Source organism: Trichoplusia ni, chromosome 14 (assembly GCF_003590095.1).
Source record: "Trichoplusia ni isolate ovarian cell line Hi5 chromosome 14, tn1, whole genome shotgun sequence".
In the NCBI taxonomy this organism is placed as follows: Eukaryota; Metazoa; Arthropoda; class Insecta; order Lepidoptera; family Noctuidae; genus Trichoplusia; species Trichoplusia ni.
This window is the reverse complement of record NC_039491.1, coordinates 7,768,768-7,840,856: the sequence shown is the minus strand read 5'-3', so window position 1 is coordinate 7,840,856 and position 72,089 is coordinate 7,768,768. Positions and strand designations below refer to the sequence as shown.

Genomic DNA, 72,089 nt, shown 5'->3' with positions numbered 1-72,089 from the left:
TTGTTACAAATACTGGAGGGTTCTCACATTTTTTTTCTAACCAGTCATGCGGAAAAAAATCAAAGGATCTCCGTGTTCCTATAGCTAGCTAGGTAACTGAAATTTTACGGGTCGTTTAACAACATTTTTGGTCAAAAAGGGAGCTTATCTTGACGTTTATCCTTTTGAAGTAAGTCTGGAATTATCTTTATTGTGTAAAGGTAAATAATGGGATTGAATTTTTTTGTTATAAATTACGGTTTTATTTAGAAGTAAGGTTGATCTATGTCAATCCAAAACAATCAATACATTTAATGACTATTATTATGCAATACTAGCTGTTGCCCGCGACTCCGTCCCCGTGGGTAGAAGATATAAGTTATGATTTATACCTGCCCTGTTTTTTTCACATTTATAGAGTATAGATTTTAACAATTAAAATTAAAGGTAGTATTTACATTACTTCTATGTACCTGTAATGGATACGTTGCTGCTGTATTTGCCCGTTCATCAACGTAACCAAAAAATAGTTTTCTCAATTTGAATAAAAAAATGTTACATGTGACAAAAAAAAACATCTCCACTATCCAAAATTCTTTCCCTTTATACCAAAAACCACGCCGTATAAGGCTTCAACGAGACAGTCTTCGAAACAACCTTTTAATTAGTAATCCCTGTGGAATTGTGTGTTGTTAAACCACTAAGTAGTACTATTTATAGATAAGTTTCACTATTTTACGTAACAAGAGATTAAATTTCAAGAATGAAGGGAGCTAAATGGAATTTTACATCAGTATATTGTATTTACACCCACGCGTTTAGTTCCTAAGAATATCTTGTACACAAGATCAGGAATGTATTATGAACTTGCTTCAGCGACGTAAGACACAAAAGGCTATCTTTTACATGAAACTATAATAGGCACGAACCATTCAGCAGGTATGTTTTAAATATTGGACATTTATTTCTTTAGGCATTTCTAAAAGTCAGTCAATAAAGTTAAGATCTGAGATGTGATATGAAATATGACAAAAAAGGTTAAACTAAGGCGAAATAAATCGAAATTGGCCTTATCATTTAATCCGGATAAAATAACTTTTCGGAATCATCGACTACGCTCAATTACCATCCAAAACCATTATTCTAGTTAACTTTGTTAATTTCAATTCTCAAAACAATATACCTCAGTAACTTTATCAAATCATAACAAACGGTCGAAGTTATATTAAATTGAATTTCGCAGATTCCCTAAGCAAAGGGACCAAAAAGTTTTGTTGTGGCAACACTGTCCACCTGCTTGTATGTTTGTCAAAGGTTTAGCTTCTAAACGTAATTAGGAAAGGTCTTTGTATACGTAGAGCTTTCAAGTTTGAAATGAAATCGAAATTAGAGTAGATTTTGTTTTGTTTAATGCAAAACTTGTTTTGTTATTACAAGACAAATCTTGCAAGAGAATTATAGCTATGTAATTAGTTAATGTTTGCCAGACGCAAGTAACGTCGGAGTCATGTAGTATATTAAGTTATCAATATTAAAGATTTGTTGCCTTCTTCGGTTAACTAGCGTATAAAAAAGATTTTTACTATTATAAAATGATAACCCAACAACTAACGTATTTTATTTTATTTTCACCTTTTAATTTATAGTCCAAAAAAATATACTTTTAAACTTTAAGTTTAAATGGACTGTCAAGTCAACAGCAGAAAACTACCAATACTTAGCGTGTAACGAAAACTACCTAAGACTCTCCTATAACATCTTCAAGTCAGGATACAAGAACAGTGGTAGCAAGATGCCGCTCTACAACGTATATTGCGGTCTCTCTTCCGCAACTAAAGCTTTTTGAGATATGGAGTTAGTGTCCCTGATCTTCACAACCCAATTACAGGGTGAGATCGGGTTTCTAAGGAATTTCAAGTGTCGGTACAACTGTCAGTATTCGTTTGACAAGCACTTCTACTCGAAGATTTTTTATTATTTTTTCTGTAGGGTCGCGATGTATCAGTTTATTTTTATTTAATAAGTACGTTACTTTTAGATTAAAATTCGATTAGAATATTGATTATAATCAATATTTTAATCCTTTACATTACATCATCATTACAAGATGCCTATTCTTACTTTGTCTCCCAAAAGTAAAATGAAAACAAATGATCAGAGTATCCGAAAAAAACTACATTAATATTTTAATATTTATATATTTAATCATTTTTAAGAAGAAAATAAAAAAAAAATTCCAAACTTGATGGATTTTTATGGGACCAAATGACAGCTATTTCACATTAAATAAAAAAAATAATCAACAAAATCAGTTTTTCTAGTACGAATTTCTGAGGTGACAAACAAAAAGAAATAAACATATATTTGAAGTCGGTTGCTAAATGTACATATAAGGTGATAAACATACACTAATCAGAACATTATTCGATACTCACTTGACAATTGATTAAACCAATATTTGAGCACATACACGTCTAAAATAGCTGTGGAGCTGTCAATCAAAAGCGTCGGTTAATCAACAGGATAGAGCCGGCAAATCCGGAAGACATGTGAATGTCTCGAATGTGCATAATTATTTGTTTCTGTATTAGATGAGAAAGCTATTGAATAGATGTGTGTGATTAAATTGTCGTTAAGCTAGTATTAGAACGTTTGAATCTGTGAATGTTATTTACTAAAGAGGATTATACCCTGTACCATAAGATTTTGAAAGAGACCTACATGGAGCGAAATATCGCAGTATATTGGTCTTAGCAGCGTCTAGCTACCAGTGTTGTATAAGTTAAAACCTACGTTTCAAACTTCTTTTGGCAAATCAATTAGAGCTTAAGCACATAATCTACATAAGCTACGCATCATAACATGATGCCACATTTTGAAAACGCTGGTGATTAGTATTGCAGTTTTTCAATGAAACTAGCTTTTAGCACCCACCACCCTTATTTCCTCCATAAATGACAATCTATCATAAAGTAAGTGAGAGCCAAAATAAACGATTAAAAACTAATTGAAACTAATATTTTTAGATAGCACACTTCTGTTGTTTCTATTTTGGAAATTTGCCATCATCTTCACATTTTTATTCATAAAAAATATTGTATTACTTTGAACCGGAGAAAAGTTGTGGAACCATCTTATTTCCCTAATGTAAAACATAATTTGTCCAGCTTAAAACGACTCTTGTCATCTAACCGAACAACAAAAGCAGCCGTCGAAAACGCAAAAAGAAGAAAATTGTTTGAACTTTCACTGAAAACTGAAACTTACCTCATACAATTTAAGGTGTATTTTGAAACATTTATAAGAATGAAATTTTTTGTCAAAAACATTGTTTCGTCGATATCTCAAAAAATTGAATACAGAAACAGAAATTGAGAGCTTTCTGGATTGTATTTACATTAGTATCTACTTAAATTACCTAAAGAAGTAAAATAATACTAAGTAAAAAATACATTATATCATCTATTTAATAGAATTGAATTTATTTTTAGAAACACTATAATAATTACTCAAACGAGTTCTGAATTAAACTTACACTTTCACTCAAACACATTCAATTTAAATCTGCGAGTTATATAAAACACTAGAACTCCAAAGCTAGCAAATATTTGAAACTAAAACATACCCGTACAACAAACTTGTATAAATATTTGTGAGAGAAAAAAGTAATAGTCTCAGCCAACAGCTACAAACGAGTATGAGCTAAACAACATTTTTTAACTACTCGCGCTCTCGTCACTGAAAAATTAATGCACGGATTTTAATGAAATTTTCGCTGTTATGATGCTTAGGACCGCAATATCCAGACAGAGAGCTACACATGCAGCACCACGTTATTCCAGTCTTTATGACTGAAATAATATGGGCTGTGATAAAAGTAAATAAAAACAAAAGCCAGATGCATTCATTAAGCAAAGATCTCTACCTGAATAGAGAACAGTGGAACTTAAACATCTATACATATATTGAATTTGAGTGTGTATTTATATTATTGAAATAACCATTCTTTAGAATATGCAATGATTTGTACACGGATGTTACTTACACCAAAATACGTTTATATAAAGTTTTGTCTGTCCTGTCCGTCAGTTTGTTCCCTCTAATATCTGAAATGGCTGTATCGATTTTGCTCAAAAGATTAAATGTTATATTATAACTAACATATAACTATATTTTCGAAAACTAAACTATTTTTTCCTAAATTCCACGCGAGTGAAGTCGCGGTTACAGCTAGTTAGTACAAATACTACGACAACACGTTTCCCGTCTAAAATCCCTTGTGGTAACATCATTAGAAGTCGTACGTATCGCTCGTAACAATCGTAACTGTTGTGAAATGTGTCACGTGAGCCAATATGTCGGGTGCCGTACTAAATTAGTGGGAACTTCAGATATTAGTATGCAAGAGGCGTCGTGACGTCACCACGTGTCACTTTGATGTTATACGCACTGTACATGTATTCTGTATAATTACTTAGAATTACTAAGTGATAAATCTTGTCGTCGGGATTATCTGGATAAATTCCGAGCATGATTAATGAATCCCCTCCCCAGTGATCTTAAAGATAAATAAAAGTACACGTGATGTTTCCTCTCGGAAATTTTAAAAGTCAGCCGCAGAAAGAGTAACAGTTTCGTTGAAGTTTCATAGACAATAAACTTGGAAACGGTCACCGCTGGCTTGAATTTTAATCTCGAACGCAGTTTAAAGCAAGACGCGGTTAACGACAGAGTCGATAAAGATTTTTGTGTCAAAAACGTTGTAACTGTTTCGGTTCGTCATATTTTTTCAAAAAATATGACGAACTCAAACTCAAATTCATTTAAAGCTGTGAAGATAATTATGTTACTAATTTCTGTTCAAACTAAAACTACTACTACTACGAACTAAAACCAGCTATCGCTTCATTTAGAAGTTTAGGATTCAATCATTTCTTAACTGTTGACCACGAAGATAACCGGTGCCTAGCACAACCTTTTGTAAAAAGACAGCTGCCGTAGCTGATGTTAGACTAAGCTCTAAGCGACGTATAGGTCTTTGTTCTACAATTACAAATGTCTCACTACAAGAGCTAGTTGTCCTAACCAGTAGTAATTTAAATAGTAGGTAGACAAAATTAAAACTAAAACCTTTTTAGAATCAATTAAGAACAACCATCGAAAAACGAACGAAAGAGTTCAGTACAGAACCGTGCTCTACATTACATACGACAAACAAGTCCTAGATAGAAGTAGCTCATTTGAGCAACAGGATGCAGACGGTCCGATGCCGGATGCGGTCCTCGGCCGGATATCTCGTGATTCCGGCGTGCGTGCCTCGCTGTTACGGCGACATATGATTAGCTATAGCGTGACGTCGCTAAACAGATTGTTAGAATTAGGATCTGTACGCATCACTGACTTTACAGGGTTATCTGATTTCGTGGAGATGGAGATGGGTATGTTGTAATGTTAATTATATACAAAGTTTAATACAGATGATTACTGAGAACGATTAACGATACGAGATTATAAGTATAGGAACATAGGAGCATGACGTGTCTTAAATGCAATAATTGTTATAAAAAGATAATTAGGTAATCAAAAATTTTAAAAGCTACTAATTTTAGCAAGTTACTAATTAAATAACAAATTATTTAAAGATTACATAACAAAAAAAAACTGTTTCTAAATCCATTACGAAAGACTAACATTATGAAAAATATAATTTTCTTAGTTCTATAGCTGCTAACCAAGTTTCCGCATCTAATGTGCAGTAATTAACTGAGACCGCAAGTTTTATGCTGGAGCAAGACACAACAAAGAGAAATACGAGCTTTGGTCATTACCACTTTGCCAAACCGATTAACGCAATAGCTTAGCTCTAAAACTTACTCGTGAACTTAAGAGAACAGGCGGTTATCAGGCGACTCTGGACGAGAGCCGCCTTTGAATGAAGAAGTACAAGAACTAGTTAAATCTAACTTAAAAAAAGCTTATTCAAATTACGAAAAAAAAAGAAATAACAAAAATTAAACATAAATTTAATTATAATTCATTTTCACAAAACTATCGTATTTATTACACCACCTGAATATGGATTGTAAGAGACTGGAAATCACAACGCAGGGAATAGTAGTCTAGGATTCAGAGCTTTCGCTACGATTGTAAAATTCGATGAGACAACACATTTTTCTTACTCCAAATAGACCTAATCTTGCTGGAAGGACGTTTTGCTTGTGACAGAAAAATACTTGATATAATAATCACCTCGAACACGTGCAAAAGCCACATTTGCCGTTTCTCAGAGCTTTCAACGTGAGGGCTTAACATGTTACGTTTGGATTATGCTTTTTGGCGTAGTCTTTTAGTCGTTGTAATCCGTTAGATTTGTTAGTATTGAGGGGACTAAGTATGACATGTTTACTAACCTAGTTACCTTAGAGAGCCTTAGAAGAGCAGTATAATAATTGTTTGAAGAGACAAACAGACTTTGGTTGTATTAAAGACATTTTAATTTTATGCTTAGTGGATCTGGGATTAAGTCTGTCGTTGATTGTGATTTTCTCTGCTAATCTAATCTCTGCCCTCTTCTAACCTCTTCTTTTACTTAATTTTTTTTATTAATTTTATAGCCTTTGCCAAGGCAGCTTAATGTTTCCCAGTTACCAGAACTTAAAAAATTGATTACAATTAAAAACTACACCAATTTTTATTATGGCAGTAGCAGAAATGTATCATCATTCAAATTCAAAATGGCCTTATTATATGAAGTTATCAGATCATTTCCATGGAAGGATCAAAACTTTTCACAAAACTATTGCTTTCTATGCTAAAGTAGTTCTCTACGCACCTAAGTATTTAACCCATGACTAGACTTCTCCAAAACACTTTGCACTGAATTGTTTGAAGCTGTGCTTACGTGTGAGCATTCCAGCTTTAACATTGTTTTGTCCTAAAAGCAGTCTAGAACAATACAACGTGTGTCTGGGGATTCTGCGGCTGGAACTTTATAAGATATCTAACATTTCAATTTTTAATGAACAATTTCTACTGTTGTCGTTTTCGCTTGAATATCTGCATTGGTTATTAAGTCATACCTTTGAACTAGAACGTTGCTTGGTGTCTTATGAAGACAGAAGGCCTCCCATGGGTCTGAACCCGTCTAACTTTGGTTCAAACTTCACTATAGTCAATGACTCACTTTGGACTGTCTTAAACAAGCTTCACCTTGGAGGAAATCAGTCACTCTGCTTTAAAAGCGTATCGGTAAAACATCCATGCTGAAAAAAATAAATGATATGAAGTTTTCAGCGAGCAGAGTGCATATGATCTTAATTTTCCTTTTTTTTCAAGACTAATTGATAGTCATACGAAGTGACCACAATTCTGAGGGTTTACTCTCTTTGTTTAAAAAAATCCTTTTCATACCTCTTGAACAACAAAAAAGATTATTTAGGATTATCGTTTGCGCGCTACCGGCTCGTTCTCAGCTTAATGCCGTTCCGTAAACCATTTAAAGTGCATTTTAATTCGTACATTATGTTTATTTTTGCACATTAATTATGTAGAACAAACTGCGTACACTACAAAACACTAGCGCTGCTTTACTTACCGTTGGGCATTATCAGTAATTAAATTAGACTTGCAAAACATAACATATATTCTAAACAACCTACTATTTTATTCAAAGCAGATATTTTGTAACATTTTTTCTCTCAGGGAACAAAATATATTAATTTATTTAGCGAATTGAATGTAGCGTTGTAGTAAGTTTTTGAATTCATCAAGTTTTGGCATTCGGTAAAGTTTTGCTTTGTACGCAATGTTAATGAAACGGCATCGTTTGCATCTCCAAAAGCTAGATTTTTTAATCTAAAGGGTCCTTGTTGTCCATGTTGTCAAAGCGCGAGGTTAATAAGATTTTAATAATGAATGTGAAGGTGGCTCTGCGTTGCGGCCTGTCAACCTACTTGATTGAGTTTACGACTCGACGGCCTCGTAAAATAACTGTTGTGTAGGTTTCAATAAACTTTTTAGTATTTTCTCTTGCTACAATTTACTTAAAGAGTAAACCAGATTACAAATTGCAAATAGCATTACAAATTCGATTGTATAGTCAGCTGAGCCTGAGTACCGAAATGTATTTTGTTCTTATTTTATACAAAAATGATTGAGCTTTATTTAAGGTTTACAGTTTAATATTTATAGCGTGTAACTGTTGTGGGGTCACGAAACGTCTTCCCAACAGTTCCTTTTCTATAGCTTCGCGCTCACAATCTAGAAAAATATAACAAGTTTCCAATACATTAATATCCACATGTCTGAGATTTTACATATCCAAGTAAGCAAATTTATCACTTCACTGAATATTTATTCTGAACTCATAAGACAACGTAGGTATTTGGAGTTTAGCCAAAAGTGTGTACTCGGTCCTCACCACACTATAACTTTATAAACCTAACCATATTCAACGGAGCTTGTTCAACTACCTCCAGGGAATGTAACTATGTGCCATAAGATGCAATATGTACTTAAAATAAATTATTTTTGTATTCAAGCGAAGTGTTGCCGAGTCGTGGCTACTTGAACATTCCAAAATTGTATTCATATCCCGGTACTACAATACCTCATTGCAGGAGTAGGAGTCATGATTGTAATGAGTATCAAAGGTCAAAATATGACCATCGAGGCCAGCTACATGACGTGCTTTGCGAAGCATTGAGGGGATCTCAGTGTGTTGACCAAAGCATCCGATCCCCCATCCACCCATCAATGGACCTTAACTCTTATATACGACCAAACCCTTCAATAGTTATCGACTAGCCGCATGACAATATAATATGAAATATAGAGTTTGATTAAGTAATACAGTAAAGAAAAATACAGTTCGACTCGCGCCCTTGCAGCTCATTATTAAGGACTCCGGTTGGGTTCGAAACTAGTCGAGCAATCCCGATAAATACGCGCGAGTAAACCATTGCATCATTTATTAAAGTCTGATTATCAACTGTCAGCAACAGTCGTCCCAATTTCTTCGGTTCGTCTTTAGTTTTAAGAGGTTATGACCCCATATTCACAAAATTTCAGACCAATACATTACGAGGTATACATTTCAATTCTGCTAAAATTATTAATGCAAAAGTTTTGATGTTTTGATAAAGTTGAACAGTACTTATTCAAGCCGTAATGGACTTGTATAAATTTTAATACAGAGTTATAATTAAATACAAGGTGTATTGTAACTTCAATCTGCAAATTAGATAACTTTTGTAAAACTTATTTTATGTTATCTCCACAGTATCTTTCATGATTTTATTGAAATATATTGTGGAAAAGTTGAAATATTACATTTTATTCATGAGAATCATTTTTGGAAAACAACGCAAAAGCCGAATTTCAAAAAAGTTTTACTAAAACTCAAATACGGAAAATACATCTCTCAGTTAATTAAAAACAAATGAATACATTCGTACATTTTTTTTAATGAAAACTGGGATACGAATATGCATTATTTTTTTGCAGTAGGTAGAATTGAGAAATAATAAAAACGTCATAAAGGAAAAAAGTTTCAATCTTTTACGTCTTAGTCGTCGTTAAGTCTAATATAAGGCCACGCTTCTTGGCACGCAAAACTACAAATTCCATCAAAACTAATGTTTTATTCAAACTAAACCAAAAGTCAGGTCATCGGGCGACAACAGGAAAGCAAATTAAATAATGATCTGACTTTTAAATCTATTTCTTTGAAGACAGGTATGCAAAATCATTCAGACAGTTGCAGTCTACATAGATTTTATGCTTTAAGCCCTAAGCATATCTTACTAATTAATTAGCACGTAGGAGTCAACTTTATCTGTCTTTGAGCCATTAGTTAAGGGATAGTGGTTCTGTAGTATTTTGCAGTGGCTCCGTGCCAAATTCTGCGGTTGGTTCCCCTGAGTTTTCGAAGCCTCTAGTGTATTAACAGTTGCTATCGATTGACCGCTCAACTATTTAACCAACTAGAAGATACTTACAGAAACTTTCCAAGTATTTGTAATAACTTCTGGGATGTGGCATCCCTCTTAAGACGAGCATCGCGGTTGCATCTTTCAATGAACGGAATGTCTTAGTAAGTAACTTTTAACTACTTAAAGAGGTAAAAAAAAACGTTAAGTTTTACTTTGGGCATTTCGGAAATTATTTTGAAATGGTACGATACCTGAAATAAGTTTTTGCACAAACGTACTTAAATAGATCATCTGCTTTTTGTATAAATATGGCAATCAAACGCTCGGATAGCCGAGTGGTTGAGGTCACCACGATAATCCCACTATAGGAAGCCTAGGACAAGTATCAACCTCCGGAGTATCTTTCTGCCGGAGATGTCTTCCCCTTTTTTTAATTTAACTTTCTATAAGTCAATCCTCTGTAACAAAGACAGTCATTTACTCATACACAAAAAGCGATATTTAAGAGTAACATTTTTGAAGGTCAGAGATTGATTCTCAGTTTATGCCACTTTAACGTGGATTGGAATAATTGCGATCTTTAGCAGTTATGTTAACTCAAAATAGTCCACGTACTCTTACATACAAAATCCATTCCAGTACAAATGCATAAAGTGAACATACCTGTGTCGGACGAACGGTTAAACTATTCTCATTCCATCTTTTTTCTGAAAGGTTTATTTTTATACAAAGCGAAGTTAAATTGGTAAACTTTGTCGTTTTTGTTCTACACAAATTCCGTATTTATTTGGTGTCTGTAAAGGTCATCACCCACATTTTTACTGAAGACTTTTTAATATGCCAAAAATTGTCAAGGATCGAACAATTCTTGAAATATTTCTGAGAAAATTTCTGATTTAAAGTGATGATCTCCTTTTGAGATTAGGTTGGTAACCTTTTTTATTAATTTGAAATAGTTTTGGCATACGATGATGTATCATAGTATATTTACAAAAAAAAACACTTTTTTATGCGAAGTGAATTCTAAAACCTCCAAAATATTGATTCCTACTGAGGAACCTTGATTGACCTTATCGATCTAAAAGACTTGGAAAAAAGGTTCCAAACGACACGCGTATGTATGTAGATAGATTAGAGATACTTATAGAGGTCCAAACTGTCGAGACTTAAAAGACCGCAAGGGATTCCACCTTTTGACCCGCAAGTTTCAAATCTACAAGTTTCTCAGATAGAGGAAAATTTAAGTGCCGTCACTTTATATCCCCCGCGGCTTTACCAGGGTTACTTGATAATCACTCAACCTCATGTGACAAACTTCAAAACAACACCATTACACAAGATGTATTTATTCCTAAGACTTATCTGTGACGACTTAAACGATGCACCTGCGACTTGTATTATAAAAGCTGAAGATAAATATTAGAGAAGCAACAATGTTTTATTGTATATAACATTGGAGGAATAGAATAATAAAAAGTTGATTTTTCTTTAGAAAATAAATACGTATGCAATGAAAGGAGTTTATCATTTTGTTCATTTAACTTCCAAGATAATGAAATGCTCTTTTTCACATTTTTTCCGCCTCCGCATCTCTATATTCCACTTAATTTAAATCCTGTATCTATTATCATTCAACAAATGAACAAACAAAAAGTTTGTAATGCCTAACAAAAACATGACATAGGCAACGTCAAACATCAAAGTTCCAAAGCAAATGTTTGCCGACGGATCTGAACAAGGCTATTGATCTTCACTTGATTATTTTAGCGAACGTGAAGAGATTGTCGGTCGCGTCAGATTGTTAATTGTAACGATCTTCGCCGGACGACTGAAAGCGCCCCAGGGTATTCGAATGTATGGAATCGGTTATGTTTGGTACGAAGCATGACGGGTAGCGGTTATACGAGAATGGTTATGCTTTGTTTACGTCGAAGTTTTAAGGCATGAAAAGTGACGAAGTCATTTTTGCTTGAAGTTTAATAATTTATCTAAGCAGTTCGAAGCAAAGTATTTATTGGATGAGTTTCAGATTATGTAAATTATCAGTTAGATATAAGATTTTGAAAGATCAAATCTTTAATTAGTTAATTACTTTATTTAAATACACGCTTAAGGCTATCATATCATAAAATTGTTACTGTCAACTTATACTATATTTATGCAAACTTAAATAAAAATATATACAGTTCATTCATTAATTTACTACATTGTAAGCCGCGTTTTCTGGTTCAGCGAAGTCATTTTATTTTTATTATTTTGAATGACAGCTTATTTACAATATGCAATACATTGTATGACATTATATGTTTGTATCAATTCCAACTAGTAGTTCTCACACGATTATTGGGTCAATAAGACGATGTATCAGAGAGTAATTGCCATATAACTAAGACATTGATCTAACAATTAAGAGGCGGTCAATACAAATGGATTGCCAAGCAATAATACCAGCAGTTCAGTTAGATTGGATACCAAAATCATAGAAACAAGGTCAGTAGCTAATTAATACTAAAGTACCAGATTAATTGGAATTCAAATTACAGAAAACACGGAAAAATTAAAGCAATAATTTATGGATATTTTTCTGAAACCGTAGCTTTAGGCTCGCACAGATATTGCTGGCTGGTTTGCATAAATCATGCTTTAATACCATAAATTTATAGCTTGGGCAGAGACAAACAGGGCGCAGTGAAACACCAGATATCTGTTCATCGTCGTCCCAGATTCCCCGAGGATTTGAAGAAGGAAAACTGTTACGTATCATGTTTTATGACAAAATCTGTTGTTTTGATAATAGAGAAGACCGAGCGAGCGTGACGTGTGACGTCAGAGTTCGTTGTACAGAGTACGTTAGACTAATGTAATTATCTCCGTACGGAAGAGATCATACCGCAAAGTTTGAGCGCCAATTCTAAATAAATATAAAGTGAATTTAAGTATGTACACTTCGTATGTTGATTTTGAACTACGAGTCAGAATGCAGCACTTACATTGAATGTCCAGCGATGAGAAAGGTAAAAATTAGGTTTACTATGTGCTAATAAAATGTTTTATTATGCTAGACTTTGTGTGCAATATCAATAGGCCTGAAAGGTTAATGGCAGCGCTGACGTAATCTAACCAAACAAAAGAAAGAAGGTCGCAACCAACCCTTTGTACCAACGAATCGAACGTAGGAGTTGGGATTAAATATCCGAGATGTTGTTCTAAGATTACCGTATGTAAACTTGTGGCTTAAAAGTGGTCCCGAGACAATGTGTATACGACAAACAAGTGAGAAATATGGTCTACTAACAAATTTATTGTTTGAGCAAAATCTTTGCAGTGGCAGCACATATTTTATCTTTAAACAATTTTCTTTTAAGCTGTTTCTTCGTAGTATACGTTATGCTTGAATATAAATTCCGCATAAATAAAAAATATGGTTTAATCTTGTCCTTTAATTTGCTAAGGATAGATACCTTAAATCGTCGAATTCAATGCGGTTTTTGTCTAATAAATAATTAACTTTTTCACCGTAATTTTCAGATTTCAGTAAAACTTTTATATAAATGAAACAAAAGCTTTTTAAAATATGTTCCTTGTTTCCAAAAGCGGGAAACAACTTGTAGACGGAAGTGGAAGCGGAAACACTGCGACTGTAGGAAGGTAAAATGGAGGTACCTCTAATACAAGCCATTGTGTTAGTGTGTATCATAAAATAGCAAAAGTACCTTCCTCTTATGAAAGAAAGAGATGTCGCTATACATGCATAGAGCAGCTTCTCTCTCTAAACACTAACGTCAGAAGGTAGTTGTAGACTCTCTAATTAAAAATGTCCAATCAGTCATTGAATGACTTTGTGGTAACAACAAATCCAATCATTTCCCAAATAGGGTAAATTCGTAAATCAAGGTTACAAAAAAACAAGCCTCTTTCCTTTCCTTTATTTTTTACTCCATCCCTGGCCTCAACCTTCCACAATCAAATTCTGTTATACTAATAGCCACTGCCAGTACCTATAATAACAAACGATCAAGATCTAAACGGCTCAAGTTAATTCATTACCAAAATTATAGATACACATGCAATAATGTAATTTAGGATGTTTACGCAAGCTTATACGTTACTCGCCTAAAACTACCAACACAAATAACGATCTGGCACATCCCTTACAAAATTAATAAATTCTTACACAAGCAAGATATAAACAAAACTTTTTAGATAAAACCTCGTATTCAATTCCCACTTTTTCTTAAAAAAAAAAGCTCAATTTTCAAATTAAACTTGTAGAGGCACGTTCGAAATACAAAAAATATCCAGGCCTTAAATAAATCAAGTAGGGCCAAATTAAGTAACGTCAAAACTTTCTTCGTAGCCCGTATAAATCATCCCCTGATGCGTATTATGGTGGCCGGGTATCTCGTATTGGTTACGACGTACAATTTGTACAGCTACGAAAAAATAGTCGGAAAAACATTGTTATATGTGAGCTATGGTTTTTAATATTCTTTTTCGAACTTCCTTTGCATTTTTTACGTACCTAACTTAAACGGTTTATAATATTTTTTGAAATTGCAACCCATTTGAACCCAGGTAACGTTCTGTTTACAAATTTTGATCTCTATCACTTTAAAGTACTTAGAGCAGTAGTTAATTATTAACTCTATATACCTAGTTATTGTGTATATTTTAATACGTAATGTGCATAGTTTCATTTCAAGAGTATTCGATGGTCTGTTAGCAAACTTCCCTATATTGGTTGCAGTAACGTATAGTGCGGCACTCTGCCGCGTACATTAGTGGCGAGTCTAGGATTTGCCAACGGTATCTCTGCATTACTGCATTCCGTACCGATTGCCACACAGGTAACAGATCTACAAACAAAATAACTTTGGTCTACATGTCCGGGCAGCTCGCTCTGGTAATTAATAACGTTTTCACCGAAGGTTTCTCCTCTTAATAGAGTTCAACAAACGTTGGAGTGTCGTTGATTATTATTTGTACGATTTGAAAGTTTTATTGAAGTGGAGTATTTAATAACATAAAAATGGTACTATAAATTATAATTCCGAAGTTTTAAGGAAAAGATTATTGAAATTGTGTGGGTTAGTAAGTTAAATATGATATTGCCAAATCTTAAACAGTGTTGTTGTTACCTAAATGAATTGACGGAAACTGAAAATGAGGAAAGCTCTTCCGTATTTTTGTATGCTAATATTTTCAGTTACTTCATTTAAACGAACACAATTTTTCGAAGCGTGAAAACTGTGTTTGGCTTCCAGTCGTGCATACAAATAAGTTTTAATTTAGGAACAATGTTTTTATTACGATACAGATTTAAATGGTAAATATTTTTAGAACTCTTTTAAAGTTTGGTACTTAATAAAAAAATAAAATATGTTTTAATCGCAGTCAGAGTTAATCGAACAGATAGCGGATATTCTCGCTTTAATAAACTATAGGATTCTCGTGAAAATGCCGGTAAAAATTTATTTGCTACGCCATTTTTGTAACGCCTGTGTTTTGACCTGTGAGTGCGAATGGGAATACTATGATGGAAATGAATACTTAAAGTAGATTTGCTATACTAAAAAATGAACACATATATATATAAAAGGGAAGTCACGTGAATTGTGCGTGTCTAGATTCCTTAAATCGTGGTGATAATAAATCCAAAACTGATTTTCTCATTTTTTACGCTTTCTATTATAGATACACGTAACTTCATCTCTAAAAATCAACTAAAAATACTGCTCAAGTCACTATTCTACGCAGAGAAATCGCGGGCACAGCTAGTTTAACTTAAATTTAATATAAATTTATTTTGATGCGCTCATTAAATAACTTTTACATTTAACTCTTTGTATAACATACAATTTTAAAACGCAAATGGTAATTAAATATTGCAGTTTTACAAGTAGTTTTTCCTATAAATGCTAAAAGCTCATTATTTTTTCTCACATAAAAACAACCAGTAAAACGATCAATTTCCATTCACAAACATTTACTTTAAAGTTAAGAGGGAACTAGTTATCAGGCTTCCTTTTCTATCAAGGAAAAGTAATTAGATACGGAAGCAATTACCTGTCGCCTGTAAATAAATTAAACGTGCGTCACACGGACTCTACACTGACCAACACCAGTGTACTACTGTTGTATACACACTATTAATTACAAACTAATAGCCCAAACAATTGATAGCAATGAGTCTTTAAATAAGACTTCTTAGAATAAGTTTCCTTGTTCCGTTTACGAGGAAAAGACTTAGTATTCTGAATCTATAATTGTTATACTTACAACGCGAAGCCAATTATGAATTCTTGAGACAATTATACAGATTATACCTGTAAAACCTCCCAGTATTGTCGAGTTTAACTTTTCAACAGAATACTCGTTCGCTGCACTTCCCTGTTGGCGCGAACCTATCTTTATAAATGCAACAAATGAATATTCATAAAACGATATTGCGATCTGGATCGAACAGTTTTTTTATTAAAAGGATTTTTAACAAATGGTAATATCATGCATATAAAAAATGTGCGAATTGTTGGATTTCGAACCGTGAATGATAAATTGAAAACACACAATTCAGAATCAGAAGAAACTTATTTATTCAGCTAATAGCACGAAAAGCAATACCGTGTCTTCTTAATCGGACTCACAGAGAAATTGCCTACATTCGGTTTCCATTTATAAAAAATAAGTAAAAACAGTTATAACATTTATATTTCATTAAACTCTTGACTGTGACGCCATTCTCCAAAGTCAACTACAAACAGCATCAGATCCCACATTGATTTTGAAATTGCAACTTTATATCTGACACTGCATGTTGAGAGACTCAACAAGATAGAGCAACAAGATATTTTTTCCAGATCTTACAATTCGGCTACAAAATATTCACTCAGGGACCTGCCACTACCCAATAACAAAATACCGTTGGAGGTGTGGGAGATAGATGCCGCTCTACACCGTGCAGCATGTCGTCTCACTTCCACGGCTGTGGCCTACCACCATTTCTCTCTTAATATGAGCGATGACGGTAGGGCCCCAGGTTTAACCCCTCTCATTCTATGCGCATTGACCTCCGTCATACTTTGTAACTCAAAAAGATATAAAGGGATAAGTACCGGTAGTAACCCTGTTTTCCTTTGTAATATGCCTTTTAATGTGAATATATTAATTAAATTTCTCAGGCTCTATGCCAATGTACAGCTTATTTCCTGTTAACCCGAATGTTGATGATAAGATGCAGGCCTAAATTATTTAGATGATAATAAAATAGCGAATTATTGTTTTTATTGATGGGTACCTACCACTCGGACAACTAATTGCAAGTTCTTTTTTTTATTCGAGCGTGGTCGCCCTTTTTTTGTTATATATTTGAAAATTTTGTAGGATGTTTTACCAATACATTAACAATTATTAAGTGAGGACGTAATGAATACGAGTCGAAATACGTCGAAAACTTGGACCACAATCCTGCATTGCATTCGATATATCCCCATCGGAGTACTGTTTATGTCAAACAAGACAAATTGTACTTCGTCGTATCGTCATCGAATAGCTCTTGATCCCATAGCCCATATTGTGCAAACGTCAATGACGGGAATGACTGGGTATTCGTTTGTATAGACGCACAATGCGTACAATCCGTGCATTTTGGATAGATCGCAGACGATCGGACATTGTCACGAGACTTTTGTTTACTAAAATGGACTGGTAGTGCACGAGGCAGGGATAGGCAGGGGAACAAAAGCTTGGCATACTACTAAAAGCAAGTTGACAGTGGTCGGACCTACAAAAGGTCCGCCGGCACTTGTGTAGCTTGGCAGCTATAGATACCCGTATTGTCAAACAATTAGATTTAATTACAGAGTAGAATTTCTTTTTTATATTGCTACAAGAAAAATAGTTTTTATTGCATTTAATTTGATTACAGTTAGAAGATGATTAGTGTGGTTGGCACAGATGAAATTTTTCGGCACATTATGTCTGCTAACCAGTTATTTTTGTCGCTTGTCAATCAAAATCCCTTATCGTTCAAAAATAACACTTTAAATTTTCTTTAAAGATTATTATACTATACATGTATATTATACTGTACATAAAGATCGCATGATTGTCAGTATCATCAACAGATTCAGTTGCTGTGGGCATTAATGTCAGCAAAAAGGGAAACCCTTCCTACTCGGGGGTCAGCGCGATAAACTCGGCACAGGTCACTCACGCTTCTTATGTTGTGTGGAACAGAAACACGTGCATTTTCTTATCACCCTTCGATATCGCAAAATGTCATATGCTTCTATTATTATCGTGCATTAAGAAGTTATAATCAAGTTCTAACTTAATCAACAGTCTTTATTGCTATTTGGTTTTTGACGTAGCGTATTAGGGTTAACTCCGGAGCATAACGATACTATAAAGATATAAACAAAAACTAACAATTGAATATCAATGCGAGAAACTAATAAGTGCGGTTGCTTTAACCAAAATATCTACCAGAAGTTTGTCCCCATAACGAAGGAGGGCCAATTAATAAAAATACTTTTCCAAATCGCATATTCGAAATTTCAACACTACCTACGTACAGAAGAAAAATCCGGTCAAATGTGTGAAAAGATTCCAACAGCTGCTTAACCTCTATTTGAATTCTCATTATTTGCGGTTATAAATTCATAAGATACAGCCTGGTGGCAAAAGTAGGTACGGATAGACGGATAAACACACAGACAACGGATCCTTAGTAATCGGATTCTATTTTAGCCTTTGCGTACGAAACCCCAACAAAGAAACCATTAATTGTATCCCGAATTAAAACCATGTAATTCTATAACCTCAACTAAAACAGGAATATGTAGGTTAATGTGTGCACAATTGTAATTTACATCAACATACCGGTAACCACATTTCGTCCTTTGAAGTTTCAAAATTACGTGCAACGCGGAATATAGGTATTTCATTGGTTTCGAAAATCAGTCCACGTGGTTGTTTAGTTTATCAATATACAACGTATTTAATCCGATCCTGGGGAACTCAGGTCTTATTTGGAATATCATTATGTATCTTCTGTTAGCCATAAAGTGTAATTATGAAGAGAGGACATCGATATTTAGTATGCACTTTTAAAATTCCGTCATTTTTGCCTTCTTAAACCAAGTCGTATACTTAATACGCCAGTATACCAAAGCGATATTTTAAAAATACCTGGGGTTGTTAAGTCACGTTGTAAAAATTATAATTACTTTTAATGAAAACACGTTTAATATTTAAAAAAGTATAGACTGGGCTTATACATTGTAACGTAAAAAACAATAGCATATAGTAATAACATAACCACATTTACTACTAGCTGTTAAGCCCTAGCGATATCGCAAAGTTTAAAATCTCAGTTATTGCTGCGAAAATTACACAATCACTCTCATAGGAAAAACTAAAAACAAACGAACACCGAAGCATTCGCACTTGTCAGGGCCTCCAAGTTAAGATCGTACAGATATTTGAACACAAGAGACAAAAGAGAAAGGTCTGGATAAAAACAATTTACAAAATAAATAAAGCTGGATTTTCTAGGCTTACTCAAAAAACTATACGACAAAAATACCTTACTACATATAAAACTCTGAGCAATAGATAAACATAAACGACTCTACCATTCTCTACTTTTTTTATTTGCGTACATTTTTTGTAAATATACTGATGGAAAAGTGTGACATGTATTCTCAACGACAAACGATCCCAAAGGACTAACTAAATACTCATTACTAGATGGTAAAGTTAAAAAGAAGTTCCATAACCAAAATTCACATTTTAAAAACCTCGAATTCGAAATTTTAAAATAATATTTGGATCATTTAAAAGAGCACGTGACAGGCATTGTATTATTTACAAAGCGTTGGAAAATTTCATCCGACCTTTTATCTGTCGAGTTGATGACCTGATAGACTGATAGCTAATACTATGGGTGTTAACCTTTATATACAATTTATAGTCAGTTAACCTTATTAATGTGTCATTGCAGTTTGATATTTACGCTTGGTAAGTCGTCGCTAAATGTTTAGTTTAATTTAGTATTGTGACTTCATATATGAAAATTAAAGTTTAAATCGGCGTTTTATCTTTAGTCATGAACTGAAAATATATTAACTATCTTAAAATTTATTTGCAGTGACATTGTATCCAACTAATTTTATTAGCGTGAAAGCTTGATTCTCGTAAATAGATTTTTGGTACTCTTTCACACAAAAATGAAATTTGCTACACCGACAGTTTACCTGGATTAATACATAGTAAAGATTGTTTCACAATTTTATGTTTAAGTGGGACCATATTCAATTTGTAGCGGTTAGAGCTGCAACAGCTAGTTATTTATTTTACGTCTCCGAACTCCCCTATTTCTACTTAATTAAAATAGAAACATTTTTAATCATTTTTTCTTATTCCAGCTGAAAACTTTTATGAATAATCATGTTCTACAAAACTTTGATATCAGCGACATTGATTTTAAATATCGTATCACCAAGTCTAGAGGATGCAGTAGACCCAAAACAAGAGGTGTGCAATAAAATCTCATCATGTTCATCATGCATAGCAAAGAGTTTCTGTACGTGGTGCGTAACCAAGAGCAAATGCACCAAGCAATCATGCGGCAACGATAACATCATTTACCCGAAGGACTTCTCGGCTATAATGGCCGGGCCCACGTTCTGTCCAAGGGTCGTGGAACCGGAACAAACATTGACTGTCAAAAGTGGAGTGAAACAAGTTATTGCTGTGAAAATTACACAAATACATTTGTACATGGCCTTTACACCGTGGAAATGTAAAATAGATTTTAATGGGAAGCAATTGGTAGTGCCGGCTGTGCTGCTGGGTGACCAAGTATACTGTGAGTCCGTGCTGCTTACCAACAAGCCTCACGAACCGCACGAGACCGGGGAAGTATCAGTACTGTGGGATTACACGAAATCCTTTGATGGATCTGTTCCGTTTAAAGTGTGCCGCTGTGACTTAGACCCTTCTTGTAACGCTTGCAATAAATTAACCAACACTTTAATGCAATAAATCACGGACTAATTACATTTAAAATTCTGTTCTTTAAAGTGAATTTGTAATTATAAGAATACTTTAGCTAGCTGAATAAAGACTTATTTAATTAAATTACTTTTATATCGACGCTCTTTTTTTCTACACTTAAATAGCACTAAGAGAATTTTAAAATGAACTTCTCCAATTGTGTAAACTAACATCAAAGAGAAGAACTTTTCAGTACACTGAAATAGGAAAATACACTTGACAAACTTTCCGATGCCTTAAAAGTACTTATGTATCTCTTACAAACAGTTGAATTCGATCAAAAACTTGTTGAAAAGTTTGTTGGCGATACCGTTAGACCAGTTTTCGCTTCAAGCAACAACAGATGGTGTAACACGACCTTATCTATGAACTATTTCTCTGGTTACTCAAAGAAATTCCCCTTTATACATTTGGGGCTCAAACTATGTAAAAGCCATCAACTGTACTAAAATATGCTTGATTTAAAACGGTCGAACTTTAATTTCCTGGGTTTGCGGTGAAACGATCCTCTGCTAGCATTTACGACCTATTCTATGTAAGTGATTTTAAAAAATATTGCATAAGTAACGTCAAAGGATATAGAGGAAAAAGAGAAAATATATCACGAATCATTTTTAAAGCTTTCATTTGTGGATAGATTTTATGAATCCATTTAGAATTAGATACACTTATCCGAATGTTTTTCTTATTACATAGATGATTTACAACCAGTTCAGAATTTAAATCGTCCGTTGACCTTGAATGTGATTTTATTCACCCTAATAGACGAACAGTAAAACTTAATGAATTACATTAACTTTATACAAGAATCATTATTGACCACGAACATTGTAAATTTCCATTCCCACGTCACATGTAGTCTATCATTTATGTAACTCATGCCGTAACATGTTATAGCATTTTAATGCACTAACACAGCGCTCTACATTACAGCGTGTCGTTTCGTGACGTCTATATATTCGCAACAGTCCGTCATAATAGGCGCCAAAAAAGTTTCTACATAAAAATGCGTACCATGCATCCCTGGGGATATATATGCAAATTTCCCTCAATTATAACTAGGATATTATCCTCGTACGGAGACAATAGGACTACGCGATAGCAGTCTGCCGTAGAATAGGTTCGCTATTCCAATTGTGCTGGTGTGTTAATTGTTGCTAGGCGTATTTATAAGTATAGTTAAGCTGGTATTATTGCTACACACATATATTACTATACACACATCTTTTATTGATTATAAGTATTCATTATTTTGATGTTCGGATTCTAAGAGAATTATCTTTTCACGTAAAAGCCTATACCAAATAGGTTATATTCTCTGTAATCGGATTTGGGTAAGAAAAATATTATAGTCGATACACCATTTGTGAAAAGACAAGTATTATCCGTCTTGTTAGACATCTAAAGGCTTATAACATTCGTGTTCACAGCACAATATTAAAGGTAATTCAAACGTGATCCTAGTTCAAGGAAGCACGAATAACAGTCGAGACTCAGAAAACATGTCGCGAATATAGACTCGATTATCAGCTCAAAAGATATACAGTGAAGCCTGGACAAATAAATGGGCTTTATAGACATACGGAGGAGACTTTAGTACTGTTAAGTTGACTGTAATGTTTTTGAGACACCATTCTGAGAGAAAAAGCTGATTCAAACATTTTCTTATACAACATTGTAAGGATCATTTCCAAACGAGTACCTATTTCTGAATATAGAACATTGGTAAGAATTTGCACAAAAAATGAAACCTGCCTTTCGACACTGGACTATGAAAATGACGATTATATTGGACAAAACCACATGAAAACTACATAGAGTCAACTAGTAAACCGTAACGTGCAATACAGTTGGATAGCATCGGGGAAACCGATAACCCGATTTGCACAGTGAGTTTAGGCGCTTGTGCATGTGAAATTAATGTTTGTAAACGCACCTTCGGCAGAGTAAAATTTACCGCGAGGTTGGTAAAACAACACTAAAAATAATCATGTATTCAAAGATATGCTCAACGAATGTTTTAACCCGAATTCTCAGTATATATGGTAATCATGCCATATTTACTCGTAATCTGGTCCGTTTCGGCCCCGGGCTAGATGGGAACGTAAGTACGGAACAAGCGCCAACTTTGAAAATGGGAAGTATTTTTACATGTCTCTCTCGGTACATTTACCCCAACAATAAAATGTAAGCGCGTGTATGTACTCCTGTTAAACTTTTATTGGCAATCCGTGTTTGTAATTACTTCACATTGGAAGACATGAATACATTATGATTATACTAAAATAGGACATAACAAAATTTTATCATGTTTTGTGATAAAAATACAGTTTGATGCGGGCCTGTTTCTGTACTGGTAAAAAAGCATCATTTTCGTTTTTAGGGCACTCATAGAGTTTTAGACCACCCGTCACGGCATTGAAAACCCCCTGAAAAAAGACTGAAATTCAGTATTTGTAATTTTTTTTTAATTACTTATCCTCGAGGCGCTAAGCTTGGTCTAATTACAGAAATTGTATGCCATTGTTTCAGAAAGCTTAATGTTTCCTTTTATTGTGTTTGACATTTGTAAAGGCTAACATATTAACAGTTTTATCGTGAAACCTATCTAGATCTAGCACTAATCAAGCTGAGTAAGTTGCTCTTTTCAATTAACAACCGTCACAGGCAATTTTTCTTTCTCCTTAGAATAGTTTGTGAGTGAAACGGGGAAAAACGTACTGCTTTGCAGTTACAATTTATTTATCGTTGGACTTTTGTACTTGGAGGGGAAATGTTTATTATTGTTTGGTGACTTTGCTGATTATTTTTCGGCCTATTAAATGGCTTTGAATTGTAGATTGAAGAAGAATGTCTGTTACTTTAATCATAGCAGCCGATTTTTTTCATTGCTTTTTTTATTTAGGGTTGATGTTTGCATATTGGGGAAATAATGGAGAGACAGAATGGCACAACAAACTCTGAAGCATCTTTTTGTCTCATACGCATTACCTACATACCTTCCGATTACGTTCTTGGTTAACAAACATTAAGGAGGCATAAAATATTTAACGGAAACGACATAGACGCGTCCCGTTAATTTCATCTGATGTAATTAATCTCACCACGGGTATTAAACACATTTTATCATTTACTGTCCAATTTCAATTAAGCAATATGTTTCGATTAATGAATTTAAGTAGGCCGTGTGTAAGTGACCCAAAATGATAGATGGATTAATGGATACAAGTATATTTCAATACTGAAATGTGTATCGCATCGTATTATGATAATTGTAAATAAATTCAATGAAACAATTGATGGATTGATATAAATGATACCGAGAAATTTAAATGCTGGTTGACCACCGAATATTTTTCGAGCGGCACACCCCGCTCACCACAAAAGTATTCAATGATTACTTTAAATTTTATAAACTTGCCAGCAAATTAATACCTTCTTCCCTATATTATTTTGTAGAGCAGCGTCAAGCTCAGCAAATACCTTGCCAATTTTTTACAATGGATTATATAAAAAAAATACATTATTGGAATCTATAGCTTCATACCCCATCTATTATCCATGAGTATCACGCTGCAGGGTAAAGAAATCCATTCCTTAGTTGCATTCATCCCGGTCTATAGCAAATAGGGGGCAGTTTTATAAGAAATAATAAAGTACTGTAAAATGCCGTATACTATTTATTAATCGTGCCTTAGTGATAGGTAACCACAAATGTACTGAAATTACATTACATTAAATTTTATCAGTTTAATGTATTATCGACCTTCGATAATTAACTTTTATAAGACTGTCTTAGGAAATAATGTCTTATCAGGATTTATCGATCGCTCTTATTGTTTCAGATTATTTACCTTTGACTATCATTATGGTTTAGAAGAAAAATATAGTTTCAGCTATACCGATATGGTGATAGTTATTTGACAACTGAAAATAGACGTATACTTTACTTGTTAACAATACAATAGGTACTGTTATGAATGGAATGTAGATTGAAATCGCTCTATAAAAAAGAAAAGATTAGATATATTTTTATCAAATAATCCTTAGATATGTTATGCAGTATTAAATAATCTGTCGAAATGGGAAACTCGTCCGTATTAAAGTAGGTTGAAATATTATAGTTTATACGAATGAAAAAAAAATAGCTCTCCTATACAAGCTTAATAATGACCATCCCTGGATATACAGTGTACGTGTGTTACGACTTAAATTAAATTAATAGTATAAATAAACTACACGAAACTTGTCTCTCATACAATATATTGCCATCATCAGCTGTTCATTTTCACTAAATGCAATTTTCTCTTTCAATTGTATACGTTGTCAATCGTCGAAAGGTTGACAGATGTGTACACAATACATAGTAATGAATTACCTACATCAAGGAGAATGGGATGCGAAATGAGATCGGAAATCGAAGTGTTTACGAAGAACAGTAGCCAGTAGTATTATTTTCTTTGATACAAATGTCTAAATAAATTTGTATTTGTACAAACGTGGATGCAATATCCGGTACGTCTTGGCGGGATAGCATGTTGTATTGATATCGATAAACTGAAACTGGGATGGGCTGAAACTTTATTACTGAATATTTAGTATTTCCTAAGATAGAGATATTTATTAAATAAAATTTAAAAACAAAACAATGGCTCGACTAATTAAAAAGTAACTTAAAATCCCTCAATCCGTTCGGGACCTATGACAGACAGACACGTCAAACTTATAACGCCCCACTTTTTGACTTGGAGGTTAAAAAGGTATTAAAAATTATATTATTACAAGACACAAGTGGTACCCTACCTTACGTAATACCCTTTGACAATGGCGACAGTGTAAATGCGAGACGCTGTAAATGCGGTAGAAGACGTAGTAGATCCTCTTTGTTATGACGTCACAACGCGCATCAGTTGTTCAAACAAACAAACCAAATTCGATCAACCAATCCTAAAACCGATATTAGTTTATACTAGGAACCTCATCTCCTTTGAAGCTCCAGCTTTAGAGATCTACTTCAAGTATTCAGACCTGAATGACATGTTATGTTTTTTGCCTTTTTCCCACGTTTTTTTTATACATTCAGTTGTCTTGTTAGATTGTTTGTTTGTCGTACCGGCTGGATTTTTGCAACTCAATTTCCAGGGTAGCTTCAATCCTGATGACGATGTAATGGACAATAATAAAACGGATGGACCAATTTTGATACAATTTAAATAGAGTGACATATAAAAACGTTATCTATGTTTTATAATCTACGAGTATATCTATACTAATATATAAAGCTGAAGAGTTTGTTTGTTTGAACGCGCTAATCTCAGGAACTACTGGTCCAAATTGAAAAAATATTTTTGTGTTGAATAGAAGAAAGGCTTTAGGCGAAAACCATCACGCTGCGACTACTAGGAGCGAAGAAACAATGGAAAATGTGAAAAAACAGGGCGGGTATAAATCATAACTTCTATCTTCTATTAGTATATTCTAGTAGTATTGTCATAAATCTACAAACATGTTCTTACTAACTTAAGCCAATACGTAATATAATATCCATCATAACATTAAGGAAATTTCGAACTCTTTTGTGTTTTTAGAAATGTAAAACGTTTCAAGATTGCTCGTGACCATTCCATAAGTTAGACCGATTATAAAAAGGGCTTGAAAAATTGGTTAAGCGATGAACATATCTCACACGCTCGCGTGGCATCCCTCTTTCAATCAACCTTACAATTTGGGTCACTGCCACGGAACGCGGCCAAAGATTTACTAACACATTGCACTAAATCGACCGTAAAAAATACTTAATGTCGAAAAAATTAAACCTCTGAAAATGACCCAAATAAAATTCGGAATTTTCGTTTTCTTTTTTTTCCATTATTTTAACTGTGCATGCATAACAAATAAACAAATATTGCGTTGAACTCTATTAAGTTTAAATAAATTGAGCTGCGAATATTTTTAACCAGTCCGATGCTCGTTTAAAAACATATTCTTTTACTGTTGGTTCCCGATATAAATATAAATAAACAATTCCTAGAAACCGAAACAAAAATAAAATTGATAGGAAATTTAATATATCAACTTTTATTATATTTTCGGATTTTTTTATGAGCAAACAATATATAGAAAAAAAGGAAAGCTACAAATTGTTCTGATTCGTTGTTTCCGACAAATGTGTGTATGCCGTTTTCAGTCACATGGCATACAAACATTGTGGAAACGCTTTCATTTTAAGTTGCAGAAATTAGAGCTTCTGAATACTAATGGTCACTACTTTTATTCCCTTATATGTAAAATGTAGGTACTTACGGTATTAAAAGCATTTTTCAAAAAGGGGTCAAGTGCGAGTTGAACTCGCGTGAAGAGGGTTCCGCTGATGTCACCTATCATGTTTTTGAAGTTAAAAAATATGTTCTCCCACACATTCCACCTGCAAATGTTAGTGGGTACGCACAATATTGAGTGATTTACCATGTTATTTTAATATCATGGACTTCTTATAGGTTTTCCTATAATTTATAAGGAGAAAATTAATTTCTGTATTTTTTTTGTTTCGGAGATAAGGGGGGGGGAATGGTCAATTTTCGTCTATTTTCTTGAATAACTTGGAAAATATTTATTTTAAAATTACAAAAAAAATACATTTAAGATCTTCTCAACAAGACCTTTCATTTGATATGCCACACGATGCAGTTTTCAGATTTTTTTTTTAATTTTCCCCTTCCCCCCCCCCCCAAAAATGACCCCCCATATACAGATTTCATCTGCTCACGTCACACTTCTGTGTTTGGGTTCTGTGTGGAATTGATATGTGCACCAAATTTCAACTTAATCGGTCTAATAGATTCGGAGATAATTGACTGTAAGGGACGGACGGACAGACACACGAGTGATCCTATAAGGGTTCCGTTTTTGTATTCAGAACCCTAAAAAATTATATGTTTTATCTTAAACTATTATAAGACATTACTTTAAAAGTGCTACTGCAACATTTAAAAACAAGCTAAAATACATTCGTCGCAGATCTCTTTTTATACCTACTTATTTCAATTCTTTATATTACAAATTGTTTGAAAAACAATTAATAAAATACCGAAACATTTTCAGTTACATTACAAACCAGTAAGGGCAATCAACAAATACAATTAGCTAGAAACCTTTTTAGAAAATCCACACAAACAGTTATGTAGGTACACTAGACAGATACATATAATGTTGGTACATAAAGCTTGATAGCAAATAATAAAAGTATTACCGTATTACCTTGTATCAAATTGACAGAGTTCTCCTGTAAAGAGGTTGAACACTAACTTCTATCGAGGTCACTATATTTTCGCCAGAACAGCTACCCAACGCGCAGCGTCGTAATCAAATTTCGAAATAACAAGGTTCCGCAAAATATCGTAGTCTGGTCGTTTCGCTACAAACTTCACTTTGACTTACTGAATTTTTACATAGTCTCTTGAATGTCTTTTGAGTTGTTATTTAAATAAGATCTTAATGTAACACGTAAGTTGATGCCTGGAATAAATTATTAATCTATTTTTTAATTTCCTCAATATTCATTATTTTAATTTTACCCGTTTCTTAGTGGTCTATAATGCAGAAAATAATTTTCTTAGATACTTTACAAGGTGACAATAAATAGAGAGTATTTTAACAAGCCACTTACTTATCCCATATTCAATTCTCAGTCATAAACATATCTAAAGAATTATTATGATATCTAAAGAAGTTTTTTTTACACTAGATTATCATCTCATTCCCATTGGAAATAAACATTATAGATTTTCTTTTCATTATTTAATAGTCATAATAAAATTTACGTCATATTATAACATTTTCTTTAATATCTGATTATGGGAACCGCCCTGATGCTGCAATGGGTCTCAAAATAATCTAAGAAAAATATAATATAAAGATTTCATAATATGAAAATAAAATAAATCGAATACCGTTGTTAGTTTCGTTACACCGTTTCTCCGATTTGAATTGAACTCTAAGACACGCTATTTGAGATAAAAAACAACAGCCCAAAAAACTGAAAGTATCTGTTTAAGCATAGTATAATATAACCGTAGTAGTTAAAGATTGCACAAACAAAGGATAAGCCTCTAAGGCAACGATAAGGTTTGAGTTCAGCTCAAGTAGAGCGAAATATTCCCGCCTAAAGCCGTCTAGCCGTGGATTTCATCGTATGTCGCGAACGTGGTGGGAATTCCTTGGAATTTCGGTTCCTTTGTTTTGTGTGCTTAATATGCTCGGAGTTACTAGTCATGTTGACATTCATACCGCTTTATTCAAGTAAACAATATGAACCGAGATTTAAAGTGGTTATTAATCACAGCTCTTTAGCGACTTGCTCGGACACCGAGCACATCTGTGAGCACAACTGAGGCTTACAGCTACCTGTGGAACCAGAATTTAAAAAGTTATTATGCATTTTGTGATCGAAATACAAATGAAAAGGTAATAAATATCTCGAATTCTCTGATCTCTAACACCATCCAACCGAAGCCGAGCTTAACACAGTTTGAAGAAATTAATGCAGCGAGTTAGGTACCGAATATTATTTGAATATGTAAATATCGAGGGGTTCCAAAGGCTAACGGCGATCGTTTTGTTTCATTCCGCTTGTTAGGGCAATAAAATATATTTTTACGATTCAGTCCGGGGAAATTAGCGGTTTAATTTGTAGGAGTGGTTAATAGACGTGTTCTAAGCCTGGCGCAGCATAATGTTGGTCGGCGGCCGGCAATTAATCAGCCAGCCACTTTCCTCAACGTGGATTATAGTTAATGGTTCAGATTACATCCGCCCACGTTTTTCCTTCTCCCATGGCTAGATTTTTAACACACGATTAAGCAGACCTCAGGGAAACAAGCTGACAAGTTAATCTTTACGCAATCTGCTATCATAGAAGATTACAATCAGCTGTAAAACTATTCGGCTTTGCAGATAATATCTCGTTAGAAAGTTTTGGTCGACATTTAGTATATCTAGCATTTGAGATTGATCACTCTGATAGTGTAATCATTAACAGAGATGTTTCCATCTATAGCTAGTTAAGAAAACTGGAGCGTAACGTTGTCATAAATAAACAAACGTTCTTGCCTCTTGTGATTGGTGAGCTGTGTATTTTATTTTTCGGTTTCCGCGGCCTTTGGGCCATCTCGCCTAATAAATATGTATTGCGGTCGTGTTGGCATTAGATGGGACATGAGAGATACTGGCCTTTGCTACTGGTTATTTGAGCTAAACTTAGACGTAATGCTTCTCAAACGATAAAGAATACATTATTAGATATATATTTTCCTTATTTATCTCTGTTTTATTCTAGCAGTTTTACGAAGAGAAACTAAGAAGGTCGCTGTTTTTCAGTGGCCCAAACACAACTTATCTTCTATTTTATCTTGGTATCAAAATAGTATACATTTGTAATTACCATATCGTCTTTATAGCTATTTTTTAAACCAGTATTTATCGGTTGTTGTCAACTCAGATAGCCAATAATCTCTATACTCTAGATAAACATTACCTCCAATTGAAACAAGTAGAGTATTGATTTAAACATTTCTCATTACACGACACTCGTTAGAAATGCCATCAGTACCTACTAAGAACAGTTCTCTTTGTGGGTGAATCTGTCAGTTTGAAAGTAGATGAGAGTGTTAACAAACTCTCTGAAGCATTTACTAGTGCATTTGCAATACCACATTTTCATTACCTACAACATAAGATTTATTAGACAGTCTTAAGTAGTATTATTTAAATGTTACTTAATTTTCTTTTTGAGCAAAGACTTAACCATTATTATTGACGACCTCCGTGGTCGAGTGGCGTACGCACCAGTTTCAAGGTGTCCCTAGCTCTGAGGTCCCGGGTTCGACCCGCTCGGGTCAATGTAAAAAATCACATTTCTACATTGTTTCGGGTCTGGGTGTTTGTGGTACCTTCGTTGTATCTGAATTCTATAACACAAGTGCTTCAGCAACTTACTTTGGGTTCAGAACAATGTATGTGATGTTGTCCGCATTTATTTATTATTATTTCAATTATACAAAAAAGTTTTACTACGCTACTATTAAGGAATGTTAAGGACTTACAAACTCATTTACATTGATAAAAAAAAAGAAATGTCGTCAATGAATAACTGTCATTTAATAATGACAATGAATGTTTGTTGTGATGGATGGTTATTTATTTTGTGAATTGAGATTCGTGACACGAAATCAGTATATAAAATTGAGTTTCACCTATCGCAAGCATAAGTAAGTAGTAAAATTATTCTGTATTTTAGTCAAGGAAACAGCATGTACTATTTTAATAATGTATTTATTATAACACGGCAGTTGCAGGCCTTCTAGGTGAAAGCCAATTCCAATATAGTTAAGATTAGCAATAAAAAACAATAAAGAAAATCAATTTATTATTATTAAACTGTGCACCGCGGACTACCTACACAAATGTTGCTCCTTCAGAACTTAGTCCATCCAAAGGTTGTCTGTAAAAGATAGGTTTCAGTGATAAGACCTGCCATTGTATTTGTGGCACCATGTTACTATTTTTTTGTATCCTATTCTGTATTAATGTGCTGTACAATAAAGAATATTCTATCTACCAATCTATCTAAGAAAAACCCCAAGTTATAATGGGGTCGGCATCCAGACTAGCCAGACAAATACGTAACGAGAAATTATCTGCATTTGATTTTTAATTACCAAGGTATAGTTAGCTTTTTCGAAAGCATAACCCTTTCTATCACAATCTATATATCAAAAGTAAATAAATACATAAGGCCGTTATCTAAGAGCGGTCTACATATATAAACACGAAAATACACCTATATTTTTATGACACAATGCAAGGGAAAAACCTGAGTGTAATAAAGTTTGATTGCCATCACAGGAGCTTAAACATAAGTGTTCTATTTTTCATCTTTATTCGTACGTCCATCAGTAAAGATAAAATCTTAAATGGGACATTTGGATTATGGGCATGATATTATACGGAACATGAAATTTTGTAAATAAACATTAATTTGTTTGGTTTCTTTGCTTTGAAACTCGATTTTCGTCAAACTTATTAATGAAGAATTTTCACTATAAAAAATTATAATCAGCCTGACATTTATAACTGCTTTTTTTGTTGATCGGTTTTCCTCTGTTATACATATTACATTTAATCAAATATTCTAAACTATAACGGATTTCCGTCTCATTGTCAGTCATCGTTTTGATATAATTATTCTATGACTAGGCGTAGTTATGTAGACACAATAATCAATTGTTTATTGCAGAAACCTTAACAACATACATACCTGAAGCCAGTGAAAACCGACGGTGAAATAGTACGATAAGTCCTAAGTCCTAACTAGTTCAGGGAAACTAGATATTTCCGACGGAACTGCTTCATAACATTATGCGGTGTTCCTCCAAAACCATAAAAACTATTCAGCATTAAAAAAATATTCTAGCTGTGAAGTACACAATTTATTCAAAAAACAAAATAAAGTATGTGCCGATATAATCTCCCGACTTTTTGAAAATAAATCATCCCCTAACCCGAATAACTATGAGTCAAAGGAACTAATTTTTTTTTAATACGTTTTTTTTTTGCCGTCATCTCCAAATTCACTTCTTTCTTGACCATATACTCCTGTCTTCCTAAAAACAAACTGAGTCGACGACGTTCGCACTGCCTATCAGTCGATAATAACAGTTCAGACAAAAATACCAAAACTAGGTATATCAAGCTAGCCTATCCTTCAAGTTGTATCAAATATGACACGAGATGCAAATTTGATTAAAATCGGTTAAGTAGTTTAAGATTACATCGCGGTCACAAAACGTGACGCATTATTATAAAGAAATGTCAGTTGCCAAACTTAATTCACTAATCAAAAAGCCATTAGTAGTCAGTTAAACGGTGCCACCTAACCGTTACATAAATACGTCTGGCCCCAGACAAACATGATGCTTAGCAATTTTAGTCTATTTCCTCATGCCATTACGTTAAGAGGATACTTCCTCCTCGTAAGTATCCCAATTAAACGACAGTGAAACGTATCATCCAGCTAAACCATGACTTTTTTCCCCCAGCCTATTGTACTCACAGCTGGGCAAAAACCTCCCTAAACCCTTCCACAATATTCTATCTAGCCACCTGGAGCTCGCCCACATTAGTCCTGTAAACATGACACCATTAGCTGCTACACTTGTCACAGTTGTAGCTACTTAGTTTCATGTGTAATTTCAGGAATTAATTTATAGTCATCATCATCATCAGGCTTATATATGCTAATATATCCTTCCCATATTTACCGACGCATCCATCCCATCCTGCTTCTCGTTTGTCTTTACAGTTAAATGCAGAAACAGTTCTTCTAGTATACAAATTATTCCGTCAGTAGTAGATAAAAAAGATTAACAAATGATAACAGTACGTCTGTATAATATAGATTAAGTGCATTTTTGGACGATTGACGTTGCTTAAACCATGGCTTAGCGCTTACATCACTACATTACTCAATCCATATAATATGATAGCAAAACAAGTAGGAGATACGACGTGGTTCAAGTAGCAGAAACCGGTTTAGAGATATTCAATTGAATTTGTATAAAAAACAATAGCTAATAAACAGTGGCCGGTTGGATGGTAACATACGTCAAAATGGAAAATGGCTAGACGTATGTTATGTGGGTGTTAACGTGTTCTGAACGTGCGATTTTACATTTTATGTGTACAGACTTACCTCGTATCTATAGATTAGCAAAGATTACTTACAGTAGTGTTAAATATTACATTTTGTTTTTCAATTCAGTTTGCAATGTGGTTTTTATATCTCAATAATAATTAAATTGGATTGAGTAAGCGAGGTTACTCATAATAGATCGGTAAAGTTCTTACTTCATAACCGAGAAATCCAGCACATGCATAGCTAGTAACTTTTTGTCCATCATTAAAATTCAATTAATTAATTTAATTATTCACAGGTGGAGAAACGGTTGACAAGTGAAAAATGTTTGAAGCAAAACCACAACTGCCTTTTAATAAAACTAATATAAAAACCCGCAGCTATGTGATTAACAATCGTGATGATATAAAATAATCGGGTGTTTTATTGTATGGCTAAAATAGTAGATAACGGTCGCTGTATCTGCATGTATATCACTCAGCCGGTGCGGTTGTGTTGGGAGATATCTATATTTCACCTCGAGTCAGACTCAAAGCGATCGCGTCCACCGTAGAGTCAACACGACGAACAGTTGTATTATTGACCTGTGCCATAATAAAACGATTGCAGTTACGAACATTAACCTCATGACGTGTGACAGAGTTGAATAGACTCGAAAAACGTGTTGTGAAAGTGATTAATAAATTATTATGACAGTGCCGCCTAGCCCACAAAATTTAGTTGGAGTAACAACGGAAAGCAGAGCCATGCACGACAACCCGAAACTCGCGTCCTTCTCCATCCTGGACTGGTGCAATGACAACTGGAGGAAAATCCTGGCAGAACTTATTGCTACAATAATGCTTGTTCTATTTGGATGTATGGCTTGTATACCCGTCAGTGGAATAGATACAACGTTGTATGGCCCGTTTGCTTTCGGTTTCGTAGTCATGATCAACATCCAAATTTTTGGACATATATCTGGAGCATTTATGAACCCAGCAGTAACATTAGCATCTGTCATCTGGGGAAACACTTCTATAGCATTGGGGGCTATTCATACGGTAGTTCAATGCATCGGAGCTATTTTAGGCTACGGTATTTTGGTGGGAGTCTCTTCGTTCGACTTATCGCAAGGGGGTGTATGCGTAACAAGACCTTATCCAGGACAAAATGAATTTCAATCTTTGGGTATTGAAATAGCTATAACGGCAGCCCTTGCTTTGATATGTTGTGGTATTTGGGACCCTGCAAATCAACTCAAACAAGACAGCACTCCAATAAAGTTCGGTTTGACTATTGCTGGGTTGTCTTTCGTAGGGGGGCCCCTAACTGGTGCTAGCATGAACCCCGCTAGGAGTCTGGGACCAGCCGTCTGGACGGACCACTGGGACGGACACTGGGTGTACTGGGTTGGTCCACTAGTAGGCAGTGGCGTGTCAACACTTATTTATAAATATGTATTTATTAAGAAACGAGCGACAAATTAACTTCTCGACATAAATTAAATTTAGTTGTGGTGTACTTAAATGTTATGTAAATTTGTATTTTTATCATATTATTATCATATATTATTTTTAAGACAAAATTTATTTTAGGAATATTAAAAGGCTGTGTTTCTGTTACCTTTGAAGTCTCTTTGTGATACCGGTGCTTATGCAAACGGCTCTGACAGTAATCTAACAACTTATAAAGCAATAGGATTAATCATGTAAATAATCTAGTCTATTAGACTAGCCAGTTGGTGAATTGTTAGTTTGAATATCGCTTTTATTCAATTCAAAACTTTGACCAACTTCAATTAACAACGTCATAGGGATTTCAAAATGTTTCTCACATGTTGAAAAGCAATTTAGTCACAAGTTGATTCCTTATGTCCATGTAACGACAATAGCTAATAAGTCTTAAAGAAGATACTCACGCAAAGAGGAAGGTACCTGCTTAGAAGTATAATATTTATAAAGGCTCACTTAGAGGTGAGAAATAACGTGTGAGTTGCGAAACATTGCAAGCGATGATATATCACTTTTGATACACGAACCGCGCGACTCTGCAGTGTATTGCAACTACTGCGATATTTCTTCCCTTGTCTAAAAGAGCCGTAAATAGTTTAATCTTAAGGTTGTGAGCCCCTGACTCCTACACTAGAACCATAAGGGAAAAAAAACAATATTAAGAGGGAAAAATATATCTGTAATTATTATTAAATCACTGCCAAAGTCTTCTTAGTTTAGGGGTCAGTCGGCTTACTATTAGATTTATAATTAGACTCAATAATTGATTCGACCTAGTATTGTATTTTATCTTGGAGGTCTGTATATATTCCTAGCCTAATATTTACAAATGGTAAGTCAGCTGAGCATACAACCTCGTTTATAAGGATAACACACCGAAAACAAAATTATCCTTATTGCTTACCTTAAAACCTGTTATGTGACGTGACTGCAGGCCTACCAACTCACCGCGGTCGCTGCATGGTGTAATGCTCTGCATACCCATACACTTACAAGATGCTTGAGACGTTGCACGGAGGTTCAAGTTTTTGGTCGGTCTAGCTTCTCCCCTGAGGAGGTGGTTGTCCATGAGAATTGCCTTGCCAAAAAAAAATATTCTTATTAATTTCTCATTTCACATCTTAGTGTTGCGGATGTGGAAAAGAGACAGCGCTCTACATTGTGTAGCGCACTGTCCCGTTTCCGCAATTGCAATAGTCTTTTATTTAAAAGATCTTGGTTGGACCTCCTTGTATACTAATTTGTATTTTGGGAACTTCAAACAAATGTATTTTTTTGTTGGTATATTATACCGTTTATCCTTTTTTTAGAATAAGGTCAATGACTTTTGTATTATTTAGTTGGCATTAGTTAATATTGAACTGTAATTCCTATAGTTGTTAAGTAATTTGTTGATAATGGGCATTTCTGAGATTTTTAAATTTTGTTGGTTTTATGAAGAAAATGTAGGACCTGTGTTTAATTTGTCTTAAATATTTTAGCTTTATATAATCAAGTAGGTGTTACCAATGAAGTATGGGTGTACTCATTCAAATTTTGTATTAAAGCAAAGACATTTAATTAAACATTAATACTTAGGTCATGATGATGTTTAAACCTTGCTAATATTAGCTTACTTTAAGTTAGAATCAGTTTATCGAAAGCTGTCTCACAGCTTATGCTTAAATATGGGTATTATGTGATTATTATGTATCGTGTATGATAAAAGGTTTGTTAAAATGTATAAAAGAATCGCGGAGGATCCGCTCTATTCAAAATGTTTTAACAAACCAAGTTGTATTTTGAATACCAACCTGAAGATGGAAATAAACAGTTCGGGTAATTTATATAAAAAAAAATTGTCGGATTAAAAAGTGCGAGTTAGACTCAGTCAGAAAAAATAGGCTCAAGTCTAAACTGTGTGTCAACCTCGCTTTACCTCAAACTTTTTTGCCTCCTCATAACGGTAACAGAAGTGAGTGATTCATCTATGAATGTACTTTCTGTGTACATTCAGCTCTCTAGCTATCACACTTCATGACATAAGCCTGTTTTTTTAACAATTATTATCTAAAAGAAACCTGTATATTTCCATACTCAGAAAAGATATTTAATACAAATACGGGATTCTCCGAAAACGTTGTAAAAAACCGATATTCGTTTTATTATAAGATTTCTATCCTACAATCAAGAGATTATGTCAGGATGTTTATGTATATGTACCATAATAATATGTATAAACTAGATGTGAATAAAACTTTCTAAAACGATATTTTACATACGTTTTTGTTTTTGTTACACACGGTATGACGTCACCAGCGAAACGTACGAAATAACTGAGAATAATGGCTCTCGTCATTGCATTTATCAATTAGCTGCAAACACAATGACACTTAATTTGATCCATTTTTATTTTACGCTGGTTGAGTATTTTTATGTGTAAGTACTGGATGGAGTTCATGTCGAAATTGAACTGCATTTCATAAGTGCTACTTTATTTTTTTCTTTAACGCTTCACGTTTGATAGGTCATCCGTTACTATATTCGCCGCCAATGTGTTATTGCAATAATCAGTTGTTATCTTAGATTCGCATTTGTACGAATTGTTTTAGAACAATTAAAAAATAATACTTCAATTTGAAATGTGCTCACAGTTTTATCTTGACATTTTATTTCGTAATATTTCGATCATATCATGTTCTGGAGCGATTACTATTGATTGATTATGATTACGGTATTAACATATAAAACCGAATGGCAGTGTATAATGATAATATAACATTTATGTTGCATTTTTTTTTATTGACGTATAAATTACAGAATAGTAGTAGAAAAGCATAATTGTAGTATTTATTAAGTAACTTCGTAATGTTCTTTGCGTAAATCGAAAACATCGATAAACCGAACACCAATTTCTCTTAAACCAATCGTTGGAAATTAACACATTATCGAGTGCGAACACCTAATAGCCCTATTGTATGAACAATGCTAATAACCAGCATGTTTGTGTGGTTTGTGATAACAATGATTTTGTCATTTACATTGCTATTATTACCTCCATTATAGCCTAGTGGCATTGCGCGTCTACTAGCAATCATCTCTACTTGATTACATGACAATTTTGCGATAACCGCATTTATGTCTAAACATTGTAGTGGACCGAATACACTGATTTTAGTAAGGTTATGTGTGATAAGTGACTGGCCTTGTGCGTGAAGGACAATTTTTACTCTATTTCCGCGATATATCACAAAATGTCGATGCCATTTGCTATATGTATCTATATTTATTAGACATATACTGATATACATACATGTAGTTCAGTGGAAACATCACGATCATTATAAAGTTACATAAAACATTTTTTTGCCGAGTGTTGTTTGCAACATACGAGTACATGTGTAACATCACTTTGTAGCAATTGAATGCTCCATTCAGTCATTCAACGCTTGGTCGTTATAATACAACGGATTCTATTCTTGCTAAAGATTTATTGGGAACCAAAAGTTTGAAAGTGTGTATTTTATTGGACGTACAATATAAATCGCCTCCCTTCGGGCATTATAAAGATTATCCGACAAAATAGTCGGGCCCTTCCGTTCAATTTCGCAAATCGTATAGTGTTGACGGTCGCTGGGCCGGCGACGGCGCCCTGACGTATCGCATTCCGGCCTTCGGATGTACTTCTGCGCAATGGTGAAATATTTACGAAAGGTTTTACAAAAAGGCTTCTCAAATGTATCATCGGGTGGACTTAAAGAACAAGCTAAAGATTGCAATATTCAATATTCGGCGGTATTTAAAGTAGGAAACATTCACATAGTAATAATCAAGCAGGTTTTAGTACTATTGGATCGTAGTCGATAGGCTTTCGTAATAATTTATGTTACCTTTACAGTGCCGAGCATAATCACGAATCTGCTAAAGCAATTACTCCTAAGTTTGTCAGTGTCAAAGAAATGAGCACCAAAAACTAGTTAAAACATCCTTGTCTCAGCAGACCATGCTACATTTAATAAACGTTTGGACTAAAAGCCTGTTCGTTTTCGCGGGCCTTTGTAATGTGCAGTGCTCCTCCTTCGCCCGCATAGAAAATAACCAGACGAGTCTTGTCAACAGGAAACCTTTCCTTGCTACTAAATAATACAGGTGAATTGAAATCCACGAAGGGTGAGAAGGTGCAGTCATATATTTTACTAAGACTATAAGTAAGATGCATGTAGTGTAGTGATGTGATGGGGTAATGACTGCACGGATAGCTGTGCAATCCACTTGTCCTGAGTCTAAATGTGACTTAAAACTTAAAATTCCTAAGGGCAGAAGTCCTTTTTTAAGAAAAAATAAGTATTTAATTCAATCCAACTGGAATGTTGTATCAAGAGATTCTGAAAGATAAACTTCTTTTATCAGTATGTTTAAACTTAATTATTTTTATAAATTATGTAACTAACGTAGCAAATGGGATGGCGAGAACTTGCTCAAAGCTCTAGCTAAAATTAAGCTACTGAACAAAAGTTTATTTTTTTAACTTAAGTAATAAGAAAATATAATTAGATACATGGCTTAAAAGTGACAACCCAGTGTACGCTTTCGCTTCTGTCCTGAAAGTAGGTCTCATCACACGAATTGTGGAAATCACAAATAGCTTTGCCTGTAAAGGCTTTTATAAATTATATCAATTCGACTATAAAGAAAGTTTATCAAATAAATAACACAAAAAAAAGACCCAATTCACCACACGATCCCATAAAATTAAAAAAAAAAACTAAAGAAGTAGTAATTGTAGGAAACTTTTCAGTGCATTAATTGCATTATTTCGGTTTGCGCGTCTTAAAATTGCATTAAGTTCTGACTCTTCGTACTTAGTCGCATCTGCGTTGACATTTTAACGTGGCCGCCCGGTTTCTTGCAAATTATTAAATGAAATGTTACGAACGTTCTTTGGTTACTAAGTTGGTATGAATTTAAAGCGTCCTAATTAGTATTCAATGTTCGCGTGACGACAATACGCTATTTACTATCTATTGCGCCATGAATACACTTTTTATGATTTATTATGCACTTTAGGGCTTTTTTTAATAAGCTTTTTATTTATTGCCGTATTGCACGAGTAATTCATTCATGGAATATGGTTAGTTCATTTGTTATGACGATATGTACGTGTGTTTTATATTTGTTTAAATGTAGACAATTTTCTACAAGAAACTTTTGCATAAATGCCTGTTAGTCTAATTTTTTATGAACTCTACAGTTGAAAAAATCGATCTCTGATCTCAACAAAAGTGAATCGAGTGAAAATGAAATACTTTTAAGCACGAAGTAAACTCATATTTACACGGTTTATTTAATCTTCTTTATCTACTGGTTTCAAAAAAGGATTCGTATTGGATGAACCGATTTTTTTTTTCATTGAACTTTCGGCTTGGCTCAGCAGTTTTATTTAAAATCGGTTTTATAATTTTGTACTTTAAAAAATCTATTTATTCATCCTCATAAATGCACAAATAAATATTAAACCCAAAACGGCGAATAAAATGTACACTGACGCACACAAATTATTACAATTACATTTGCCGAGTTCCATTTACTCAGCTCGTTTAAAGCTAAAACTAATCGAGTTAACCAAATATGCACAGACATACCGTCGCAATGTCAACTCCATACAAAAGTGGAGCAGTAATGTAGCAGGCAACTCGCAAATACCAGTAATACGCCGTTAGTGTACTTAGTTCATAATAAAATTAATAAGCATTATCGCGGGATAGCGTGTTAAACGCTATTAATGTTATCCAAGCACTAGAATAAACAATCTGTTTGTAACAAGGGGACTAATCAGTTTTGAATTGAGGGATTGCATGAATATTTTTTATACAATCGTAGTAATGTATGGTTTCGCGAATGAAACGCTTCGAGTTTCCTTTTTTTTTATCAGCTGACCTAACTTTGTGGTACTGCATTTACCGCATAATGTTTGAGGAACGGCCTACAATATTATCGAATTGTAATACACACTTGAAAAAAGTTGGCATAAAATATTCAATGTAAATGAAATGTGGTACCTAAAAAAGTAGGAAGAATAAAAAAACATTAATTACCTCCGACAATAACATTTTAAAGATTTATGCGTTCCTTTTAAAACAGCTCACGCGTCTCAAACTTCACATACATTACAGGAACGATAAAAACAATTTAGAATCTCAAGGGGTATATTTGCGTAGAGAATATTGTACAGTCACGAACATTTCTCTTTGACGCTTCGTATTATGTTGCATTCTGGTCCTTATGAAAGTTTAGAGGGTGATATCATGAGCATCCCGACCCTCGTCACGCGCCGAGCACAGCTGAAACGTCGTGTGTCGTGGTGCCGTCTTGTGTTACATACGCCCTCGCATGTTCCTGCTCCAAACGCTGTTGTTTGTAATTGTACCTGAATATCTTATTGTACTTTGACGCAGTTGTGAGGTATTTTGAAGCGTGGTCTACATATGAAACTTTCACTGACTTTTCGTAAGAGTTTGGTTCCGCGTTTTCTTTTTGAAATTATATGTCGACGTTTTTTTTGCCTTTCAATTATAATTAATTAATTAATCCAATTATAAAAGTGACAGAGCTATAATAAAATTGCTATATTTAATAGCTAATGCCTATTACTTAATGATAGTATAAGTTTAAAATAATTAATAATAATTTCTCTATAATCCCTTACTTAACTTCTTTCTTTTAGATAATTATAGGTGTCCTTCTTATTTTTTAGGATGTATACTAGGTAAAAGAAAAACAATTATTATAAACTAACAACGAATATTTTTGTTCTGTTCTGATAAAATCGCAAATAATTTGTAGAGTTGTTCAATATTCGTGTTTTGCTATCGCCAAATAATATGCGCCATGACTGATAAGGGTTAACAGCCATTATCATTTTACATATCACACAAGGACAGTTAATTGGTATGTGAAAGATAAAAGCTGATACAATGGTGCACTTTAACTATGTCAACTTCAGTAGGTACAATAGTTAAAATTGATTTGCGTACTCAGAGTGAAGTGATAAAAAGACTGGTGGTATGAGAGTTCAATTCACAAAATTACGATTTATTTTCACAGATCAGACTTTATCCAGTAACCCTAAAAGAGCCTTTAAATGAATGAATAACAAATCTATTTAGTAGTAAGTGAAAACCCGCTTATGTTTTTCCTTTAAAATAGCAAAATAATAACTTAGGAACTTGTAAGTTTAAGAAAACACATTTGTCTTTAAATACGAATTCAGTACAGTAGCAATCTCTTAAAAATATATTAAAGTTGAACAGTGAATTTAAAAAGTTCTCAGTCACAATGTTAAAGCGATATTTCGCTGCCTTCAATATATGCAGTTTTTATTCATTCTTGCCTTATGAAATTCAAATTTCAACACAAACTTCGAAAGTGACTGGAAGAGACGCATCGCGCATACTCAGTGCCATTAAAATATCACAGTTTACTTGATACTTACTTATTATAGGTAGTGGTACTTTATCTACCTCTCATGAAAGTGGTATTTACGCATCGTACATATATAGGCCTTTCTTTTTCCTAAAAAAGCCCTGTTTTTGATAATGGAGGACACCAAAGTTAACCAATATAGGAGACTAGTGCCAGATGTAAATTTTAAATAGAAACCTGTATTGCAATCAATCAATAGAAGCCTTTATTAAAAACGTACACAAATGCTCCACAAATCTGTTTTGAAAAACGATATCTCAAACACTCCGAATACAAATCGAATAGTGAAAAGAATACTTATTCAAACGAAAAAAGACAGATGACAGAATTAACTGTGATCATGTTTAATGTTTGCTATGTAATCCCTTTAGGAATATGTGTGAGAGTATAAAGGAAATACTGGAGAATGTGATCAATTGGACATAACATGATACTGGTACCTAAGTCTAGAGTATGTACAAGCAATTTTGAGTCAACTAATAATGGAAATACGGGCATCATACTTACGGGAACGGTCGAACGGGACATTGAGTTTATATATAAAGGCTTCACCCTGATAGCTAAAAAATACTTATCCTGATGCGGAAATCGAACTGGTTCGGTCAGAATGAAAGCTGCGCCATTTAGGTTCATGGCTAGAATTCCATTAGATATCTGGTACTGCTGGCACAGCTGGCATTAGAGGCTTTGTTTCTAAATCGATCGACGACTCGCTTGCATTCATACTAATGGCACATGGAGCAAAACCTCATTTTAGGCTGGTACAAATGATCGGGATCCCGATATAATACGGTAATACTGCCTCTCCGAGCTCCATTCACAATTACGCGGCTTTATCATTGCTTAGGAGCATTTGTTTAGTGTCGGGCTTTGTCAAACTCACGTGACTATTCCGGTAGTCGCGTATTGAGCGCGTAAAGCGAGTAAACCAATGCATCATCACAACTAACCAAGTGTATTGAGGAAAATGAGTACATGAAATTAAATTGACACATTTATTGTACTGTTAGTATTCCTCACCTTTCTCAAGTTTTATTGTAAAAAGGTTTTCTGTTTTTAAAGACTAGCGCGTTTGTTCAAATATCAATAAAAGTAAACTTATAAATCTGGTATGATCCACTACTGTTGCAGGCGCCTTCCTCCTAACTGAAATTATCTCTCTATTAACAATAATAGTTTAAAATAGTTTGTTGTAATATATATAAAAAAATAGAATAATATAATAGCCGAAACGATAATATAACGCGAAGTTGCAATCGAAATCCAAAAAGGCGTAAAAAAATATTCACTGAATCATATGCATACGTATAAATGTGTGTGACATACGCACGAGATGCAGGCCCAAAGTGGATGTGACAACAGTTACTGTAATCGGCGTTACAACGAAAAGCTCTTAACAAAGTAGGCTTCAAACTACTACTGAGCCTACTTTTCATACAATAGTAAAAACATTGCAGTATTGTCTATTCATAACGTGTATCTTTTTGGGATCCGTTGGGTTCTACGCGTAAAACGGGGCACGGTTACTAGGTTCCGCTAGCCGTCTGTCAGTTTCCGGGCTGTATCTTATGAAAGGTAAATTAATACTTTCACAGATGATTTCTGTATGCAATACATCCGCCGATATAATGAACAACCACGATATTTTGAACAAAAAGTATAGAACGACAAGAACAGATACGTTTTTAACTACTGACTCAAAAAATGGGTGTTATTCGTTTGACCGCTATGTGTGTACGTCGTCTGTGGCACCTTAGCTCCAAAACGGGTAAAACCATTATTCAATTTGGTTTAACGGGATTTATCGGGATACACGCGTATTGTCCGACTAGTTTTGGACGAAACCGGATTCCTTAATAGACTTTATACGGACTTTCAAATCGCGACGCCGGCCGCCGCGTCAGCTCTGGATTTCTGAAACTAGATACTATACTAAGTGAGTAAACCGTTGCATCATTTAATAATTAATCTTTTTCACGATAGTTGCTATCAAAATACTATCAAAAAATAGGGTACATACCGGTTACATAATGAACCCTTCATGCGTGAATCCAACTCGCACTTGGCCGTTGGTTTTAATTTCGTATGTGTTATCAATAGCCTGTACGAAAGGACTTAACCAGTTTTGAGAATTTCGAAATTTGGTTTGAGAATAAAAGGCGAACCTTTTATCAAAAGCCTACGTTTGTATTTTCCGAATACAAATACCGTTCCTCTAAGCTTTCAAATTTATCTTTTTCTGAATCTGAGCCTGTGTCGTTTGGGTCCGTTTAAAACCTTAAAAATACTTTACCTTTTTTAACAATATTCGTACATCATAGTTAGCTCAGTTTTCCAGGTATCCATGTACTAAAAAATAGTCTAGGAAATACCGTATTAAATACAAGTAAAACCTCGTCCTCTTTTCTTTTCCGCTTTTGAAGAATACCAGTAATAAAAGCTAGTGTAAGTCTAACGAGACTTCCGTCTTCAGAACTGCAACTAATGTTAGTATTCACCTTTTGTTCGTTCCTTACAAATGATTCATTCTACGATATTTTTAGTTGCAGTAAAAAAATAAAGATCTTTTTATTAAAAATATTTTATAAATGCTGCAATTATTGTTAATTAGGTCCAATATATTTTTTTCTTTCAATTTATTTTTCAATTTGTATGTAGTAACATACAAACAACTCACACATGCTTCAACAATAACATAGGTAGGTAAGTTTACAAAACCTTTATTAGTGTGTCCTATGCGACTTAACTACTGTACATCAAATTCTTCCAACGGTTTTAACGAATGTACGATAAATATTGCAGATAAAATTTTTGTTAGTGACATTCACGTAGGATTTTACGCCTAAACTTGTACTATAAAACTAAAACAATACCATAACTGATAGAAATCTCGCATAAATGTTAAGTTTTACATTTCAAAAGCTATTTTCCTACGTCATTGATCCTAGTAATCAATCATACATAATAGTTTGTAAATTCGTAATACATTTCAATTATTTAATAGAGCAATGTACGGATAAGGAATTTAAATTAAAACTTATTCAACTTCATAATAATATCATTCCACATGACTGTAAAGACCGATCAATCATTCATTCGAACTCTCGAACTTTGCGAGTGAATGAACTACAACGTACAGTTCGTTCACTTGTAAGAGGTACTTTGAATAATGTTTGACCAACATCGAGTTAGAGTTCTGGTCAATTAGAAACTCGGTACGTTTTCCAGGAGTTTGGAGAGGTCAAAACTATTACGTTTCTGGCTGGTGAAGCGGCTCTAAACTAACCATCCGTATTGTTTCAGGTACCACAAAGCCTTACAAACGAATGTTTATACTTATACTACTTGGTCTGATTTAATTCCGGAATATGAGGTAATTTAGTGCCAAACGATAATCAACTCTCCTACCTAGTAATAAGGTGCTTCGAGCACAAACATTTCAGTTGTACCCATGTATAGTTTTTTTCTGCTTGTATTTTCATGTGCAAAAGATGAGACTAAAAAATATCACCATAGGTGAAAGAATATTACCACACTCAAAGTACTTACTTATCCTGTTGAAAATGACGCAATAATTATAATGACGGTAAAATCCAATACCGTTTTCCCATGTTGACAATTTAAATATTAATCCCAAAAATACAAGGGCAATATAATAAAACTCACTGCTATCGACATTAACATGAAAGGCCATAATGATGTAGTAATTAAATTTACTAGTAAAAACCCTAATTATAAACTTCGTAAATAAAAAACGTGTGCTCCTTGATTACACAAATATAATCTTTTGTTTATAACCACTATTAAGAATATACGAGTAGTTGGACGTGACTTCTTTATCTCAGTTTTATTATACTTTACTCATTTTACTATTTGTTTTCGTCTATTCAGTTCGTTGGTAATAACTATAGTAATAATAAATATATTCGCCGCTCCAAAAAGGGTGTGTCGACATGTTGGATAGATTATAAGAAGGCCTATGATTCGGTGCCACATGCATGGCTCATGAGGGTGCTAGAGTTGTATAAAATCAATACAACTCTACGCACTTTTTTGAAGTCATGTATGGGGCAATGGACTACGGTGCTTCACTATCCAGGATGTCGGGATATCCAAAAGAGCGGTCAACTTATTAGGATTGAGCGGGGAATATTTCAAGGTGACAGTTTGAGTCCCCTGTGGTTCTGTTTAGCCTTGAATCCTCTTAGCACTCTGCTTGAGAATTCAAGGCTGGGCTACTCGTTGCGGAGAGGAAGCCAGGTAATCTCCCACTTGTTGTACATGGATGACCTGAAATTGTTTGCTTCCAACAAGTTGCAACTGATGAAGTTACTGAAGATTACTGAAAGCTTCAGTAATTCCATCAGAATGGAATTTGGTGTTGACAAATGTGCAGTCATGCATGTAAAACGAGGTGGGATTGTAGAATCCCAGGGCATACAGCTCTCGGATTCTATAAACCTTAGGTCCCTCTCCTCAACGGAAACCTACAAATACTTGGGTATGTCAGAGGCGTTAGGCATTAATGTCGCTGACATGAAACAATCGTTACAGACACGTTTCTTTGGCCGCCTGAATAAGGTACTAAAAAGTTCCTTATCGGGCGGTAACAAGGTGCGTGCCTTTAATGGTTGGGTCATGCCAGTGATAATGTACTCCTTTGGCATACTCAAGTGGACACAGACCGAACTGGACGCCTTGGATAGAAGAGTCCGCACACTGCTCACCGCAAATCGAATGCACCACCCGCGATCATCGGTAATGAGATTATATATCCCGCGAAAGTGTGGGGGTCGTGGCTTCCTAAATGCCAAGACCCTCCATAATCGCGAGGTATGTAACCTCAGGGAGTATTTCCTCCGAGTGGACGTGGGGATGCACCGAGATGTGGTGGCAGTGGATAAGGGCTTCACTCCGCTCTCTCTAGGTAAAGAGAACTGGCACAAACCTGTCGTACTAAGCGTCAAAGACCGCAAAGATGTATGGCAAAGCAAGGAGCTACACGGACGCTATTATCGGACCCTTCACGGGGCCGATGTAGATTTCTTAGCGTCCGTGGCCTGGCTACGCTTCGGAGATCTCTTTGGAGACACCGAAGGGTTTGTATGTGCAATTATGGATGAAGTTATCATGACGAATAACTACCGAAAATATATAATTAAGGATGGTACAGTTGACATCTGTCGGGCATGTCACTGTCCCGGTGAATCCTTGAGACATATAGTTTCGGGATGTTCTCGTCTTGCTAACGGTGAATACTTGCACAGACATAACCAAGTGGCCAGGATTATCCATCAGCAGCTTGCTCTGAAATACAAACTTGTGGAATCTGAGGTGCCGTACTATAAGTATGTGCCCGACCCAGTTCTCGAAAGTGGTCATATCACACTGTACTGGGATCGATCTATCATCACTGACAGGACTATTGTTGCCAATAAGCCTGATATAGTGGTGATCGATCGATCAGAGCGTCGGACAATGATTATTGATATCACTATCCCCCATGACGAGAACCTCGTGAAAGCAGAAAAAGAAAAACAATTGAAATATTTGGATTTAGATCACGAGGTTGTCGACTTGTGGGAGGTGGACTCGGCAATCATTGTCCCGATAGTCGTAAGTGCCAATGGCTTAATAGCCAAGAGCCTCGATCAACATCTTCGGAGGCTCTCGTTGGGCGTCTGGGTCAAGGGTTTGATTCAGAAAGCGGTACTTCTGGACACGGCGCGCATCGTGAGGAGGTTCCTCTCTCTGGAGCCCTGACCACCGGCAGCTTGGGCCCTGTTCCCGTTGCCGGTTGGACACTATTTTTTATATTTTTAAATGTATGTTGTTTTTATATATATTTAAAAATGTAATTTATATGTATTTTAATGAAATAAAGGAAATAATAATATATTTATTTATTAAGTCATAATACTATCTTTAAAAAAGAAAGAACGACTCCCGCAGAAAGCAATATAATCCTTGTGTCGCGGGGGTTTCACAAACATACAAATCACATGTACAAAGACACTCAGACTCAGAACTAGCATTCGTGGATCACACAAATGCTTGTCGTGAAGTATACTCAACACAATATATTATACGAATTCACGAGATCCAGAATTACAACAAAAAGTCTTTTACGTTTAACGTACGTATGAATCAAAAATTCCTATATTCAAAACTGTCCACAATAGAATAAGTCCGCTAACTAACCGCTCAAAACTAACACAGTTTAACGCTCTATGTACACAGTACAACGCCATACAGTACCCTATTATACCTATATAAGAACGCAAGCAAGGCCCTGCGGTGTCGTAGGATTCAATTACGGAAGAAAATAAAAAGCTAACAGACTCGCTCTTGTTTACTCCGAAGCCATGCAAATTCATCTATAACGAAGTTGACTTTAACCCCGTGTTTTCGACGTTTATAATAGAAAAACAATCTATTATGTGGCGTTCAGCTAGTTTCCATAATATTTTTTTGTTTAACTTTCTGTAAATTAGGAAAAAGAACGTTTACAAGCAAGTTCAAAGCGTAAAACACAAAACTTTTTGAACGTCAAACCACATTTTGTTTACAACGATTACCATAAAAGGAATACTTATAATACAAATGGTGTAAATTATAAATAAAATCACTCCTATACAAACACGTGTAAATATAGGTATCTATCAGATAATACCCCATTTTTCCCATCCTTTTAATCTATCTGGTTATTACGATGTTATTATTATAATTACCATAGTACAGCACATCCGAATATTTCGAATTTAATATTTGTTTAACATTAACGACTTCGTATGATTGCCTACACGACTCAATAATTAAGCAAATTGATGAGCTTATAACGTTCCATGTAAAACATTGTCAGATTTTCTTTTTATTGTTAAAACAAGGAGTACATTTGTCTCTGTCTGCGTAATATTTAATTCAATACACCCGTACCATGAACTTTTTCAGCAGAAGTGTGGCTATGGTGGAAGCGAGATAGAGATCTACTCTGAACATTGCAGCGTCTCGCTTACTCGACAAAATATTTCCGGATATAAGACCTCATAGTACAGGTATTGAAATAAAGAAACTTGTACAATATCAAAAGGTATAAAACACCAAGTCTGATCCTCAAAAGTTATTATCGTCATAAGCAGGCAGCACGATATATAAAGCTAATAAAACCAGTAATATTTTTTTCCCATGTAAAACAATTTTTGCATAAAACCTTTATGTACGGATTACTGTGTAATAAATTTAATATTGAGTCATATAGGTAATAACGTTACACCTGTATTCCCGAAGGGTAGGTAGTATTGTTTTGTTGTGCGCCGCAATCCAACAATGGAGGTATTAAGGGGATTAGTCTATTGTCATATATTGGGCGTGATGCCAAAATCCGGACTGCTACTGTGATATAAGTAAAAAAAAGTAATTGAATTCCGTAACAATGCAGTAAGCAATCAAATCTGGGATAATTGCTTTAAATTTGTAGTTATAAAAGTCAATTAATTAGAGCCAACATTCATTCAAGGTTACCTATAAACAAGTTGAGTTGAAAAATTCTTGTGAATGTTAGAATTTTACAAACAAGATTATTTTTATCGATTTACTCGGCTCTAATTGACTTTCCCTCGCTGCTTTCAGGTGTAAAGCAATGGCTGCACGGAATTTCCTTCACAGAGGGAGCACTTCAGGAAATGTACGCAATGAAATAAAGGTAAAGTAAATAAATAAAGGAGGACGGACGTAAGGGCTGCGTTAAACAAATTGTCGGTTACACTGTGAGGTATAAAAACTTCAATAGATATATATTCCTCCTATCTGCTTTCTAGATCTTAATTGCATTGTTTTTTACGTACAACTACTGGTACTTATAGTACTGAAAATATCGTTTTTTTTTAATTTAAAAGAAGTTCTAAAGAATTGTCATTGCGTGATAAGAATGATAGATATGAAAGTGTGGTGGTAATTAAAAATAAGTCACTCCAAAAAACGCGCACAAGTAGGTACCCATGCACTCAGTCACAAATATCTGTCAAAAATAACCCATCCATAAACCTTTACTAAATGAGTGTAATTGCTTTATTCAGAAAATTTCTTCAATACTAGATTATGATAATTACTTTTACAAGAACAAACCGTGACTTCGCACGGTTTTTAATACTTATAATAAAAAGCAGTAGGTGAGTAAGCAATAAAAAATAATCCCAGCGAAGCAACCGAGGCACTGAATAAACAAGGCGTTTCATCAAAACATAACTTGCGACATTACTTCTATAGTATATGCTTATAGTTCAAGGGGCCTACCATCACGTCTTAGAGCAATATTATTGCGGTTGTGGGAAAGAGACAGCAATTAACATGACGTATATAGGCGTCTCTTTTCTACAACCGCAATAATGTTAGTTTAGAAGTTGGCAGTAGTCCCTCAGCTCTTATCTTATTCCTTTTCATAAACAATTCTGGCCCATTAGCCAAGAGGTCAGTCTCCAAGCTGATCAAGAAAGAAATAACTCGTAAGCATAGACTTAGGTATGAAAATATTATGTTCAGAATCAGCGCCTGGGAAAGATTTATCTGAATGATGGAAAGCAGGATTTACTTAGTTTTGTCTTTTAACGACGACCAACCACTTAATCACGTGTGTTTGTCCTTTGCTAGCAAGAACGGTGATACCGAAGATATTTGTTTTTTCAATGTCCTTCAGGTGATTTTATGTATAATACCGGATACTTATTTTTCCTCTTCAGCCATAAACATCAATTGATCACAAAACAACACTTCTATGTAAATTTTGCCTTTACGCCACAGTCCCTTCTTTAATGCAGTTTATCTTTTTCCATTTTGATTATTCAGATGGTGTCAAAAGACTTGGGTAATATTTAAATTATCTATATGTGGAACAAAATTGCTTCTTCTTTGTTTTAAAAAAATTAGTCGCGTTTAGCATACGATCGAAAAATAGATCAGATCTCTCGCAATATTCTATAAGTTGTCAAATACCATAATAAACGTTGTCATTTCCTTGTACTTCACAGAAATTATTTCGAACTAAATATCTTATTCAATAGAGTCCTTATTGTTTCGGATGCAGGGAAGGGTTCAGAGGAATCACAATACACAGGTATTTGTGTTCGGCAACAATAAACCTAACCTCGCCGGCATTGCCTTCTTAAAACCGCCATTGTACCCAATCTACTCGTGCATTTATTATTTCTTGTTTCAGATTTTCCACGGACTCTCCATTTTATATTACTTGTAAAAGATCTCTGAATTTTCTTGTAAAATATGCTGGGCATCTATTCAATACATTTCCTTTAATGATTGCTTTTATTATTTAATGGAGTACAGAGTAGTTAAACAAAGTAGTAACCTGTTAAAGAGTAGTTTTAATAAAAATATCCTTCAACTGAAATTCGATTATATTTTTTATGCAGATCGTGGAAGGTTGGATTAATATGGAAAAAAATAAAAATTCCCAATTAATAAAAAATATGTTAAAAACGTGGTTCCATTATCCCTACTTAATATTATAAAGCGAAAGTAACTCTGTCTTTCTGTCTGTCTGTCTGTCTGTTACGCTTTCACGCTTTCACGTGTAAACCTCTGAACTGATTTTAATGAAATTTGGTACAGAGATAGAGTTGACATTGAGAAAGAACATAGGATAGTTTTATTACGGACTTTGGAATAGTTCTCTTGGAAACGCGATACAACCGACCTCGACGCGGGCGAAAAGCTAGAGTTTAATATAAGGGTCGATTGAAATATGGTATGGTTCCTAATTTAAATTTATTCAAACTTAAACTGCGAATAGAAGTTCGCATTAATAAACTTTTTATAAACAACATGAGAACTGCTATGGTGAATGTTGTTGAGAGCAAACGTAACTATTTAAACATTCTAATTGCGTAAATTCCTTAAACAAACAATGTAGTATTTAAACGAGCTCATTGTATATTTCCTACTTATTTAAACACTAGTGTCCCTCGCGAATTCGTATGCACGTAATAAAATAACGGTCAAGTGCGAGTCGAACTCTCGATACAGAGGTTTCCGTACAAACAGGAAAAAGAACAGGAAAGGTGGGAAAAAATGCATTGGTTGCGTTTGAAATAAATTGTTAAAAAATAAGACGAAAACCGTTGCTTAAACTTATCAGAAACAGGACATCTGTGAAAATGTCCTATGCCCAGCTATCACGGTGCATGAGACACAACCTGATGACTTCTGGACATACGACCTTAATACCAGGGTCCGTTTAACCTTTTGATTAAGGATTCCCAAAAACGAACTGATATAAATAGCAGACAGAACGAAAACTCTCGGCCCTCTAGCCGAAAGTTATTTCCAAAATTGTTAGCGTCTTTATTAAACTCTTCAATTTATAGACGTGACAGGACCAAGTCACGTGACTTATCGGTAAAATATCACTTGCCTGCTTACAATAGGCTTAGTGTACCTATATTAATTGCGGAAAACATTCATCATCATCATATTTGTACTCTATCAACAACAAACATACAGACAAACAATCGAACTGAGAACCTCCTTTTTTGAAGTCGCTTAAAAAACATCCATATAAACAAACTTTCGCGCTATAATATAAGTAGGAATTAAGATTATAATATTAGTAAGATTACCTATATGTTAATTATTTAAACCAAAAAACTTTATCATACCGCATAACAACCCAATTCGATCACAAATATGTTCATACATTTTAATGGAATTTGTTCCCTTTGTTTCTTTATCGATGGATAAGGAAATAAATCTAGTTAGCGAAGGAAGAAAAAAGGCATCGCAAGTCTTCAATTTAAAATTACATTGTTAAAGCGGAAGGTTGCTTAAAATTCACCTGACTCGAATGATTTAATAAATTCAAATTAACGTCGTGAGACTCCCGATAAGTCGGGTAAGGAGAAGGGTTAATATCTATACCAGGGCAGTAGGGACAAACTATGAACAGTTGATTTACAAAAATCAACTTTGTTGTACGGGAATAAGGATGGTATCACTGTTAATGTAAGTCACTGATTTTTGGGTAGACCGTCAGCACTTTGTGCTCGTATGTTTGGTTAAAATACCTTTATTTGAATAAGGAATTAGAAGTAGATGCATTATTGGATATCGATATATTTTTGGAATGGTTTTATTCTACTATCATTCTTCGTGTTATAACAAATTATAGAATTCGTAACTTTTTAAAACTTACCTGCTCATATTAAAAAAATAACCAAAAATCTTTTTATTTTCATCTTATCTCTGCCTCGAGTACATACGGAACAAAATGTTTTTCCAGGTATTTTCACGGAATTAAATTTTATTGTTTGAACATCACACCGCACAGTGCTGAAACGAGTCCATTTGCATATTCATACATTTCGTTTTAAAAACACTTTTTCATCAGAATAAACGGAAAAGCGTGGAGCGATCATGCGTTCGGTGCCGCAGCGCGCGGCCAGGCTGCACAGAGTGCCCAGCTGTCATATTCGACAACCTTTATCCTACAACTGACGTTCCTAAGCCATACACGATAAGCCCGCGGATAGGAGGCTAAACACCAAAACAAAACTAAAACAAACGAAACTCGAGCCATAAAACCGAAATAAAAATAAATTTCGAAATTCTTCTGGCAGGACATTTGTCCGATCACATAGACCCCCCTACATCAATGTATGTAACCCCTGTTACATACATTGATGTATCGCTATCAGAGTATGTTATTTATAGCAGTGCATCGACGCAGTAATAAAATTGGCCTTTATCATTCACATCAACACGCCATATAACATATTCTATATTTGTCACGATCATGAACTATCTGTCCCAAATTCTGAAAAATGGTTATTTAAACGAACTCTAAATTACAATTAGTCAATTAAATATTGCACATGCAGCCAAGAGGTATAGATCGCAGATTCAAACCCCTCGAAGGACAAACATTTTGACGTGGTCCACAAATGATCGTCAAGTCTGGATCATGCTTGTGATTTGAACGTTTGTAAAACCCCCGCGACACAAGGATTAAATATCGAATCGATTTGTCTTAAAAAATATCTTTATATCTGCTATCAGTCCGGTTTTTAGTCATAGCTATCTGCTACTTAATTCCTTTAAGCCACCAGCTATCAAATATTATAAACAAATAATATTCAGGGACGCGCGTAGAGCGGCATTTACCAAAATTTTACTTGTTAGTTACCAAGCACAAAATTATTAAATTACACTGTTTAACACACTATTACGATGCGTAAGATAATCTAAGTGAGCCGTGTGGTTTTCGAAGCTCTTTTGGAATGTTTGAAATAAGCCCGAATACTAAATTATAATAATATGGTGGGCTTCAAATGATGCATAATACGAAATCAGAAATATCAGTTCTCTCTTATATAGTTTTTTTATGGAGGCAAATATAAGAACTTTTGAGGGTTAAGAATCCAAAACATAAAAAAGAACCCTATTACTGAGGCTCTGCCGTCTGTGTGTATGTCCGTCCGTCTCACCACCTTTCGAATCACAACTGATGTATTACTGTTGCCTGTAAAACAAAAAATAAAATAAACATCGACAAAACAACAAAATGAATTAAAGGTTCAAATTCGGTACCCGCAATTTAAAGTTTAAAATGTCAAAAAAGCTTAATATCCGTCACGTGAGGGGTAATCAATCATTCATATTTTTTTAATCTATACTCTATACTAATATATAAAGCTAAAGAGTTTGTTTGTTTGTTTGAACGCGCTAATCTCAGGAACTACTGGTTCAAATTGAAAAAATATTTTTGTGTTGCATATACCATTCATCGAGGAAGGTTTTAGGCTACATACCATCACGCCGCGACTAATAGGAGCGAAGATACAATAGAAAATGTGGAAAAAAACATAGAAAATTATTCATCTTCGAGGGCTTCCGTTCAAAAATTCCTAACTTATATCTTCTAACCACGCAGACGAAGTCGCGGGCAACAGCTAGTCTTTCATAAACTGGCAATCTTAATTTAATGTAAAAAATTAAACTATAAAAACACACTTTTCGTACGCAACTCGTAAATAAATTACGTGAAAAAGCAACGTGACAGCGACATCCCTGTCAAAAAAGAAAATATTTCAACGTGGAAATTTCATTTTTGACATTTCGTTGGTTTTCAAAGTTTTATAATACCAATACCGATTGAACTAATTAATGAATTTGAAAATATCGATATTTGTTTATATATGGATATTTGTTTCTCTTTCACGCAAAAACAAAACGCAATTAGACGAAACTTAGTACACAGGTAGTTCATAACAAGGATTAAAATCATTTTCGGTTTGTAGCGGCCGGGCCCGCGGGCAATTATAATAAAGCTATATTTGAGAGAGCAATGTCCTCTTAGGGCCCTTTGACCGTTCAGCTTTAATGAATTCTCGCCCAGACGTTCCTCACTTACATATGTACGAAATAACAACAACAGACTTAGTCTGCTAAAATCTTTTTATTATCATTTTAATGGAGTACCTGGAAAAGTAACATAAAACTTATATTTATCAAACGAAATTATATGAAACTATGTAAAAACATAATGGATTTTAAATTTATTCTTCGTATTTCACATTAAATTGAATTCGTAAAATCCTGAAAATGGTGCATTAAGATTATAATTTATTTTATATGTGGGAGCGTCAGGAACATTTTCCGAACAGTCTAGGTTGGCCTCCATCTTGGGCGTATGAGCGACGGGATGTTCGAAATAAAAGCGTCAATGTTATCTTGTAGATTGTATAATGTGAACTTATAACATTATGGAGTAGAATACAATAGGACGGTTGAGATGGAATATTATTTGGAGCCAATAGGTTAGTACGTGCTCGCTATTTTTATGACAACTGTCTTGACAAGCAAAACGAACGTCGTCGCACCTAGCGCCACCTACTACTCTATTCGGGGTAACCCGCTCCCTTTTATAATTTACCACTTACTCATTATAATAATAATTATGGACTATCTTAATACACATTTCCACAATCAATTAAAATCGTCTAAATAAACAAAGTATTCTCAACTAATCCGCGCGCCGTCACGGCCGTCCTGCGTCGTCACACGTCCTCGTGTGTCTCATGTGCATCGTTGTTGTCTGCAAACATTAGATAAAATGATACACTACACTCTCGTCTTGGCCTTCCTGACCAATTGGGTGACTGCTGATCACTTATCATTTCTCATAAGACACATTTTCCACAAATCTATCTTAAAAATTATAAAATCCATCTCCGAACTATACTCCAACTACAGCTATAGCTATAGATTAGCAAATATTAAACACACCGGCTCACCAATGCCACATAGGCCCTTGAATGCCAACCAGGTTCGCCACCCAGGCTAGTTTGTGCCACACAGGATAGTTGTCGCCACACAGGCTAATCGTCGCCACACAGGCTGGCCACACAGGCTGGCCACACAGGCTACTTGCCACACAGGCTTGCCACACAGGCTACTTGCCACACAGGCTCGCCACACAGGCTACTTGCCACACAGGCTTGCCACACAGGCTATTTGCCACACAGGCTATTTGCCACACAGGCTATTTGCCACACAGGCCATTTGCCACACAGGCTATTTGCCACACAGGCCAACACACAGTCCAATCGGTGCCACACAGTCCAACTGATAAATTGAATCAACTGCTAAGTAGTGATCTCCTCTAACCACACAAGTAGGACTCACTTACCCGCGCCGTCATCGGCACATTCTACTCATGAAGTATCCCAGGGACAAATTATCAAAAGTACAAGAAACCAAGAACAAAAATTCACTCAGTTAAGTTCCAAATTCAGGCTCCACACTTACGTGGATTGGGTCTTATTTGACCAACGGAAACCTCGTAGCTCAAAATTCAACATTTGTTTTCAGCCAAGAATATTTTTTTATGTTTACTTATGAAAAATATGAAATCCTAATTTTTAGGACAAAGTCATTTAAGTCCGCACGGCCACGGCCGCGTTGACTCAACCCAAAATATCGCTACGTATTGCACAGCATTGTATTACGTTAGCCTGGAAACTTGTCAGCTAAAGTCTGCTTTATTAAAGATCATTATGCATCAAAGAACAACACAGCAGTACTCACCACTCGGTCATTCGTTATCATGATTATAATAGTTGACTTTATCTTAACATCTGTATCTTCTTTACCAGAAACCTTTCATTAAGTCAGAGCTACCAAGTAACTCTACAATCTTACAGTTGCCACCAGCAACTCACTACTGGAACTAATCACGAATCTCAAAGCAGGAATCTGAGTCATACAAAGTCCGCACGCATTCCATGTGAATACTGAGTCCACCCGACTCCATGGCCTCTCCAAGACCCAATCTCAGCCAGAGTCACCATAGTCTCTTCAGTCGCCACCTCTGCCATAGTTAACACGGTCTCTGCTTCGATCCCGACCATTGACCTAAAATTCTATACTATCACCATTCTCGACCTCGTTCTTTATTTGGAACGGTACTTAGTTTTCGGACTAAAGATATAGGCACTTTGGATAAAATCTTTACTAGTGGTAACAACAGTGTTAACAGCCTTATACTCAGAACGCATAACTGCCAATGACATGTGCAATAACACCTATTATCATTCAAACAATAAGAAACTTATTATAACATATCAGTGCTTAACTTTGATTAACCCTGGGAAATGTTCATCATCACACTTATAACTTTAATCCAATCATAAGCATCAAACCAAAATGACCTCCCTCCGGGCATGATCATGCAACCTCCTTAGGTAACGATCACAACGGGTAACCTCTATCCAGTCACTACCACACGTAACTTCCATCCGGTTACAAACACAACACCCACTACTAGAGAACCTCACTTTCTCAAACCTTGATCAAAATAACATTAAACTTGGTTCTTTCAATTTGACACTTTATTTGTCCTATACATAGCCCCTTTTGTAAATCAATAACTTTAAAATCTTAAATAACCAACTTCTTAACGAAACTGTCATCAACGCATACTGATAAATATGCCGCTCCTTATCAAAAATAAATTGTAATCGACCCACCGTTGTGTTAGTGATCCTAAGGAAAGCTTGACCATAAGCACCCAGTTCAAATTAACTCGATACTCGCTGGAGCTCACACAGCGCAACACGATCAGATCACTCTCCGCACTTCGCACCAGTTTCCCTCGATGACTTTAAGGTACAGACATAGCGGTCGACATAGGTCGCTCCTCCTCCGCAAATAACTGTCTCTTTGAATCGACATTATAAGACGACAAGCTGTAATAAGAGCAATAATTAGTTGTCAATATTGGCACCATACAAAAATCAAACTCAAGACATTTTGCTTAAACTTCCGATACCTCGCCTAATGGCTACAATCGTTATACTTACTCACTTCTTTTTTTCAAACACAAGACATACAACTGACTTGACCACATACAATTGACTCGAAGTGATGATGCTACATTCCATTTAGCAAAGACAAATTCACTTACGTGCGTTGCTTTTCTTTATTAACTTAGTACAATAACCATCAAACCTTTAAACGTCTTGCCGAATTTCAATTTAGTACGCATTGTAAGACAGCAACGTAGTATATAGTTGGCCAATTTTCATTTTCAAATCTAGATTTCAAACCAAATCAATCCGCTTTCTTCCAAATGCTTGATCTGTCAACCTGCTTTTTCTCGTACAAACTGCTTTATCGTCGATACCGATTTCAGAACAACCTCACTTCTGTCTTCTAGAAGTTTATACAGGAACTTGATTGTTTTCTTTATACGGTTGCGGCACTCATTCGATACGTAATCCTGCTTGCCACAACTATAGGCCTTTGGAACGTCTTCTACTCGTGACTTCATTGCCACTATCGGCGAAATGGTATACTCATACATAGTAGGCTTTGTTTTCTAAAAGTAAGCGCGACGAGTTCTTGTTGCAGTCTACTGCGACTTTTAATATCTGTGGTAAATGCAATTCTGTACAATCGTGGTTCTATCATCGCTGCGTGCGCCAATGTAAAAGCAATAGCAGTCTTCTCCACTGACAAGAACTTCATCCGTGCGGTTCAGGTGCTCATAACTCATATCAATCATCGACTTCTATTGAGTAATCGCCATAAATTTGCAGCTGGGGTTTTTCAATTGATCAAATGTTGCCAAAACACGTCTTCAATTCAGGCATGCTATTCCAGGAAACGGTCTATATTATCTTCACCAAATGTATTTCGTAGTTGCATTGCAAAAAGATATTTCCAAGAGTCGTAGCGAGCGGTCGAGCGAGCAGTTGACGCTTACGCGATTGTAACTATTTGCGCTTACCCTCATTTTTATTAATTAATGCTACTTGATGAGTGAAAATGTAGAATTTTGTGACTCAAGTGGAAGTGAGATGGTGGAAGAGGATCTTGAAATGGAGAGCGAGCAACAAGTTAATAGGATGGAGAAAGAGAAAAATACGGAGTTAAGTAGAGAGCAACAAGTATTACCGGAGAAAAGAAGTAGACAGGAAGATGACGAAGAAGTAATTGAAGGTGATGACGGTTTCATAACCATAAAACGTGGGAGTAAACGACCAACACGAAGAAATTCAAAAAATTTTGAAGACTTGCAATTGAGATTTTCGAATAATAGTGTGAAACCCATAGAACATATTGTGTGTATTACGGCCAAAGAAACATTACCGAGGCAATTTGGGATGGCGAAACTTTTGAGATCTCATAATTTAGGAAACATAATTAAATTAGTATACAAAAACCCTTATAGGGCCTTAATATATTTTGACAAAAAAGAAAATGCAGTGAAGATGTTAAATTGTGAGAAATTATTAGCCAACTTGGAATATAATGTCAATATAGTAGGTGAATCATCGTTATGCTATGGTTTACTGAGACAGGTGGACTTAGAAATAGAAGATAAAGAAATATTAGAAAACCTTAGGTGTGATTTTGAGATCATATCTGCAAAACGATTAAAAAGACAGGATAGCGATGGTAAATGGGTAAATTCTGAAACAATTCGCCTATGTTTTAAAAATCACAATCTACCGTCATATGTATATGGTTTTGGGTGCAGATTTCAAGTTGAACCCTATATTTTCCCTGTATCCCAATGTTCAATATGTTGGCGATATGGACACCTTTCTAGAACATGTCCTTCAAAAAAGATCATATGCCCTAAGTGTGGAAATAATCACGCAAACTGTGAGACAACTAATTTTCAATGTATAAACTGCAAAGGTCCACATATGGCAATGAATAAAAGATGCCCTATTTTCTTGAAAGAAAAAGAAATTAGAAGAATTATGTCAGAAAAGAACTGCAGCTATCAGGAAGGATTAGAAATATATAAAACCGAAAGAAAAATACAGGAAAATAATACAACACATAATGTGGATGCTGTTATGAATAATGAAACAAATAAACAGTTGCCACAAACAGAATGGACTCAGGACACAGAACCAAGAAGAACATATAGAGAAGTGGTTGTTACAGAAGCCGTTATACATGAAGAAATGAGTGCATCGGAGGAATCTGAAACAGAAGACAGCCAGAAATTAGATAATAAAACTAATACGCAGTCTGAAAAACCAAAAAAGAAGAAATCACGAAGAAAAAAAACGAAAACAGGATCGTATGGACAGGAACATTCACAAACAAATATAAGTGAGGCTGAAAACACCAATAACAAAGAGGATAAACAAAGGCAACCAGGTGAATGCAAAGAATATTGGTATGGACTATATAAAAAAATTAAGGATATATGTATGTCGAGAAATAGCTTTTCTGATAAGCTGGGATTAATTATCAACATAATTGTTCGGGATTTCATTGCACTATGTTTAAAAATAATAAATGGTAAAGATATTTTAAATCGTATACTTTCGTTCTCCACTAATGGATAATAATTTTAATAACAGTTCTTATTTCATAAACATATTGCAGTGGAATGCCCAGAGTTTGAGACCTAAAATTTCAGAATTTCAAGCTTTATTAAGTCAAGAGAACATTTATATTGCTTTAATATCAGAGACTTGGTTGGAACCTGACTCATCATTAAATATAAGTGGATATAATATCTTTAGGAATGACCGAAGCGATTCATATGGGGGAGTCGCCATTGTAATACACAAATCAATTAGAGTTCAGTTAGAAACTTTAAATCATAGTAATTCAGGAATAGAAATAAAATGTGTTAAACTTTTAAATTGTAAAGAGATTAAGAATATTATCTTGATATATTGTCCTTCCTCGGTGCATACTGTTCAGTCGGATTGGGATTTGATATTCACGAAATATACTAGTAAATGTCTAATAGCTGGTGACTTCAATGCACATCACCATAATTGGTCATGTAAATCAGATACAAGAGGTACGATGGTTTTTGATGCTGCTTTGGATGCGGGATACATCTCGCTTAACAAAGGGGCAGGTGAGCACACGCGAATTAAGATGGTAAATGGTTATTTACAAAAAACGTCCCCTGATATTACATTTGCTTCCACAGATTTAGCTTGTAAATTTGAATGGCATGTATTGAGCGAAAATTTGGGCAGTGATCATATGTGTATTAAAATTAAAAGTATCTATCGGGAAGCTATATGTATAGGTAAAAAACGTAAATATAAATCAGCCAATTGGAAAGGATATACAAAAACTATAGAAGAAGCTATTTTACCATACTGTAGAGAGTTAAATGCTCAACAAAATTATGATTATTTCATTAACATTATTAATAACGCAGCTGATAAATATATACCGTATACAAAACAATTCACGCATTATAAACCGGGTTTCCAACCAAAGTCTTACTGGAATGAAACACTCTCTAAATTAGTAGCCGAAAGGAGGTTGGCTCTAAGTAATTTTAGGTCAAATCCTACCCCCTTCAATTTAAACATTCTAGAAGAAAAGACAACAATCGCTAAGAAAGCTATTAGTAAAGCCAGATTAAATGAGCGTCGTAATTTTTACACAAGCATTGATGAGTCAACAACGGTATCAGAAATGTGGAAACGAATGAGATGGTTGAAAGGGTGTAGCTCGGCTAAATCATACCCGTCAAGGGACCAGAAAGTATCTCTAATCCGTGATCTGGCTCCTGATTATGTATGCTATGAGAAACCAACATTTAATTCATTCAACGTAGAGTTGGAACTCCCGGTTACATTACATGAACTGTGTAATTCACTCAAGACTAAGGATACAGCACCTGGTGAGGACGGGGTTTCTTATTCAATGATCTTTAATTTACCAACCAAGGGAAAAATATTTTTGGTGAATTTGTATAATGATATTTTAAATTCTAGTACCGTACCCGTACAGTGGCGTGACATAGTACTGATGCCTATTCCAAAACCAGCTACAACCAGCGACAGCAATCCAAAGTTAAGGCCTATCTGCTTAATATCATGCTTGTGTAAGATTCTTCACTCCATACTGACTAAACGCATTGAATGGTTTATAGAGAAAAATAATATTTTGTCTCCATATACGTCGGGTTTTAGAAGAGGGCAATCATGTCAAGACTGTTTAACGAGATTGACCACACAAATTCAATTAGGTTTCTCGAAAAGTTATGCAACAATCGCGTGTTTTATAGATGTTGAAAGTGCATACAATAATGTATTAATTAATAAAATGATATCGATATTGAATGAAATAGGTATCGGTAACAAAATATGTTCATATTTATGGACTTTTTTGAATGAAAGACATCTTAAAATTATTGATGAATCTAATGAAGATGACACTATGATTAGATATACAAGTTTAGGATTAGCCCAGGGTGACCCTATATCACCAATATTATTTAACGTTGTAACATTTAAATTATTCTCAAAAACTAACAATGTACATATGTGTCAGTACGCTGATGATTTTGTCTTGTATAGTACAGACAAAAATCTCTCAGAAAGTACAACTAAATTACAAGAAACATTAGACATATTTTCATCTTGTCTAGCTGAATTAGGATTGCGTTTGTCGAATAGTAAATCAAAACTATGTATTTTTAGTAGGGGATTTAGGAGACAAAATATTACATTGAAAATAAACAATAGTGCTTTAGAATTAGTAGACAGCTACAAATATTTAGGGTTATGGCTAGACAGATCGCTACGATGGGGACGTCATGTTAATGAGGTAGTCAGAAAGTCACAGAAATACTTAAATATACTCAAAGTTCTAGCAGGTACTTCTTGGGGTATACACCCCAAACATTTACGCAGAATATATATAGCGATAGTCAGGAGTCGTATAGACTACAGTTGTTTTATTTACGACAACAGTGCGAGTTCACATTTATATAAATTACAGAAAGTACAGAATCAGGCACTGAGAATTATAGGTGGTTTTATAAAATCTACGCCGATCCACACCATGGAGAGTGAGCTATGTATTCCACCATTGCACATAAGAAGAAAATTCCTAGCCTACAAATATTGTTTAAAATCCCTATCTTGGACTAATAATGTAACAATCAAATTATTAAAAGAATTAAATATGTTTATTAACAACAGCTATTGGACACGGAAAAAGATTCCATTACTTGTAAATGTTTTAAATGAAATTAAAGATGTACAAGTGGCCTCATCCTCTCCATTAGAGATGTATACCTTAAAAACGTGGGTCTCTTACATTGACACGAATAACATAGTCTCGGTTGATTTGGACAGTATGCATCGAGCTAAAGATTGTTACGAATTAAATCTGTTGAAACACACTGTAATGAAAGAATTAATAGAGAAATATGCTGATTGGGTAGTAATTTACACAGATGGATCTAAGAGCAAGAAAGGTAGGGGTTCTGCATTTTACGTTCGCTCGCAAGAAAATTCTAATGGATGCTTTAAAGTAATTGGAAATGTGTGTATCATGTCGTTGGAGCTCATTGCAATCTCAGAAGCACTATCATATATCAAAACCATTTCTGAAAATAGAGCTGTTATATGTTCAGACAGCAAGAGTGCGTTATATCATATAGCTCGATGCGCCTCTGGTCGCAGAGGTACACCGATAGCATACGAGATACTCTCTAAAATTGAAGAACTAGCGGAGAAAGGAGTGGATCTGAGGTTGCAATGGGTTCCTTCGCACATTGGGATACGTGGTAATGAGGAGGCGGATAGATTGGCGAAAATTGGAAGTACAGAAGGACAAGAAATATATGTGAAACCATATTATTCAGAAATATTAACGAAATACAATGGACAGTGTTATGATTTATGGAAAGAGTATTTCGATCAGAGATCGTTGGAAAAGGGTTTATGGTATAAAACTATCCAATGTCAGCCTCCTCGTATACCGTGGTGTACATATAGCCAGCTGAGTAGGAAACTGATTACTATAGCGCACAGAATCAGGACCGGACATATCCCATCAAACAAATTTGCCTTCTTAATGGGGAAAGCTCCTTCCCCTAACTGTGATACTTGTGGTGTAATAGATGATACTTACCATTTGTTGATGGAATGTGTTCAGTTCCATGCGGAGAGAAAGGAACTATTTGAAAAATTTGATGTGGATATATTGCAAGTCGGAATCATGAATTCCTTACTATCAAAACCTAACAGTGAAGAAGCTTGTCTTTTGTTTAATCTATTGGCATCATAAGTTAAGCTACTTAGTAAGTAATTAGCGAATAAGATTAACCGGACTGACATATACATGTAGTATAAAAGTCCAAAAAAAAAAAATAAAGAATAAAAAAAAAAAAAAAAAAAAGATATTTCCAACAATCGCAATAATTTTCTGAGGACATATTTTCATGCTGACCTGTATTTATCTTTTACGATCCGTCGCTGGTAATCCCACTTCTGATGTGGGAGCGTCAGGAACATTTTCCGAACAGTCTAGGTTGGCCTCCATCTTGGGCGTATGAGCGACGGGATGTTCGAAATAAAAGCGTCAATGTTATCTTGTAGATTGTATAATGTGAACTTATAACATTATGGAGTAGAATACAATAGGACGGTTGAGATGGAATATTATTTGGAGCCAATAGGTTAGTACGTGCTCGCTATTTTTATGACAACTGTCTTGACAAGCAAAACGAACGTCGTCGCACCTAGCGCCACCTACTACTCTATTCGGGGTAACCCGCTCCCTTTTATAATTTACCACTTACTCATTATAATAATAATTATGGACTATCTTAATACACATTTCCACAATCAATTAAAATCGTCTAAATAAACAAAGTATTCTCAACTAATCCGCGCGCCGTCATATATATTTCTTAGTTATAGGTTATTTTAGCGAAAGGTTCTGCCAACTCTTGAAACTATTCTGAAGCGATTAAGACGCTAACGTCATGAACAGGCGCTCTTCAAAGTTTGCGGCTTCTATGGGTGGCCAAACCATTCACAACAGCAAATATTTAAAGCCACGAAGTAAAATTAAAGAGCTGTAGATGAACTAAGGCTAGACAGAGCGAGATGGAAAAACTAAAAAGAATAAGAAAATGTTTGAGCAAGAGCGAGACAGAAAACACAAAAAAAAGATTCTACTAAAATTTTCTATTATCTTTCACAATTAAATTTCTACAGAACATAAACTCTATAACATAAACTAATCTACAATTACTACTGACAACTGTACTAACTAGTTACACATTTGACATACTTCAAGGTTAGGTAAAGATTTTTATTTAACTATGTTTGATTTTCTATTGAAATTGATATGTCTGAAAGAAATAGAAACCCGCCAAAGTATTTATGATGAAATTAATGTCTCTTTTGCTACGTTTGCTACGTGAATGTTATGCTGCTACGCATGTCAGTTTACTACGAATGCTATGAAAGCTACGTTTACTTGACTTTCCTATGAATACTACATTTGCTAACGTATAAATTATGCCAAATAAATTGATCGATCGTTTATTTGTGTGCAAGCAGAAATGAGTGTCGATATTTGGGCGTTAATTCTCATAACCGTATAAGCTGTGTCCACAAGCCTTTGAGATACTTTGCAGTCAGGCACGCCGTCACAATCTGACGCTGGTGTACTTTAAGCGGCTTTAAGCTGTGTGATGCGGGCCGGCTTCAACCTCACAACCTCAAGAGTGGATTTTACTTGTATTGCGCAATCATGAAATTACAGCAAGAACTAAATTAAATATCCACAATGTATTCTTGGCCGTGAATCACATTTAAATTCCTGTTTTAGGTATTGATTTAAAAAATATATTTAAAAAGGCCCTAATATTGGCCCTGCGCTATACAAATTATAATAAAAGTTACCCATGCAACTAAGAAAGAATTGATTGAGATATTGTAACTGTTTTAACACGCATTAACACACTACAACTTTGACCCTCGGATTCGCTTACATTTTTCACAAACTCGCCTTAACCTTTATAATATTGGTCAGGACGAATAGACGAAGTTTTTTACACACAGAAGGAAAACACGAAAATATATAAAGAGGGAATGACTTACATACAATCTACACGTTTTCGAGTAAATTTCTACAGCTTTTTATTACGAACTTTACTGCATCACCATACCGTACCATACACTCTACCTATATAGACATATTACTAATAGTTGACTGCCAGCACTAATGTCATTTTACATAAACCCCATGATACGCCTAATGAGATACTCTGAGTAACGGAAATGCAACTGAGTGATGATCAATCTCGTTAATGTAATCAAACCCCCAAATATATAGGACCGATACTGTTAGATGGACAGTCAGAGTGACATACTGGCAATTCTCCTCACAGCATGATGTGGAAAATGTCAGCTTTAATGGATGTAAAGGAAAAATGTGTTTTCGAAATTCGCTATAATTTTGTTCTAAAACAATAGCGAGTTACTATTAGTTTTAAAAACTGATTAAGTTAAACTAAAATAAGTATTATTTTTTAACTGTAATTATAAACACGAAAGTTTTACTTTTTTAATCTTCGCATTCCAGATTACCATGGCCACTTTACCAGATTCCAGATTACAAAACGCCGCAGAACGCAGCTAGTTAAAAATATATATTCATATGTTTTCATATATGAATATACATTTACATTGCACTTTCGTGCAATACGATACACTTAACATCTTTGAGAACATAGGTTTTTATTGAAAGAAGTTGTCTATTAAGGAGGCGACTTTAGGCTACGCTTTACGTTAGGCTTGTACGAAGTTACTAATTCCGTTTTCTCGAGCGTACAGAGGCTCAGGTAAAAGCATCCGCTCGCTTCCTCTTAAAGCCTGAAATATGCACCAAAGTAGTGTAGTTAACTTACTTTGTCAATTCTAAGGTAAGATGGCTTTAAAACTGACTTCTCAAGAAATTATGAAATGACATAAGCTTTTCGAATGCATACAAAAAACTCTTCAGCTTATGTTTCAACTTAAATTACGAGTAATATTACAAATAATATTTTTGTTGAATACAAATATTTACGACGTTATTGTATAATTTAACAAATGGTTCAAAGAGTCCATTTACTCGAATTCAAGTGAGAGGTAAATCAAATATTTAGTTCCAATAATTTTTTACAAAGTATTATGAAGTTTAATGTAATGTTCTAAAAGGGCTACAAGTAAAAATGCCTTTGTAACATTGGGATAACGACGCAAACAATGTTAAAGCGAAGCTATTTACACGTTAAACCCAAAACAACGAGAAACTAGCTAACATAAATAGCCAGTAATTCCTGGGCCCAAATGTTCATGTTCATGCATGGCTACAAAAAGAATAATTTAAAATTCCACGTTCACAGTTTTCCAAACCGTGAAAAGTTTTCGTTAAATCACTGAACAATTTAAATATTCCAGTTTAGGAAAATTTCCAACGTCGTTCCCAACGTGCACTTGCAGATATACTGATTCCGCATTTTAAAGTGTAACAAAATTATCAACGTTTTCATGTGCCAAATTTTGTCTATGTTTACCTTTGGAATCAATAAGAACCATTACATCAAAATAGTTACTTTGATATTCTTGTTTACGAACGGAAATAAAATTGAATAATCTGTATAAAATTAAAAAGCGTGCATATACCTATACACACAAATTGGTATAATTTACTCGAAAAAATAACCGTTGTTTGCCAAGGCGTACACATTTCCCGGCATTTAAGCCACATGCTAGGGTTACTTCCTCGCCGTTTAGTTCCCATCATTGCCAAACTTTTCCTTCTGCCCGATTAAAGTTTTGAAAGCGCCTTATAGTCGATGCCTTTGCCGGAGTACCGTTAGTCTACAGGCTTAGCAACTTTTTTAAGTAAGTTCTACGTTCGCATTCGATCATTAGATTCCTGTCTGCATTTGAATACGGCTTTGAAGTGGGTAGGGTTGTACCTGAGGAGAATAATTAGATTTTTTGTGACGTCACTTCACAACACAAATACCTGTGTTGCACTGGACAAGTTCATGTAGGTATGTAAGAAACATTTAACAGAATGAATTTATAATCAAAACGTAAGAAGTCGCCTTATTCACAAAACCAATGAACGAAGATCGCGTGACAACCCGTCTATCTTATTTTCGCCTATGATTGACTGCCGTTTCTTTTTTTAGATTTGTCGCTGGTAGAAACGTCACCGCGAAATTGTAGCTTGCCTCAAATAAGCATCCCATCCGTCTGTGGGGGACGATAGGGCCCGGAACTGTCGTTCTTTATTTGGGTTTTTGTCCTTGGCATTTATTTTGTAACTGTTGTCGCGGTTTATCATGTAATGTTTAGGATATTTGTTGTTTTTTTGTACGTGTTTTGTGTATTATATCGGATGATAGGACATTTATCATTGGTCCAATCAATTCGAAACTCAAAATTTTCTTACGATCAAAAAGTTTTGATAGGAAACGTAATAATTTCTACTAAGCCCAAGATCAACTTGTGAATATTTATTAGTATTATTTGAAAGTTAGATACTACATGAATATCGTACACAGTACTAACGTCAGTTGAGAGAACGTCGAAACTTGGGTTAAAACCTTCTTTGTTCAAATGGGGCCGTTGGTAGGTACCAGTGGGTAGAACAATCTCATGAGAACGCTTTGTCCTAGAATTCGGCACTTATTCCCAGTCGCCCGTCTAAGACACTGTAGGTATAATGAATTCTAATATCGATGCATAGAACGCTCGTAAAGTTGTCTGTTCACTCGTGCTTGCCTCATTGATTTAGTTGTAATTTGAATATTATGCTGATTCAATTTACATTTCAAGGAATTTGTTGAAGATCTGAGAGTTCTAGGGTTTATTTGCGAAGCTAATGAATAGTCTTACTCGTTAACGGATAATTGGAGTGCTTTTTTTTCTGCTTATTCAGATTATATTTTCTCTACAACATTCTTGTACGTAAACTGTCTATTTGTCATAATATAAGTATAAATAAATGCCTCTCTTATTAAACAAGACATCAACACAGGCAGTGTAGCTACTTCACTATAAATTTCAATTTGATATTATGTCGAAAATGTTTGTAAAATATTTATCATTCGGTTCAATGACAATAAGAGGACAACTTATCACAAGCAGTGCACCAACAACAAGTCTAAAGTTTGTCTGTGTGTCCCAGCAAAAGTTGGCGCGACTGCAAAATATTTTCACATGAACCGCGTTTTCTACTGCTTGTTTTCACATGTCTACGAAAACAACAATCAAATTAGAGAGTTGATTTCTTCAGGTGGTGAATCATAAATAATGAATAGTTTTTTGATCATATACTCATAACACTGTCTATACTTTTGCAAAAAAAATATTCTTCATCATAATCAGACTTTTCACTATTGTGTTAAGAAACGCACAGCAGGTTTAAATAATATTAATAAAACAATTTTATTGAAAAAATATAGGTATATAGCACGTTTTCATCTTCTAAATGTATTCATTTTGTATTCACCCGAAATAAGGCATTAAAATGATTAATCTTTTTTGTAACGTAAAATATTTCTATTGAAAGAAATGATTTTGATTTTATCATTGAATGCCAGTAAAACCTTTTCTGCTTGTAGATTTCCACTTAATCCATATATTTGAAATATCCAATAGGTCAACAAGCAAATTAAGAAAGTACAAAACATTTTCAAAATTCGATGTCTCTGTTTTCTCAATCTTTCCTGACTAAACCACTGAACCCGTTTCAATAAGATTTGCTCATAGCTTCAAAACCGCAAACATCAGGGCCATACATAACTCATGAGAGAAAAACAAATGCAGTCCACACTATTCGTTTTGTTTTACATATAAAACTAAAGTCAGCAATTTGCTTGAATAATTTATAAAACAATTGAATTGCAGATACGGGTTCACACGCGGCTTAGTATAAAAAACTCAGTAGTAATAATTCCCAACCATTGTAATTGCTTTTAGTGTTTAAATTAGTTAAATACTGGCGTTATTTGAAAAGCAAGTAAACGGCAGATCACGGCTGATCGAAGCTTAATTTAGTGCATTTCTGAATTGAATACTTTTTGTGAGTACAATTTTAAATGAAACAACTCTGTCACTAAGCAATTTAATCCTTGCATCGCAGGGAGTCTCACTTTATTCTAATCACATGCACAAAAAACCCAGATTCAGGACAAACACACATCAACAACGCGCAGAGTGGGTTTCCCGTGATTACCTAAACTAATCGTAAATTCAGTACTTTGTGTGCATCAAGGCAATTTTTATTTTATCTTTACATTATTGTAGCTATCATCAATATTACCTAAGAAAAAAAACTGACTATTGAGTTTTACATTTTTCTTGAACTGTGATCCCTTTAATCATTAATTTACGAGAGTTACATCAAACTCATACAATACTCTGATACAGATCTCATCTAATCTTAAATTCTATATGACACAAGGGATCCCTGAATAATGGTGTACACTGGTGTACAGTAAATAGATTTAAATAACAGATTTCCCGTGATTCCGCAGTGGAAAGTGACAACCGCGGGCTGCCGGCCACACTCGCCGTCTGCGGTCGTAATGCATTAACGTACTACCATTTAATGCTTTTCATACTTATATTGACACATTACAATAATGGATAACTACTGCTATTCGGTTTTGAGATATTCAAACTCTTTTCTGGCTGACTGAAAAAAAAAGTTAAGTTTGTAACTAAAGTTTGGTAGAGGCAAGCGTTAAGTGCAGTGTATTCAGTATCTACGTTAAAAAACCAACTTACTATCTCCATCAGTACTATTCCAAATTATAATACTATTAAAACGAATAAACTATCGAAACATACATTGCACTACCAATTTGTAACATGTTTTATTTAAAACTGGGTTGTGGTTATCGTCAAAATCGAACAGACCACATCTAATCAATAAATTAATACAGTTTGGCAAATATCTATAATATTCGCTGGGTGCGGTGAAATTAGGCCCACCGGCCAAAATACGTTTTGACATGTTTAAATTAGCTGTTATTTTTAGGATTTAGTATTTAGTAACCTATTATAAAAACATCCTCAAAAATAGAAAATTTATTTTCTGTCCCTTTTTTCACTAAATGTATCTTATGAATTAATCTTAAACTTTATGTTCTTACTA

General features: G+C 34.7%; 2 protein-coding genes across 4 annotated transcripts; both read left to right on the top strand.

The window, feature by feature from the left end:
• Window positions 1-14,251: 14,251 nt before the first annotated feature.
• LOC113500790 lies at window positions 14,252-21,056 on the top strand. Of its 3 annotated transcripts, none has more exons than XM_026881690.1 (2): window positions 14,252-14,378; window positions 20,339-21,056. In XM_026881690.1, exon 2 carries the CDS (start codon window positions 20,361-20,363, stop codon window positions 20,955-20,957), a length of 597 nt encoding a protein of 198 aa, XP_026737491.1. In that variant the 5' UTR covers window positions 14,252-14,378; window positions 20,339-20,360; the 3' UTR covers window positions 20,958-21,056. The 3 variants fall into 3 exon arrangements, with proteins under 3 accessions (XP_026737491.1, XP_026737492.1, XP_026737490.1); XM_026881691.1 differs by lacking the exon at window positions 14,252-14,378 and adding an exon at window positions 14,463-14,486; XM_026881689.1 differs by lacking the exon at window positions 14,252-14,378 and adding an exon at window positions 19,804-19,931.
• A 10,105-nt stretch (window positions 21,057-31,161) lies between these two features.
• LOC113500544 (aquaporin-like) lies at window positions 31,162-35,195 on the top strand. Its single transcript, XM_026881371.1, has 2 exons — window positions 31,162-31,234; window positions 33,959-35,195. Exon 2 carries the CDS (start codon window positions 34,350-34,352, stop codon window positions 35,127-35,129), a length of 780 nt encoding a protein of 259 aa, XP_026737172.1. The 5' UTR covers window positions 31,162-31,234; window positions 33,959-34,349; the 3' UTR covers window positions 35,130-35,195.
• Window positions 35,196-72,089: the final 36,894 nt, after the last annotated feature.

Bases quoted from the DNA above. Each gene is read 5' to 3' on its own strand.
- LOC113500544 (XM_026881371.1), top strand. From the start codon at position 34,350: ATGACAGTGCCGCCTAGCCCACAAAATTTAGTTGGAGTAACAACGGAA.
- LOC113500790 (XM_026881690.1), top strand. From the start codon at position 20,361: ATGTTCTACAAAACTTTGATATCAGCGACATTGATTTTAAATATCGTA.